Here is a 61,256-nt window from a genome sequence, read left to right on the forward strand (position 1 = left end):
TCATTTCACGCGCACTTCACGCGCTATCGAAATAATCCCCCAATTCACTCTGACATTGGTTGGGTTTAAGACAACAATGGCATTTTTACAAAAAAAACAGCATGATTTTAACTGCGAAACTGATTTTGTCAATAAAAATCTGATTGTATTTCATCTGGTGTATTATGTTATGTTTCGGTATTTGGAGCAGGCGATAAAATACTATACAAAATCACTCCCGTTGTTTTTTTTACACTGCTTATTAAGCCTTTGTAAATCAAATGATTTTGCTTAAAAATATCAGACCAATCGGAAGCGCGCGCATACTTCACACCCCCGCCAAACAAAATACAACAAAAACAATCCCTCCGAAAAAAAAAGAAAGAAAAAAAATCAAAACAATTTTTAAAAAAACCAAACAACGAAAAGGAACAAGACAAAAAACAAACTAGATATTTCAGCCAAAGATGCAAAACATGCTCATGTTTAAATTAAAACCATGTGCCTATTAATTTTTTTAAACAAAATGTTACAGCAATTTATTTCGTTTTTTAACAGTCTGAAGCATATTTTTTGTTGGGGGGAATCAAAACAATTCATCTCGGATGGTTAAAGCGTCCACACGTGACACTGGCGAGCTGGTTTCGATTCCACCATTGGTAATATGAGGAAAGACCATTCCTGATTTCACCACAATGATACTGTGGAATATTGCACCAAGCAGTGTCAAAACTCCTGCTCACTCACTCACTCACTCCCTCCCTCCCTCCCCCCTGCAAAGCGTTCTTAACACAGTGCAGTGCTTGATTAATTTTCTTTGTTTCAACATGGCTTTTAATAATAAAGATAAACAATAAACGATTATTATTTCTCCCATTTATTCTTAACACTGTACATATATTGTAAAACAATAAAGATCGATACATGATATGAACCGTACGTCAGCCATACACATTGCTTCTATGCCAACCTACGGTATATGGTCACTATATACACATATACATATACAAAACATATTGAATGTTAAATAACATCACAGAAGAGTAAATGAATTCGTTCACAGGGAGTTTTACATCCCAATGTATATAAAAGGATACATATATATATATATATATTAAGCCAAGTCGAACTCTTAAGACGAACTTTGCTTTATAAGTACAATAATCTTGGACGCGACGTTAAACCCTATTTCACCTCGCGAAATCCAGTATTTCGATTTTTCGTTTAAAAAATTCAACTTGATAGTCCTTGTCTTTGCATGTTCAAAGAGGTTGACTCCGCCACGAGAACTACGGGCTACTCGATTGTCCCAGGACTTCGACTTAACGCAGTTTTATTGTATTTTCCGCTGGATCGTAAGCACAGTTTCTTTGTATCGTCTCCCTAGCCTGATATAACAAGGGTTCAAATCTCGGGTCGCCCTGGTCATCCTTCCACCTGTATCAGCACCATACTCTGCGATCCTCATCACGTCGGGCTATCCTCCACACGCCGTGATATCAAATAGGTCTACCTTTAAACATAATCTTCATATGGCTTGTCTTGAGACAGTGATATGCATATTGTTCATTTGGTTGTCACATGACAATATAGAGCTGAATTACACATAAGCGGGCGTCAACAGCGGAATCGTTGAAAGTCAGCATGTTTTGTTCCTGGGCTCAATTCTCAGACGGATTGGGTTTAAAGGCTGCATAATCCTGTTGTTGTCGAAAGTGAGCGGAACCTGGAAATAACAGCCACCTTAATAAACTCATGTACACTGAACACAAAAGTGAATTGTGTATTAAGACACATCTGTGACGTCATTCTATTGTTTGAACTCTCCATTATTTTTCAGGAGTGGAGAGTTGGTTGTCAACCGTACATAATCTTGAAGCAGCATTTGAATCTGTCAAATATTTTCAACTACAGAATATTTTGTCAAAGGGTAAAAGTAGGGATGAGTTTTAAGTACGGGAATATCCTCGTAACTCTCCATTCCTTAAAAATAATGGGCCTCGGCCCCTGAGGGGCCTCTGCTCTATTATTTTAAAGGAATGGAGAGTTACTCGGACATTCCCCTCTACATAATTTCCTCAGAAAATACGCCGTGATGATGATCCATCGATTATCTCACGCTTATTCTAAATTGAGGAGCGAATGTTTCTTTTGTGTGAAAAGTACACCGATGCATGTACTAATCTTTGAAATAATTAATTCATCATTTGTCTGTGCCCCATTCACATGGTGGCACAGAATTACGTCCTTTAGACATGCTTAGAAGTCCTCTTATCGTGGGTTCGAATCCACATTCTGGGGATTCACAGCCCTGATTTAGCACCATGTCCAAGTGGTAAATGTCTGAGACCTGCATCACTTTGGAATTTCCACTCACATCAAGCTGACACGCCGTGATAAAACTGAAATACTGCGGCGTTAAACCCAAACTAACGAACCTGTACGTTCCAGGGCCCCGTTCCACAAAGCGATCTTAGCGCTAAGTCGGTCGTAACTCCCATTCTTTAACACTGACTTACGACAGTCGTAGCGCTAGGATCGCTTTGTGGAACGGGTCCCTGTATGTGCAATGTTAATGATAGGAAACCGCTATCAGGGTAAGAACTGGTGTTTAGCTACCCATGCTTCTTGTAAGAGGCGACTAACGGGTTCGGTTGGTCAGACTTGCTGACATGGTTAATGCATATCACGGTATCCCAATTACGTAGATCGATGCTCATGATGTCAATCACTTGACTGTCTGGTTCAGTCTCCATTACTTACAGACCGTCGTTATAAAGCTGGAACATTGCTGAGTACGGCGTTAAAAAAAAGAGTGAGTGAGTGAGTGAGTATGGTTTTACGCCGCTTTTAGCAATATTCCAGCAATATCACGGCGGGGGACACCAGAAATGGGCTTCACACATTGTACCCATGTCGGGAATCGAACCCGGGTCTTCGGCGTGACGAGCGAACGCTTTAACCACTAGGCTACCCGACCGCCCCTTTAAAAAAACAACAAAAAAACAACGTAATGTTGGATGGCAATGTCTCACCTCTGTGTCCTCGGACCGGACAAGCTTGACCCTCCTCAGCATATGGACCATGGCACATTTGGCCTCCATCAGCGCTAATCTCATGCCGATACATATCCGTGGCCCGTAGCCAAACGGATGAAAGGCGATAGGGTTTATTTTCCTCTTGTTTTCAGGCGAAAACCTGAAATAGTTTAAAGTTTACGATAATTGAATAATTATTACGTGTTTAAACTACTTTCAAAAAGGAATCGACTTAAGTCTATTTCGTAGCAATGGAAATGGTTCTAAAAGACCAATACATCAGTATGTGTATGTATGTTAACGGTATGTCAAACGTTTATACTGATATTACATACTAGACAAGACTATGCCAAATATATTGTACCTTTCAGGGTCGAATACTTCCGGGTTGGGAAAGTTCGCGGGGTCGTGATGCAGGGCGTAGACTGAAACAGCCACGGCTGTTCCTTTGTCTATCTGGTACCCCTTTATAGTCACTGTCTCCATCGCTTCACGGGTCATTCTAAAATGAGAAAATGAGAAAAACGGTATTACACCTGGTGGTTTTACATTATATGATAAACGGTAAGAGGCTACGACAGCAAGCAATTCCAGCGTTTGTATTTACGTACTAGTGTGTGTGTATTCCCTTTCCAAATTGAATATCCGAACTGCTAACACTCTATGTACCTAATGGAATTTTAATACTCCTGTAGTTCAGGCTATTTTCATGCTGGCAACTATACAGCTGCGCGCTGTGTCTACATAGTACTGGGTAAGTGCCAATCCCTTAATGACTTTGTCAGGCTGCTCTGATTAACACCAGCAACGCTGATTCAAGCTAAATTATAAATGCAAGCAATACTGATTCCGGCTAATGCAAGTAACACTGATTCAGTGAGTGAGTGAGTGAGTGAGTGAGTTTGGTTTTACGCCACTTTTAGCAATATTCCAGCAATATCACGGCGGGGGACACCAGAAATGGGCTTCACACATTGTACCCATGTCGGGAATCGAACCCGGGTCTTCGGCGTGACGAGCGAACGCTTTAACCACTAGGCTACCCGACCGCCCCAACACTGATTCAGACTAATGCAAGCAACACTGATTCAGGCTAATGCCGGCAGCACCCATTGAGACCAGTGCAAGCAGCACTGATTCAGACTAATGCAAACAACACTGATTCCGGCTAATGCAAGCAGCACTGATTCCGGCTAATGCAAGCAACACTGATTCCGGCTAATGCAAGCAGCACTGATTCCGGCTAATGCAAGCAACACTGGTTCAGGCTAATGCAAGCAACACTGATTCAGACTAATGCAATCAGCACCCATTGAGACTAATGAAAGCAGCACCCATTGAGACTAATGCAAGCAGCACTCATTCAGACTAATACAAGCAACACTCATTCAGACTAATACAAGCAGCACTCATTCAGACTAATGCAAGCAGCACTCATTCAGACTAATGCAAGCAGCACTCATTCAGACTAATGCAAGCAACACTCATTCAGACTAATACACTCAAATAATTCCATCTCGGTAGGACTTCAACTCACATGGGGACGATTGGGAACATCCTCAGGGACTCGTTGAACACCTGTTCCATGTAGCGCATATTAATGATGTTCTCATAGTTGGGCTCCTCCTGGACAAAATATAAAACCAATGGGTAAACAGAGCTGAGTAGAAACAGGTGAGAACTCCTCTAACTTGACTGAGTCGGTTATTTTCATTCAATATCCAGCTGTACTCGGTATCGCTAAACATACGGACACACATAGCTCAACTAAGATGAAAGTGCGCCGTGAGACCTGCACATGTATATCTATGGAATTATTGATAAACCAAAAAGTATTTATGACATATCTGCTTTATAAGTTTGTATTTATCGTGTTATGTAACCGCGGTTACTGTATCGGCCTTTATGAAAAGAAAGGACGTCAGCTATCCCTCATATATCGACAATATGTTGTATAGTTATGCATAGTTGCATAACTGGGTCATCAGACTGTGTGGCGTCGTCCTCGTGCACTTGACAGTGGGCGTAACTTGTAAACATGGAGACAGGTCTAAGCACGCCACTTCACGTATTTGTGGCCATGTATAACATCCCGGTGTCATGCCGGGCTTACTGCGTTCAGAAGTTCAGTGGGACCAAAAAAACTTGACGTTTCCGGTTTATGTTCACCGAGTTTGTTCACGTATATAGCGCCATGTTGTTTTATGCCGCTCCCGTTTATGCCAGTGCCAACAAATATCTTACAAACACTGTAATTAAAGTGTCAGAGAAAATGACGTAAATCTACGAAATAATAATAATAATAATAATAATAATAATAATAATAATATTGCGTACCACTACAACTACTACTGCTACTACTGCTACTACTACTGCTACTACTACTGCTGCTACTACTACTACTACTGCTGCTGCTACTGCTACTGCTACTGCTAATACTACTACTACTACTGCTAGTACTGCTACTACTACTACTACTGCTACTACTACTACTACTACTGCTGCTGCTGCTACTACTACTGCTACTACGACTACTACTACTACTTCTACTACTGCTACTACTACAACAACAAAATTAATATACATACGTCTCCTAGAACTCTGTCAATCTCCTCGTAGACCCTGTCCTGCACGGTTGGGTTCGTAGCCAGGGCGTACGACATGTACTGTAATGCCGACGCCGTCGTCTCGTACCCCGCTATGAGGAACAGGAACGCTTGTCCGATAATCTCATCCTCTGTTAGACCTGCAGACAACATAATACAGTCAGCTGCGGTGTTTGGATGTCATATTACGATGTCAATCACACAGACAACACGGCACCAATCCTCAGGCCGTAGTCATCATCATAGTACAGTCCTCGCCACTTGAAATAGAATCATTTATTGATTGATTGATCAACGAAGAGTGAGTGAGTGAGTTTGATTTTAAGCCGCTTCTAGCAATATTCAAGCGATATCACGGCGGGGGACACCAGAAATGGGCTTTACACATTTTACCCATGTCGGGAATCGACCACGGGTCTTCGGCGTGACGAGCGAACACTTTAGCCACAAGGCTACCCGACCGTCCCGATCAACGAAGACAGCTGAAAAGGTGCTTATACTTTAAAAGTGAAAACAAGCCATTCCGTCTATAAGAAATATAACAATAATGACAAACAATTGCAAAAAGCGCTTTTCCAGAAATATCCGTTTCCTAGAGATAATGAGTTGAGTTGAGTTGAGTTCATTTAGTTATGATCATAAGTGCCCTTTGCAATTTTTTTCAGTACTGTAAGTAATAGTTCTCAATGACGGAATGGCTTGTTTTCCCATTTTTGTGTATCATCACACGTGCAGCTTACTAAATTAATCATCGCGATATTTCGCGATTCTATTTCAAGTGCACAATAATGGTGCACAATAATTTTTTAATTTTGTAGGCGACCAATCTTGTTCTTGGATATTCATTAGCCGGGATACAGTTTGAATATTACTGACTGCAGCGTTAATTCTTTTCACTCACTTGCGATGTTAATGGAATACGATAATGTTTCTTTGTGAATTAGTCAAGTGGTTTAGTTTACTTTGTTATGAAAGGAACACAACACTTCAATCAAAAGGCATCTTCAATGCGGGGCTCTGGCTCCAGGTGAATGACATATGCAGTTATATCACAAAATTCCTCATTTGCATCAATGACGTGTACATGCTTGATGTCATAGTGAGTGAGTGAGTGAGTTGGGTTTAACGCCGCTTTTAACAGTATTCCAGTTATATCGCGGCTTGTCAGCTTAATGTGGGAGGAAAGCCCGAAATGATGCAGGTCTCAGACGTTTACCACTTCGGTGAAACCCACGAGCACGGGTATGGTGCTGACAAACCTAGAAACATAATTGGGGCGAACTGGGATTCGAACCCACAATCATAGGTTTCTGACGTGCCCAAGGGACGCAACTCTGCACAGCGAATCGCGGTGCCTTAGACGACTGGGCCACCCGTGCCCCAGCTTGATGTCATAAACGAAGAGAAGACTACTGACGTTTCTTGTTTTTGTCGACGTTGGCGTTGGCATCAACGTGGTCACCGTCCACGTCGTCAGGCATCTCAGCGTCCAGCATCAACTGCAGAAAGTCGTGGTTCTGAAACACGCAGGAAGGAGATACCCTCAAACGTAATCAATGGCGCTCACTTGGCTCAAACTGAAGCAAACTAAGAAGACGATTTCATATAATTAAAGAAGTGTTAACTAATATTTGCTCCGGAAGTTTTTATCTTTCTATATCGTCTATACTTCCGTAAAATCACACCACGCTAACTGTCTTTATGAAAACAAAATGGTATCAAACGTGAAAACATAGGATAAGGCCCCCGGAAGTGGTAAAAGCGTTCGCTCGTCACGCTGGCAGCCTGGGTTCGATTCCACGTGTGGGTACAGTCGCGATAGAGCTGGAATACTGTTGAAAGCGGAGTAAAAACCCATTCACTCACTAACTCACTCACTCCTGATGTGAGAATGGTTACCTTTGCTTCCTGTTCATGACGTCGCTCCTCCACTATCTCCCTGACGGCTGTGATGATGAAGTTGACGGCATCCTTGGGCCATGCACACATATCAAGCTTCTTGCCTAGCTTCTCCATGCTAGGAAACAGAGCTGCAACAGATTCAGAGTGAGATGAGTTAAGCCGGACGCCGGGCAATATTAATAAAATACGTATATACACACCATTCTTTTTAAATAAACATCATAAAGTAAACTACGTTGAATACGAACTCAAAGGTGACGGCTAAATAATTCGTTATATCCGTACATTCGTTATAAGCGTGTTCGTTTTAACCGTAGTTTACTGTATATATAAAGAAATTAAGATATGTTTCATATACTAAACAAGATTGAGTAGTTAATTTACAGTACGGCTGTTTACAGCTGATACATGTCATCAGGAGAATATTATGTTTCATGTTAGGCGTTAAGGGGAGACTACTCTGACATTACTCACTGGCAAGGAAAACGAATGGCATGGTATATACGCTATCCTTGAATATGTTGTAGGCGTTTTTGACGAAGGGCTCGTTTGGATTCCGCTGAGAATCTACATTCTTCCCGAAGGCTGTCATCAGAATAACATCCATCGTAAAAGCAGATAGGTAGCTGCAAAACAACATCAAGAGACGATGAGCTACGACTCGTCATGAACGACATTCTATGCGGATATGTCACTTTACAGGCAATGCTAGTTTCTGGAACGGTTGAATGGCGGTCTCTTAATTACATCAAAGCGCATATTGAGTGAATGTCACCTAAGTGTTCGGTGATATCAAATATATCAACGCGAGTCGATAAAAGTTTAAAACTCCAAAGCTTGCAGATATATTTGATAACAAAAGACACGAAGGTGAAATTCCGCGGGTCATTTTTCAACTTTTTCAGGTTTTTTTAATAGAATAACCAGTGTAAAAAGTACAGTTAGACAATCATCAGTGGCAGAGAGATTAGTGGTGGCGACGCCATGTAACCGACGACGTCTCAATGCCTGCAACTTCATCCAGTGCAGCGACATCTCCTTCGCGTGATCTTACCCAAACGATATCTTTCGTAAGGAGGCGGGTTTGGATGATAAATTTTAGGTATAAATAAGTATACAACACTAGAAGGATGTTGGTCTAAATTCGACTGTTTACGTTTCACAGTATGCAGGATCCTATCTTTAAATAGTTTCGTTGATTCAGTAGGATACTAGTCAGACATCATAAGGTCCGTGATCCCACGTTTAAGAAAGGAACTGCTAATGTCGTCCACACTCACCATCCTGTGTTAGGTAATAATGATAATAATAATAATAATAATAATAATAATAATAATAAAAAGAAGAAGAATAATAAGAAGAAGAATTCGTATTCCGTATATTTCGTGTTTAGAATCCACTCAACCGAAAACTTACCCTTTGATCTCAACTTGCTGTCCGCCAACGGAGAGTCCTTTCAATCTCTGAGACAGCTTCTCTGCGCATACATTAATTTGCTGGCACATCTGGAGAGAGACAAGTACAATTTAAGTATGACTGCCAAATGACAAAGGTTTAAGACGGTTACCACTCCGGGGGGGGGGGGGAAACCACAAGCACAGCATGGTGCTGTCACCCCAGCGATCATGATGGAGCTCTCGTAACAGTGCTCTTACTATCAAGAACAACAATCCTTACAGTGAGCTACGGTGTAGGAGTTGTATAATTTTTTCATGTTTTGCCATTTTTCTTACCTGTTTCAGTTTGCCGGCGCTGAACGTTGGACTGATGATGCTCCGGATCCTCTTCCAGTTTGCCCCCTTCTCAAAGAAGATGCCCTTGTTTATGGGGCTAGGGTACAAGTCGATGTCCTGACGGGGCAGAAAACTATGGTTGAACATTGTGTTGTGAGGTGTAGTTCTCAAAGTTAATATCATACTTCATCTATCCCAGTGATCAGGGAAAGCATGTTAACAGCTCTCAATGATATGTTTATAGCTCTAAAGCATATCTTTATATCAATCCATATCAATCTCACTGATCGGGGAAAGCATGTTTATAGCTGTCAATCATATGTTTATAGCTGTCAATCATATCTTAATAGCTGTCAATCATATCTTTATAGCTCTCAATCATATCTTTATATCAATCCATATCAATCTCACTGATCGGGGCAAGCATGTTTATGGCGCTCAGTGATATGTTTATATCAATCCATATCAACCTCATTGGTCAGGGAAAGCATGTTTTTAACGCTCAGTGATATGTTTATATCAATCCATATCAATCTCATTGATCAGGGAAAGCATGTTTATAACGCTCAGTGATATGTTTATATCAATCCATATCAATCTCACTGATCGGGGCAAGCATGTTTATGGCGCTCAGTGATATGTTTATATCAATCCATATCAACCTCATTGGTCAGGGAAAGCATGTTTTTAACGCTCAGTGATATGTTTATATCAATCCATATCAATCTCATTGATCAGGGAAAGCATGTTTATTACGCTCAGTGATATGTATATCTCAATCCATATCAATTTCTGGGTGATGCGTTGATACAGACGTGGTTGTAGCTGCTATAATGATACAAACACGTTGCAAGTGACCTCATGTCACTTAATTGCCTAACCAAGCGTTTACGCGCCCTTAATAGTAGCCGTAGTTGTACAACAGCAGCAGCAGAAGAGGTAGTTGCAGCAACACTTTCTACTGCTGATAAGTTTAGACAGGAATGTAATATACAAAGGAATGTAGTTCAGCACCAGATCGCTGAAGTTGTAATAACTTGTCTATGCGTAAACATGTAGGCCTGGATTGTCGTATAACCCCACCCACATGGATGAACGCTGCTGTTTCAACTCGAACATAATGCAGTGCGTCAACCATCAAACATTCCGTCATACATGCTAAGTGGGTTGCACTTTCCTTTACGACATTCTCTGCGGTCTTCGTAACTATGTATAAGTGTCCGTCTTGTAAACATTGTTGGACACGTCCGCAGTTTCGAATCGGAAGGTAATACCATCACTCGCAACAACTCGCGTCAAACCTCATGACAGTGCAAAGGTCGAGCGGAAGACTCAACAATTGTCTCCTTTTGTAGTGGATGTTATAATGAAGGTCACTGAAGTGTATTTATATTAGTATTTATATTCTTAATTCCTTGGCGTGTTACTGTTCCCAGGAAAAAGTATATCATGGCATTAACAAACAAACGCCACTCTCGAATGACGCAATATTTTCTGGAATAAACAGAGTTTTGATTGTTTGTAAATGTGCTTTCCGTTATTATAAGATACAGTACACTACGGTTATAACGAACTCAAAGGGACAACTATTTTTAGTTCGTTATAACCGTAGTTCGTTATAAGCATATATACAGCATAACTACCAAAATTGTCGGGACTAAAAAGTTAGTTCGTTATATCCGTCAGTTCGTTATAAGCGTGTTCGTTATAACCGTAGTTTACTGTAAGTGTATTTATTTCTTTTGTTGATCCACGCATTTTAGAAAACGAGATGTCGAGGAATTAGGTGATAAATGTGTTCTTCTCGAAAACATTCAGTAATAAGAATCTAGAAGAAAGAAGCGTTTACCCATCGATTCTGGAACTTGTTGAACTCTTTTACTTCAATCTGTTTCAGCATTTCCAGGTCCGTCACGACTAGAACAGGCTTGTGGCCGAAATAGACACTGGAAGGAAGACACAGAAAACATCAGGAACTGACGGTGTCGACAGAACAATCCAAACATGGAGTTGTTTAATCCGCAACGTGTTATTTCTCCACGGGGTGTGTCATGTAAAACTGTATTAGTTGAGATGAGTTAATTGTCTCCAGATTCTCCAGCTGTTTCGTGATGGTACAGTAAACTACGGTTATAACGAACTCAAAGGGACCGCTAATTTTAGTTCGTCATAACCGTAGTTCGTTACATGCATAAATATAACAAATATACGGCAAATTGACGGGACCAAAAAATAAGTTCGTTTAATCTGTCAGTTCGTTATAACCGTAGTTCGTTGTAAACGTATTTTACTGTATTTATAAACGGGCTTCTGGGTAGTATTCCATTTAGATGATGCTTGCGAGTGTGGTACTGTTACACCACACGGCGAATTGTGGCGCCTTAAAAGTCAATGCCAGAAAATAACCAGTTTCGATTATCCTTCGAAACAGATTTCATTGGGCATATAGGGCCAAATAGCGGTGAAAATTACATGAATTGATCACTGATAAACAGAGATGACCCCAGGCGTCCGCGAAAAGAGTAAGCTTGCCCTGCCCTACCGGCAGTACAGTATCAGTAAAATAGAGTGAGTGAGTGAGTATGGTTTTACGCCGCTTTTAGCAATATTACGGCGGGGGACACCAGAAATGGGCTTCACACATTGTATCCATGTCGGAGATCGAACCCGGGTCTTCGGCGTGCCGATTGAACGCTTTAACCACTAGGCTACCCGACCGCCCCCAGTCAAAAGGACCACAGTAACAAAACACACCCAAGCGAGACTGTTCCTTACCAACATACTACTTTCTCAAATACCATGTTAACAAAATGCAAATTGACAAATAAATAAAGCATAGACAATATATATATGGAGCAAGTGCATGGCGTCTTGTAAAGGTTAACGTTCAGATCCAGTAAGTCGCCATGACCTTTGACGCCCACACATCGTGGTTACTAAAGAGGATTGTCATCACCAAGTAGCTATTCTTGAAACACCATAAAGGAAGACATCCGTCAGCCTATCTATTGAGAGGATGCCGTTTTCAGAGATATGATTTGTCTTTCAGCTGGGGCACAATCGCTTCTGTTATTTATACTCATACGAAAATGAATTTATATTGAATATAATTTGTAATTAGATTTTACATTTGGAACCTAAAATTACAAATAAATTAAAGGTGTTTGACATTCAACGCTTGCATCCCACTTTCTAATAACAACTGAAAATCTGCAAATCGGTGACTTGATATACCATATGTATGTTGTGGTACAAGATATACTTTATCTAAATATATACTTTGTTCTGTCCGATTGTTATTAATACATGTATGAAAAGGAACTGTGTTATTTTGGTAATACTTTGTTTTTCTATTGTTTACATCCTACAATAACATTGTCTCTTCCTTCTTCACCAAGGCCGTAGTTTTTTTTGACAGGGGGGAGGCAAATAAGATTATTTATTATTCATCTCTTATTCAAGTTAACCATCACAAGGAAAATCTCCCCCCCCCCCCCCCCCCCCCCCCCCCCCCCCCCAGCTGCATACGGCACTGTGCACGGTACTGTTCTGCGTGTTAGTGTTACGATCAACTTGGCACGCGCACGTCCGGTGGATGAGTATTCAGTGCGCATTTCCATCACATGGCCCGCATGGATTGTGAAACTCTGACCTGTCCAGTTGACCAGATGCGTGTACGAGAGGAGGAAGTCGGAGGAAGCTAGATAACCGATGGTGGTTGCTCCCTACCCCCTCCCCACACTCACCTCAAGGGGCTCGGGTTGTCAATGTGCGTAGACGTAGCCCATTTGATTATTATTAAAATAGAGTAAACGTTACAGTGTATTCAACTTTCCGTTTGTATATAGTAACCCATTTGTTTGCGTCGTGGTATGTGTTTTGTATGCAAAGAGAACCTACCCGTAGACAGGTCCGAACTTTTTTTTCCACTCCAACAAAGGATAAACAAACCCCTGCAAAAAGAACAAAATTACTCTTAGTACATCTGCACCGAAAACAGATCAGATTTCTTGACGGTGGACATCTTGTAAATGTTCATTAAAAGACATGTGAGCTGCCAAGCTGGATAAAAATTATGTTGGCTTAATTATTAGAGTAGGCAAAGTCTATCTTGCTTTGGAATGGAGCCACGAGCGTAAAATGTGATGGATAATGTTTTACAATTATCATTAGGAACGTCTTTCGTTAGTTTTTGGGGGAGTGAGTTGCTTTTAACGTCGCTGTGAACAGTATTCCAGTTATATCACGGCGTGTCAGGTGAATTTGGAAGGAGAGTCCTAAGTTATTCAGGTCTCAGACGTTTACAACTTGGCGAAGCCCCAGAGCACGGGTATGGTGCTTGTAGACCTAGAAACATAATCGGGGTGAATCTGGGTTCGAACCACAATCATTGGATCCAGGTGTACCCAGGGGACGCAACTCTGCACCCGTGCGTCATCGTGCGTTCTTGTTTGTAACAGTTAAGTCGTTTGTCTAGCTATATGTATTGGTTATAATATTTATCACTGTGCAGAGTTGCGTCCCTTGGGCACGCCATAAACCTATGAGTGTGGGTTCGAATCCGGTTCGCACCGATTATGTGTCTAGCATACCTGTGCTCGTGGGTTTCACCGAAGTTATAATCGTCTAACACCTGCATCACTTTCCTCCCACATCACGCGGTGATATAACTGGAATATTGTTAAAGCGCGTTTAACACAACTCACTCACCCACCCACAAAGCAATTGATACGACTAGCTTAGGCTTATGTTAAACTATGGACGTTGCGGTTCTCTTATCCCACTACGTTAGTCTGTCTTACAGACCCTGATACAAATATATCAAATACAGCCCATGCAAGTCTATAATGTTTGGCAAGTCTAGATTTCTGCAGTATCTGAAAATGAAGAGTCTCTGGGCTCCTTTTTTATTTTGTTATTAAGATAATTTAACAACTGTTTTTTCTGTGCGATATGCTCATTTCAGAGACTAGTTGTTAGTCTACCACTACGTCTTCTCACCCTTTTGGCCATGGGCAGAAGGTTACCAAAAAATGGTATCGGTGTGGGACCAGGAATCTGCCTTTTCTTGAACACAGTGTAACCAGACATGCCGTATCTGAAAACAAAGATTATATGTTGCCATGGAGAAGGGCGAGAGTACATGGTTTACGGATTAGCAAAGCTCACTCTTACACGCCTCCAAGCATCCTCCCTTAATGTGACTCCCCCGCAATATCATGCTTTCAATACGGTTCAGTATACTCTGCAATCTTACTTCCAGGCTGTTCCTGTGCCACACTGTTCACCATAATACCTCACAAATGAGGAATCGGATTGTATTAACAGATAAAACGGTGCCATGTTACTATCGAAATGACACCTCCAGATTGTATCAACAGAGACAAATTCATTGTGTAACTATCGAAACAGCACTTTTTACTTTCAGATTTAAGAGCCACGAGAAAACTGGCTTACATTTAAAACACAGTTAAGTTGGAGATGTTTAAACAGCATCCGCGTTACAGACACTTTCCAGACTTTCCAGAGCAGTGGCCACTTGGGAAGCATTTCCAAGATATTTGGTTCGCCATGTATGTTTAAGTGACGCCTATTCTGGGAGAAAAAACGAGAAATTCTCAAGAATGTTATTAAATTCGGTCAATCGACTGCTGTTTTCAGGGTCTGCCTACGTAAAAGCTTGTAATATTTTATTAGAAAATACTTTTAAGACTTGCATTCCTATGTCGTGACGGGAAGGGTGATTCATTATGTGTAATGTTTCACAAGTTATATAAAAAAGGGCTGTTACTTATATGTCAAGTTTGAAGTCGGACGACACAATAGAAAGTGGGCGTGTCAGCTTGCTGTGTGAGGACGTGGTGGGTGTTAGCCATGAGGGTCAAGACCCCGACTCCGGGGACGGTACTGATGCTCCAAGGATAATAATAGGTTTTGCCATGTATTTCATGTCATGTCCACGCTATGACATTTTTGTTATTTATTATACATATTTAATATATATATACATTTGGCTGTGGTTTTAAGCCCTACATTTGGCTGTGGTTTTAAGCCCTATATGACGTGAACAGCTTGATAGATCTTTGGCGCTACATTGTTTGAGGACCAAAGAGGAACAGCAGTTGGGCACTCGATTGTAGTCCCACATGGCGTTGATGTTAGAAATTGAGTCAGTTGTAGATGGGATTACAATACTCCGCAACAAACTTGTGAATCCAAACCGGTTCCACGTCAAGGTAACCGATCTCTTAATAACTTATGAACTAGTTTTATACTGATGAACTTTTTAACTAACTTAGTCATATACTGATGAATGAAAGAACTAACGCACTGATATACTAATGAACTAACATACTGTTTTACTGAAGCACTTCATGAACTCTGAGGTGACCTCTAGTACGGCGACTTAAAGTACAGTGACTACACCACCCACGTCAAACTGCACCAAACGAGCGCCGCCATCTTGTCGAGTTCAGGGTATCCGGTGGAAGAATGACAGTGTACGGTTTGTGTATTGACAGAGCGGTGTGGGGGTGGGGGGGGTGGTCGGGGCTTTGTTGGGGGTAACTTTCATTCACAATCACAAGCGACACTGGACCCCGGACACATCTGTCACGAGCATCCTCACCTCGGCGGACAATTGACTGACGGCGTTATTTCCCCATTGATGATGAGACTGACGTCAGCCGGTGAAAGCTTTTATGCTATTATTCTGCGTGTTTCAAAATATGATAAACGTCATAATTAAACGTTACAAAGTTGATTGATGGTTCGAAAAACAGATAGAAATATTACTCAAATGTATTCGTTAAAAATTGCTGAATATACTTTGACGGAAATATTCATGTAGAATTTTGGTACCTCTTCGCATAATAACGGTGCAGTGAAGAGATGGAAATGGCGCGGTCGCGATCCCTTGCAATTGTCCACACAGCTCGAGCAACACGATTAACATTAAACTGCTGTTACGGAGCATCGCCTGAATTGAGACTGTGTTATGGAGTCTCGCTTGAATTGGAATTGCGGTACAGAGCATCGCCTATAATGAGATTACTTTACGGGAGCATAGCCTGTATTGAGATTACGTTACGGGAGCATAGCCTGTATTGAGATTACGCTACGGGAGCATCGCCTGTATTGAGATTACGCTACGGGAGCATCGCCTGTATTGAGATTACGTTACGGGAGCATAGCCTGTATTGAGATTACGCTACGGGAGCATCGCCTGTATTGAGATTACGCCACGGGAGCATCGCCTGTATTGAGATTACGCTACGGGAGCATCGCCTGTATTGAGATTACGCTACGGGAGCATAGCCTGTATTGAGATTACGCTACGGGAGCATCGCCTGTATTGAGATTACGCCACGGGAGCATCGCCTGTATTGAGATTACGCCACGGGAGCATAGCCTGTATTGAGATTACGCTACGGGAACATCGCCTGAATTGAGATTACGGTACGGTAGCTTCGCCCAATTTGTGGCAGGGATGACTTTGAGGGATTGGGAGTCCATTAACACTGCTTTGTTCATAACTGCTTCATTCACTCAATCTTACACACATACAAATTCTACCTTCAACTGACACTCACATGCTCATCCACTCATGCACTCTGCCAAACATCTTCTATTCATTGTATCAGAAGGTTAGACATGAGAATGTCAGATGGTTAAATGTCACAGACAGCGCATTCAATCCTGATATCGACACACGCATTAATTCGCGTCCACGGTAATACTTACATGAACAGCAACGACACCGTCACCACCACCAACGCCACAGACGGCAGGATACTCATTAGCTCCAACATGGTCATCTGCTGCAAATACATGTCTGTTAAAATGGCTGTCATTGATACAAAACTAGATTCAACTGCTTTCTGCTCCGCGCCTTCAACAGTGGATCTCTGCAGATGATCTCGTATGTATTAAAGATTCTTCAATCAAAGAGATAATTCAAATACAGTTGTTGACGTCGCAGTCGGTGTGAAATATAACCCTCCATGTATCTCGACGTATCAGATAATGCACTTTTGCGTAAATGCCCATTGTGAAAAGGCTGAGTTCGTTGTGAGTGCTTTTTGATAGAGCATGCGCTGATTAGAAAACGAGACCAGTCACATGAAGAAGATGGTCACAGAGACCATATACATGTACTAGATATATTATATGGTCTATGGTGATCAGTAATAGATATGTCATGTTTCTGTAAATATTTACATCCGTAGCTGCCATGCTGACGCCAATAGCTCGCGTGGTGAAATTAAACTGATGCATCATTTGATTGATGAATTTACAGCGGTTTGTGTGAACATAAACCAAACTGGGGGTGCATGATTCAAGGTTGAGTAGTAGCTAACGGAAATGCTTTCTCGTTTAAAAAACAAGAGGTTTCATATCTTTTCAAAAGCCCAGAAAAGTTTTAATGTGTCCATGGAAAGATACACCGCTTCGAAATCTTAACATATTGGCACTTATTGGTATCCCTTATAAACACGGGGCGGTCGAGTAGCCTAGTGGTTAAAGCGTTCGCTCGTCACGCCGAAGACCCTGGTTCAATTACCGACATGGGTATGATGTGTGAAGCCCATTTCTGGTGCCCCCCGAGATCATATTGCTGAATTATTGCTAAAAGCGGCGTAAAACCATACTCACTCACTCACCTTATACACACACACACACACACACACACAAACACACACACACACACTCTCTCTCTCTCTCTCTCTCTCTCTCTCTCTCTCTCTCTCTCTCTCTCTCTCTCTCACGAGAATCAGAAAGGTTACAGTAAGAGGATACCGAATCTATGCACATTGAACCATGCTGTGGGCGAACGGGGCAATGGTTTGTGTTGAGCTTACGACCATCATCATTCATCTTGCATCATAATACGGATGTATCGGGTGAAGATGAAGGTTGTATTGGATGTATGGTACGAGGCATATCAACCAGGAAGTGTGTATACATGTCCTTGTCTAAGCTGGCATATCTTTCCTTGTCACGATTCCTGTTATATATAATGATTCGAACACGACAGGTTAACACACGTTATCGCTTTGGTCAAACCCACGACAACGATATGGCGCTCGTAAACCTAGGTTCATAATCAGGGTGAACCTGGGATTCGAACCCGCGATCAGAGTATCACGGCACGGCTGAGGATACTGCATATTTACCTTAAATATAGATATATTACACGAGCATTGATACATACATTCACGGTAGATTCAAAACATCACTTTTAACTGATAATAGATGACGAGGGTCATCACAAGTCTGTTGTTTGTTTGTGTTTTTGTTTGTTGTTTAACGCCGCACTCAGCAATATTCCAGTTATATGACGGCGGTCTGCAAAATAATCGAGTCTGGACCAAACAATCCAGTGATTGACATCATGAGCATCGATCCACACAATTGGGATAGGAATGACATGCATCAACCAAGTCAGCGAGCCTGACCACCCGATCCCGTTAGTCGGGTCTTACGACATGCATAGTCGCCTTTTACGGCAAGTCAGTAAACAATGCATCATATATCCCTTCACGATAGACTACATGACCATATACCTCAGTTATGTAGACCCTCGATACGCTTGAGATCGCTACCGTTATACATAGCGTTTGTGTCTACTCGAGTGAACATTACTCTGTGTGGTTTAACGACGCGCTCAGCTTTTTTCTGTATGACAGCGGCTTTTAAAAGATCATGTCGTAACCAGACGATCCAGTGATTGATATTATAAGAATCAACCATTTCACCATTTCTGACCTCCGAATCAAATTTGTCGCATCTTACGGTTGCATAGGTTGCAGGGGATCTATTCTAACGCGGAAGAGTGAGTGAGTGAGTATGGTTTTACGCCGCTTTTAGCAATATTCCAGCAATATCACGGCGGGGGACAACAGAAATGGGCTTCACACATTGCGAACGCTTTAACCACTAGGCTACCCGACCGCCCCTCTAACGCGGAAGAATCCCCTTGGGGTCACAAGTCTATATCTAGCTTGATTCAATTTCAGGAATGTAACGTGTCATTGCTTTAATGAATTGTCCCTCTCAGGCTTGTTCCTATAACAACAGCGTGTACGCTGAACTACACAACAGTCATAAAGTTCATTTATTTTGAGCTGTTATGAGAAGTGTACAATAGTCTTTAGCCAGGGCCCTAGGCGCCCCGCATGCTTTTATTGTATATTTAGAGTTAAACGGGTAGCTCGCTTCAGTAATCCGTCAAGCCCTCTCACACTTTTAGATAAAATGTTCTGACAAATTATTGTTTCGAAAATTGAAAACAGCAAAACAATAAAAAGAGTGAAAGCGAAAACATGTTTTGAATTTTACAGACGCTATCTAACTGGAGAGTATGTCGAATGTTTGCAAGAGTGAGTGAGTGAGTTTGGTTTTACGCCGCTTTTAGCAATATTCCAGCAATATCACGGCGGGGGACACCAGAAATGGGCTTCACACATCGTACCCATGTCGGGAATCGAACCCGGGTCTTCGGCGTGACGAGCGAACGCTCTAACCACTAGGCTACCCGACCGCCCCGAATGAATGTTTGCAAGAAGGCTATGGTTTGTATAAATGGAGTTTCAACATATTAAATAAACATCTTAAATTTACTACGTGTAAAGCCAGTAATGCGTTAAACTGACGATTGCAAACTATGAATAACGTCTACGAAACGTGAAGATATATAGTTGACGCATATGCCATACTATTGTGATAGCAAGAGAGTAAGTGTGTTGAGTTCGGTGCCATATCAACGAATAAGACAAACAGTGTCACCCGGCAACCCACTGTTCCCCTTCATGGGAATTGATCTCGTACCTATAATTTTTCAGGGTGCGGTGGGGTAGCCTAGTGGACAAAGCGTCAAGCTGAAGACCCAGGCTCGATTCTCCACAAGGGTACAAAGTGTGAAGCACCCCCTACCCTCACCCCACTTAGCAACCATATTGCAAGAACACTGCCAACTTTCACGTCTAACAAGGAAAACAATTTTCAAACGTCGTTTCTTGATAAAATCCATTAAATATCATTAAATATTTGGTACGATAACATTAAGCGAGCATGCTTAATACTATTTTTAATATTTTGGTTCCGCTGCAGTTTGAATAAGAGATTCTCTGTATCACATCTAAGTCAAAGATGGCATGCGTGTCAACCCACTCGGACTAGTAAATGCAATACAAGGAGTAGGCAAGACCCAGCGCTTCAAAGCAGAATCATGTACAAAGTTATCCATTTATATCTACATTATACTTACAGCGAGTGCTGAAAGACGGTGCTCCCACTGCTGTAAGACAACGGCTTGAGTAAAGCTTGCAAGTGTTATAACACTCTAGCAGACAGCTTATATACACGCATTTAACCGGAAGACTGTCAAGGGGCTCTGTATTGACGCCTCCAACAATTTTGATGCTCGACCTATGATGCTCATCAGAGGATATTGACATTGTTAATTAATCCCTCAGGAACTACGTGTTGTCACTTCCGTAATGGAATAGTGGTATTCGTGTAAATCTGATATTAAATCAATATTTGTGAATGAGTGCAGTTTTACGCTGCGTTTAGCAATATTCCAACGATATGACGCGGGGGAGACCAGAAATGCGCTTCACACATTGAGTGAGTGAGTATGGTTTTACGCCGCTTTTAGCAATATTCCAGCAATATCACGGCGGGGGACACCAGAAATGGGCGTCACACATTGTACCCATGTCGGGAATCGAACCCGGGTCTTCGGCGTGACGAGCGAACGCTTTAACCACTAGGCTACCCGACCGCCCCGCTTCACACATTGACACCATGTGGGAAATCGAACCCATCGGCTTCGGTGTAACAAGCGAACACTTTAACCACTAGGCTACCACCGCCCTAAATCAATACGTAACTACATCTCATTTGAGTGAAATAACACTCTCTGTCGCAGCTACATTCATATTGTCTTGAAGTATAAGTTAACAAATATATAAAAATGATAAAATAATGTTTTGTCTTTTATGGTCAAATCTTTGTTTTATATTTTGACATGAAACAATGATAGTTTCCCTCGTGTCTGCACCACTCACGAACATATCAACACTGTCCTACACCTAAAAGACGAACACATATTAGTATGACCCTATGTTTCTATTATATGCTGTTAACAAGAAAGCATTTTCAATTTGCCTGTTTGGTTAGTTTTTTTTAATAATTCCCATCATAGCTGTAGCTTCCATGAGATGTCTTTTTCGTTGAGCTTCAGACATATTCGATACATAGTTACATTGTGTTAAATCGCTGATTTATAGATAAATTTTGTTCATTGTACACATGTACAGTTGTATAATCATCGCGTATATTTTGTGGAGCAGCATTTTAGTAAGATTGTTTGCTTATCAAGTTTTGTTGTGGAAATTAAAGTGTTAAAAGTAGATGATTTCTTCACATGGGACATTATCTGGTGCATATGGACATATCATCGATTGATAAACGAGCGTATGTACATGGCGAATGTACATACCCTCCTGCCTCACCCTGCCTTACCTCGCTTCACCCTGACTTACCCCGCTTCACCCTGTCTCACCCTGACTTACTCTGTTTCACCCTGACCTACTCTGCCTCGTCCTGTCTCACATTACTTACCCTGCCTCACCCTGACCTACCCTGCCTCACCATGTCTCACAATGACTTACCCTGCCTCACAATGTCTCACAATGACTTACCCTGCCTCACCATGTCTCACATTACTTACCCTACCTCACCCTGACCTACCCTGCCTCACCATGTCTCACAATGACTTACCCTGCCTCACCATGTCTCACATGACTTACCTTGACTCATCATGTCTCACATGACTTACCCTGCCTCACCATGTCTCACATTACTTACGCTGCCTCGCCATGTCTCACATGACTTACCCTGCCTCACCCTGACCTACCCTGCCTCACCATGTCTAACATGACTTACCCTGCCTCACCATGTCTCACATGACTTACCTTGACTCATCATGTCTCACAATGACTTACCCTGCCTCACCATGTCTCACATGACTTACCTTGACTCATCATGTCTCACATGACTTACCCTGCCTTACCATGTCTCACATTACTGACCCTGCCTCGTTCTGCCTCACCATGACTTACCAAGCCTCACATGATTTACCATGTCTCACCATGTCCAACCATGATTTTCCTACCTCAACGTCACATGATGAATGTCGAATTCTGAGTAAACAAAGTTGATTGTCACAACAATAATACCTCTGGTTTCTCTTGTTCTGGTTCCGTGAAACATAAAAGTGTGTATAATCCTCCCTCCCACGTGCGACGGAACAGGTAGCGGGACATCCGATATACAATTACATGACATATTCTCCATTCGCTTTTCATGTGTCGCTCTAATGTCTATACATTGCAAATGTATGCTACGATCTATATAGGAATCTGTATCCGTTTAGACTTCATTCAAACTAATACCTACCACCTAATGTTGTAATTTTGAGTGCTACTCTGGGTTCAGTGCAATGGTTTCAGTGTAAATATCTGCAAAATATCCTAAAATAATCTACTAAGAATTCAGATTTATTCATATTTGCTCACAACCACACAATCTGTACAAGAGTTATTATATAATTACCATCCGACATTATATACATATCGCACGTTTTCTCTCACATCAGGATGAAGGACTTTAGAACCGACCATTTTAATGGGGGAGGGGTGGGATTTTGCATGGAGACTAAATATTTTTTTCAGCCACAACTTCAAAACCAGATATATATATTTTAAATGAAAAATAAGAAACTAAATATATTTATAGCATTTGTTATTATTTATTTCAAGCCTATTTGGGGAAGATTTCATTTTTTTTCGATAAATCCGAACACCCTCACACCCACTACCAAGAACAGCAAATGGTCAATCCCGTAAATTTGGTAAAGTTGCATAAGTTTTTCACGTGTTTAGCGCTGATATTTTCTGCATGGTAAGTTAGCCATTTAGTCGTAACTGAATATAGGGTTTCAAACATGTTACATAAAACACACTTATTTAATATATTAGTTCTAATACATTCCACCACTTATTGTTATTTCATTCAGTACGCATAGAAAGTTAATCTTTCACCTTTAGAGTCCCCAAACAAAAATATATCATTTATACTCTTATTACTTTTCACAGAGAATTTCGATTTAATGCACTAATACTGCATAATGTCAATGGACTTCTGTAAAGAATCAGGGCTCTCGCCGAAAAGGTGCGGTGAAATTGGGTTTAACGTCGCGTCCAAGATTATTGCACTTATTTTGCGACGTGCATGCACGTGTGTTTGTGGCTGCTTGTACTAGTCCGGACTGATGCCGATTTATAGAGCTAGCTTACTGAGATACAATGCCGCAGACACCGTATACTGACTCCGAGCCGACCAGTCTTTGTTTTAGCCCCTTAATGCCGAGCGTCAGACAGGGTAACAACAAGTACCATCTGTTAACGTCTTTTGGTATGACGCGGCCGGGGATCGAACTCCGGACCTTCCGCTCTCCGGGCAGACGCTCTACCACTAGACCACGGAGGCGGTCTATCGCCGAAAAGAATAGTATCATCAGTATAAAAAGAATAATAACAATTCAACATATAGAAAGTATTATCATCGGCAATTTGTAAAAAGGCAGCCATTACATTGCTGTTCATTTCAATGTCTCAAGATCATTTACATATTTGGAGACTGGTAATGAGGATAAATGTTTCCCTTCTCAGACACAAGCATAACCTGGAAGAGGATCTGATATTTTTCCCTTGATGACACACGGTTCTATATTTGTGCATATGTTGTTTACAAGTGTAAAACATCAATCGTTAAAAGAGAGCTGACGATGTCAATAATGTGAATGAGTTGTTTGTAAAACCAAATTTGAAACAACGACACATGTGTTTTTGGAAAAGTAAAGGAATATGTCCACTGACGAATTTAAAATTCTCAATAAAAAAATATACTATTAAATTTGACCGACAAAAATAACGATCCCTGAATATAAATTATACTCCTTAAGACATATGTTTCAATTACAAACAACATTGCTGAAATTCCAAAATTCCAAAATATTCAAAGTAAACTATTTGACTACAATAATGAGTGAGTGAGTGAGTGAGAATGGTTTTACGCCGCTTTTAGCAATATTCCAGTAATATCACGGCGGGGGACACCCCGAATGGGCTTCACAGACTACAATAATGTGACTGAAGGTGCAGCTGCTGTAACTATTACTATTGATGGATACATTTTGAATGTGCTTGTCATCATGTCACATACCTTTCATTTAATTGTGTAATTGCAATAAAAAAAACTTTTTAAATATTTGAGGGATTACTTGAAGTTTGCTATGATTATTCCACTCTCAGCCCTGGATCCTGGAGTCCTTGGGAATAGTGAAAGGAGAGAAGGAGTACCTATATCTTACTCCTAGCTGTATGTGGAGGGAATGTTCTCTGCCCTGTTTCCAGCACTGGTTTGTTTGAATGGTCGTGTGTGACCATGAGCTGTTGCACGTCTGACTACTTAAAGCGTCCCCGGTCCGTGCATTATTCTGGCTGCATGTGTTCGTGAATCATCATATTGTTGGCATCAATTGTCGTAAACAATTGTGTTTCTTTATAGAAGATGTGTAAACTTTTTTTGGGTAAGGCTATCACTTGAATAAACGATCCTTAATGGAAAAAGTTTTCATTTGGCATGATATTATAAATATATCATCACTATTTGATGGTGATTCATCACTATTTTGTATTATCACTATTTCATAGAGATTCGGAAACACATGTGATGGTCGCAATGGGCAATGGGAAGGGTTTGGTCGCTTTCATTATCATCATCATCATCATCATCATCATCATCATCATCATCATTATTATTATTATGTACAGATTAAAATTTAAAAAATGCAGGAAAGAGGGTTTGGGTGATCCTGGCACAGTCAGGCTGGTTAGGCTCATCATCAGCTCAGGGCCCTTGCCCCCTCTACACGCAAACCAGACAGTGAATGGGACTTCTCCCAAGAAGCACTACCCAGATTGTCAGAAGGGCTGTATTCCTGGTAGCCAACCCGGGTACTCCCCCAATGTCAGTCAACAGATTAGGAGGTGCCAAACCTAAGGCACCGAGAACAATGGGGAGTTCGGACAACTTGGTACTTGGGATGCAAGCGTGACATTTCGAAAGCGAGGTTTGCATATTTGCCATGTTTTTCTTGAATCTTGTCAATGACATTCGTTTCAAATGAATGAGGCTGTATACGAGCTATTCCAAAGAATGTTGAATTTATCATTTTCCATGGCGCTCGGGTCGTACCATGGATGGACCTCTGTGTCAAAACCACAAGCATGGCGAAGACGGTAATATTATTCTCTCAAAGTATGCACTTAATGTGTTCACAATGACTTATGTGCGCTATCAGTGCGTTTCTTTTGGAACATAATGCAATGAAATACATTCAGTTGTGGAATAATTCCCTTAAAATAATTTCTTTACCTCCGCATCAAATTGCCACATACTTAGGTACACTTAAACATGATATAAGCAGATTGAAATAGATTTAATAAGCTTGTGAATAAATACATGCATTATGTGCAGTGCTCCTGTGTAGGTTGTGGTATGTGTGTGTGTGTGTGTGTGGTATGTGTGTGTGTATGTGTGGTATGTGTGTGTGTGTGGTATATGTGTGTGTGGTATGTGTGTGTATGTGTGTGTGTTTGTGTGTGTCTCTGTGTGTGTGTGTCTCTGTGTGTGGTATATGTGTGTGTGGTATGTGTGTGTGGTATGTGTGTGTGGTATATGTGTGTGTGGTATGTGTGTGTGGTATGTGTGTGTCTCTGTGTGTGGTATGTGTGTGTATATGTATGTGTGTGTGTGGTATGTGTGTGTGTGGAGTTGTGGAGTTCGAAGTGGGGGTGGGGTGTGTCTGCGGTTTGTGTGGGGTGGGGTCAATGTTGGCAGTATCAACTGCAACTGCTGCAACTATACACTGAGCACCAACGGACACCTGACTCACCCAGAGGAAACTGATGTTGTGTGGGGGCGTGCACATTTCTGCATTTAGATGTTGACAAAGTTCAAACTGTCCTTGACAGCGAGAGTGGGCGTGTTATGTAGCAGAAAGTACATTGCCATTGCTGTAAACTTGTTAAACAAATATTGAAACCCCATGATAACATTTTCTATATTTTTCTAAGAAAAGTAGGTGGACGTATGACAGGCTTTACTATTGTAGACAATACATGTTTGTTTCCTTTAAGAAACTGATTTTGTCCTTTGGTGAAGCCCAACAAATAACTGCTCGTTCATCTTTAGGATTGTAGTTATTAATGCTGAAAAGTAAATTTAAATTACATTCAGTAAAAATTGTCATCTAATTCGCCAAATATTTTACCGGAATCTCCGGTTTGGAAGTCTGGAAACATCTATCTTATCCTCGACGTTCATGATTATTTAAAAAAAAGGTTTTATTAATTATTCTTTACATACACCGTGAAAAAAACCCCGAAACTGATGTACTCATTCGACAGCATTTGACAATCAGATTTGAGAACATACCAACTTTCATGTTATAATTGTCATTAAGTTTTCCATTAGGTTCAAATTGAAACATATTCGTTCGACATAAATTATAGTTCTGTATACCCACAATAATATACTACTCAAAAGAAGTTAAAAACATCCGATTCTTTCATTTTTACTATGGTTAATCTGATAGAATCGGGTGTTCCTCAACTTCTTTTGAGTACTATAATGTAATAGTTGAGTATTAAGATGTCAGCTTCTTTATCATGATGAATACAACGTTTCGGAGTATATGCTTACTCCTTCATCAGGTGAATGAATGCCATGAGGCAGAGAGCATATATATGTACATGTAAGGACAACAAAAGTAATAAGACAACAAAGGGTAGAAACTGACAAGTAAAGCCAACAGATGATTGCCCTGAAAGGCGATTTGCCCTGAATAACAGTGAATACGGCTAGGCAAGTAGTCCTAGCCCCTGTAGCGAGTTGCGTCCCTTTGTTTTGAGGTTCGAAGCTCAGATTCGCCCCGATTATATCATAACTGAAATTCTGTTCATATTTTGCCTAAACTCGCTCGCTCGCTCTCTAACTCACTGACACCCTACCATGATACAATCAGAATGATGCTAGATTTGCAATAATCCATTTGATTTAAATATAATTCAACCGATATGAATTTTCTGGGTACTGTGCGTCGGGTGGAGTAACTGGGTGTATATATGATCCTTACTTGTACTGAGACAGACAATACGCTACAACGGACCCTGGTTAATCCGGCACCGAGGAACACTTAACAGTGCCGGAATTTGGAATAGACAGGTGTCGCATTACACAGAGGTAATATTAATATGTTGTGCTGGGACCAAAACCTTTGGTCGGATTAGACAGAATGTCAGATTACTCAGAGTCTACTGTAGTGTATTGCTTGTTCTTATTTAGAATTATACCGGGCAAGTACAGATCAGCGTTCATGGCTGTGTCCTCGAACCTATAACGGGGCGGTCGGGTAGCCTTTTGGTTAAAGCGTTCGCTCGTCACGCCGAAGACCCGTCTTCGATTCCCGACATGGGTACAATGTGTGAAGCCCATTTCTGGTGTCCCCCGCCGTGATATTGCTGGAATATTGCTAAAAGCGGCGTAAAACCATACTCACTCACTCAAACCTATAACAGTGTAATTGTTAGGCGCTGTTACTATCGATCATGGAACCTCGCCTACGTCTGAAATGATCTGTGTCTGCGATCATCTACCTCCAGCTTCGAGCCAGACAAGAAACCTAAGGCTTACTTACGTAATAATTGTTATAACATATAACTGAAAATAAGTTTTCATTGTGCATTTCTGAAAGTAAAACATAAACTGAGAAAAACAAAACAAAAAAACTATACCTCTCAGCTGATTTTATCATATGTTTGGTTACAAATGAAAATATCTCAAGTTGGCGATATAAATTTAATATCCAAAGTTGAACAATACTTGCGCTCTTGTCACCCCTCAATAAATACTTGTAAATGGTTATATGTTTTGGCGTGTATACAAAACTGCTGATGAGAATATCAGACATCTTTTCTTTCAAAATCAATATATTTGTATTTCAGCACGTAATCCAGAGTACCTCAGTCGATGTCATATCCCCATCCTGTTGTGACAATGATTTCCCACTTACGACAGTGAACATAGTGACCCCGTGCTTCCTTCACCAACGGTGATCTCTGTGCCGTGGCTACCTTAGGTCAATGTTAGCGGGAGGGAGGTGGTTGGGGGTAGGGGGTAGGGGAAGGTGGTCAGGGTAGGGGAAGATCGTAGAAAGTAGGGAAAAGGGGTAGGTGGTAGGGGTCGTGGGAGGTGGTAGTCGAAGGCGGTAGGGGGTAGGGGAAGGTGGTCTGGGTAGGGGAAGGTTGTAGGCAGTAGGAAAAGGGGGTAGGGGAAGGCGGTAGGGGTGGGGGAAGGTTGTAGGGAGTAGGAAAAGGGGGTAGGGGAAGGCGGTAGGGGTAGGGGAAGGTTGTAGGGAGTAGGAAAAGGGGGTAGGGGAAGGCGGTAGGGGTAGGGGAAGGTTGTAGGGAGTAGGAAAAGGGGGTAGGGGAAGGTGGTCGGGGTAGGGGAAGGTTGAAGGGATCAGGAAAAGGGGGTTGGGGAAGGTGGTCGGGGTAGGGGAAGGTTGTAGGGAGTATGGGGAAGTGATAGCGGGTAGGTGGTAGGTGGTAGGGGAGGGTGGTAAGGAAATGTGGTAGGGGTGGAGGGGGGGGCGGTTGTAGGGCAGAGGGGAAGGTAGTAGAGGGAAGTTGTAGGGAAGGAGGTAGGGAAAGATGGTAGGGGAAGGTGGTAGAGAGTAAGGGTAGATGGTAGGGGAAGGTGGTAGGGGTAGGGGTAGGGGAAGGTGGGCGAGAGTAGGGGTAGGTGGTAGGGGAATGTGGTAGGGGAAGGTGGGAGAGAGTAGGATAGGTGGTAGGGGAAGGTGGTAGGGGAGGGTGGGAGAGAGTAAGGGTAGGTGGTAGGGGATAGTGAAAGGTGGGAGAGAGTAGGGGTAGGTGGTAGGGGTAGGTGGTAGGTGAAGGGGAATGTGGTCGTGGATAGGGGAAGGTGGGAGAGAGTAGGGGTAGGTGGTAGGGGAAGGTGGTAGTGGTAACAGTGTGTGTGTATCTGTGTGTGTGTCTGTGTTTAGGTTGCTGTTCTTGAAATATATATGTTGCATGATATTTACAACTTGTCAACGGGAGGTGGTTGTACATTAGGGTCACATGGGAATGTGAAGGTATTAACAATGCACGTGCTTATATTGTATGCATGGGAAGTGGTCACGCTCATTTGTCCTTCTCGGGGAACTGGTTCACTGCGATCAACGTCCGCAACATGGTTAGGCGCAGTTTCATTTTCTGATTTGTTATTTGACCAATTACCCGATCTCTTTGAGTTGAACTGGGGTTCAGCGCTGCTGGCCGATCAGTTTGTATATATATATATATATATATATATATATATATATATGTGTGTGTGTGTGTGTGTGTGTGTGTGTGTGTGTGTGTGTGTGTGTGTGTGTGTGTGTCTGTGTCTGTGTGTATATATATATAAGGTTAGAACCCAGATCTCTATGCATACATACATACATACATACATACATACATACATACATACATACATACATACATACATACATACATACATACATACATACATATAAAACGAGCTATAGAAAACACACGTACAAGTATTGTATAACATAGATCTTGCGCCGACAGATCTTGGTAGGCGCGCCCACAGATATCACCCATACAATTATATTGTGATTTATGTTTCTGACTAACAGCACAATGGCAGGGAAACGAGGCGAAGTCAAACAAATCACTACTGCCATAATCGAGTTCAGAGATAATATGACGTATGAAATGTCGCAGCGGGCGTAGTGGGAGGATTCCGTGGTTTTTGCATTTAGTGTCCTTAATGTGCTTACTTTACTTCCACAGCGCCGAAACCATCACGATAAGTATTGATGAAGCCATGACCCAGTTGTATTTTGACAAGAGTGAGTGAGTGAGTGCGTGGGGCAAGTACTTTAGTTTCAATTGTGTAGTCTTGTTGAAAGCTTATTTCAAGATGCCTCCTTGATATGCAAGCGGGTGTAAAATCTTATGTTAGACTTGTGATACGATTTCATTGATTTCTTTTCTTTGTCACGATGGGGACACCGGAAATGGGCTTCACACATTGTACCCATGTCGGGAATAGAACCCGGGTCTTCGACGTGACGAGCGAACGCTTTAACCACTAGGCTACCCGACCGCCCCGGGTATAAAGACATCCTTCTTACTTTATCGTATTATAAAGTAATCACCTCCCATTTTAATTCTGGAAACCCATTTGTCAAGAAACTCTCCTGGCTGAGCCTCAGACAACGGTATTTACAAGATTCAGCTTCCTGTTGTTACGGGTGTATACTAAGGACACAAAATGAAAACAATTTGTTTCGAAAACTCAAAACTAATGTTTTTGTTTTGCAAATACATAAAGGTGTTTCTACTAAGTACCATGACACATAATTCAACTCATTTTCATTCTTGATATTTCTTTTGAGACACAGTTTGAGTTAAATACAGAATGCCTTTCGGAAAGTGGTCAAATGTAACAACAGACTTATCGCGAGCGCCGACCTTTTGTCGGGCTTTCATATTTGTGGAATGGGCTTCACATATTTACCCATATCGGGAATCGAACCCGGGTCTTCGGCGTGACGAGCGAACGCTTTAACCACAAGGCTACCCGACCGGCCCAAGGTATTGACCAATGAGGAGGGTTATATTTAAGTCGTTTATGATGCTCTATTGGAATGGTCGATCTTACACCCAGGTAGAACAAAACTGGATGACCTGGCTCAGAGACATTTTGGAGACATATGGTCATGAGGGATACCAAACTTTAGTTGAGGGTAATGGCTGTGAAATATTTCAAAGATGTAGACATTGCAAAATGCAAGTAAGTACGTTTTGATTTTAACATACAAACCTTCACACAAACCTACAATATATTCACCAGTCCCCTTAATGTATTCACACAAACCTACAATATATTCACCAGCCCCCTAATGTATTCACACAAACCTACAATATATTCACCAGTCCCCTTCATGTAGTCACCAGCCCCCTTAATGTATTCACACAAACCTGCAATGTATTCATCAGACAAACAAATATTAAGTAACCACCAACACAGTGTCGCGGCAAACACACTTGTCGTGATTCATAACATGCCACACGCACGCCCTGGCCAATCTGTAATGTACGCGAAATGTCACGGTTATCGCTACCGGGGCGTGGTGTGAATACGATACGGGGACTAACCCAAACATTGATAACAAATATTCATTGGCTGACACCTCACCCAGGATAATGAATGCCTACAAACATTATACGTGCCGGGCAGTGATGTATATAATGTGTATGTTTTTGTGAGTGATAGATGAGTATGTGGGTAGTGTTTGTATGTGATGTATGCGCACGTGATATTGAGTGGATGTGGTGAACTGCATGTGTGATTTAAAATGAAAGGCGTGTAATATTTATGTGTGTGTGTGTGTGTGTGTGTGTGTGTGCGTGCGTGGGTGCGTGCGTGCGTGCGTGCGTGCGTGCGTGTGTGTGTACTTTCGATTATGTTCGTGTATTATTCTTGCCAATTTATATAATGGATAATTTAATGATTTTAAGTGCCTCATAGATCCTTCATGGGTCGGCTGATGTTTTTTTATAAATCATACGTATGTATACGTGTAATGTTTTTTACTGTTTTTAAAGACCAGCTGCAGGTGGCACTATAATAAAATAATTTTCTTCTTCTTCTTCTTCTTCATTATAAATGCCTGCTCTGTTGTAGAGATGAAACAAAACAGTTCGAGTAAATGTGAACTATTAGAAGTTTGTTTATATTTTTGATCACAATCTTTTTACTTCAAAGAATGTTGGCCTAGATCTATACACAATTTTATTAAGTACGTGTGACTTCATGTTTACACTGACAGACATACAAACAACCAGCTATATCGCGGAATAAAATAGTTCCTCAAAGGTGACATTAGCGTATGCATACACAACTTGTTCTTCAGATTCATCTGACACAACACATGTATTCAAATAGTATCATCGTTAGATGAGAACTGAATGTTTAGAACCACCTCAGAAGGTCAGTCACAGTCACATTTACATCAAGTACAAGACATTAAAATGGCCGACACGATAAACGTGACGGGAGAGATTTCGGAAGTTGGTAATGAGCCTGTGGCGGTTACATGTTTTAGTCATCAATGATCAATTGGCCGATCATTGAAAGGTGATAAAGATGTGTCAAAATAGACACTAAGATCAATTCATAGACTAGTGAAGACTGTCACTGTCAGCCTAGACACTGATCGAGTCGATACTACGATCATTTCCTCGTTTTGTTCACAAGGATCGGTCATAGCTGGGATATTCGTAAACGATCATGCAGTCAAACTCTCTCTCTATTTTTACGTTTCTAAATGTATCCCAAAACGCTGAGTGCATGATTAAAGGGTCTAAAAAATCAGAAAGAATGCTTCTTTGTGTATTCGTGCTAGGAAATTCCCAGGGCTTCCCCGAGGAATGTGAAAAACGTATGAACGACAAACACTTATGAAAGTCAATTTCGCGGTCATGTGACCGTTATCTCGCCTAAAAGAAAAGCAGTATATCGTGTAAACTTCAAATAAAAATAATATTGATTCATATAATGCCACATCCAAATCTTTAATATAGTTATATTTTGTATTAAAGAAATAAATGTTAAACAATGAACATATACATCGTTAGTTTCTAAAACAATGCTTAATGGGCGGTTAATATTATGATTTATACATACAAAGCACACCCTACACTCACTAACGTTTCGTTTATCCGTTTATGTTTTTCTGAAGTTGAGAAAAGGGATATTTCCATTGCAGTGAACATAACACTTGTCTTACAAGAGTTATCTCCCCACCAATTATCTCCTTTTATCGTAAGTCTCTAGCCCGTACGACCGCCTCCGTGGTCTAGTGGTAGAGCGTCCGCCCGGAGAGCGGAAGGTCCGGGGTTCGATCCCCGACCGCGTCATACCAAAATACGTTAAAAGATGGTACATGTTGTTACCATGTCTGGCGCTCGGCATTAAGGGGCTAAAACAAGGACTGGTCTGCTCGGAGTCAGTATACTGTGGGGTGGGGTATTCATGTTAAACTGCGGCATGGTATCTCAGTGAGCTAGCACTATAAATCGGCATCAGTCCGGACTAGTACAAGCAGCCACACAAACACACACACGTGCATGCACGTCGCTATGTAAGTGCAATAATCTTGGACGCGACGTTAAACTCCATTTCACCTTACCTCACCTCTAGCCCGTACACAAACTGTTGACATATAATATAAGATAATATAATAATATAAGATTTAGAACGTAACTGACATCAAATATTTTTTGTTGCTTTTGTTAATATTTTTTTAGATTTTGAAAACACGGAACTACTTTTTACGACGCACTTACAATAGTTGGTGAAATTTACGTTTCAAAGTTTTACATTTGTAAGGAAATAATTCAATTTTGCAGTAGACAACTACACAAAAAGTATATAAAAATAGCATAATCAATGTGTCTCGTGACATCTTGTTTCGCATATAAGATATATTCCGCATGTTTTGTACATTAGTCAACCGCTTAGAGGCAAAGGTGTGAAAAGGATGTCCGTCCCTACCTGAATTTAAGTGCCCATTCACAGACACGTTATCATCGTAATAACAAGGTGTGTTAATGCAATCGTGAAGCGTACGATATATTTATTAGTCAGGTGTCGCCATTGGTCCTTTCCGAAAATACGTCACGAAAGTTGTCACCGGAGCTTGGTCTCGAAGCAGGAGGATATAAATTGTCTTCTGCTGAATAAATTTATGCGGATCCTCCTGCAATGTCGGGTTGTAGGGACAGGAATAGTCCAACTATCCGCATCACTGGTTTTACAAATATATGACTTGCATTTCAACGCTGGCGCGGTAATTGTAATGTCATCATTGTTATTATCACGTACGAATTCTCCCCTAACGTCAGACAATACAGTTCCCGTCTGCGTGTTTATGTGTCAAGGGATGTGTTTACTTTGTAACAACCTTAAAATAATATAATTACCAAACGGTACTCAAATAAAACAATATATTGTAGCTCATTGAGATCGTGGATACGGGATTGATTTTATGATGGGTCAACACCTTAAGTCTCCGCCCAGACAAACTAGCAGACACACCATACAGACACACACAGACACACGCCATTCAATCTCACATACACACCATACAGACACACACACGCAGACACAAGCCATTCAATCTCATATACACACCATACAGACACACACACGCAGACACAAGCCATTCAATCTCATATACACACAATGAAAACACACGCCATTCAATATCACGAACACACCAGACACACACACACACCATACAGACACACGCAGACACACGCCATTCAATCTCACATTCACACCATACAGACACACACACGCAGACACAAGCCATTCAATCTCATATACACACAATGAAAACACACGCCATTCAATATCACGAACACACCAGACACACACACACACCATACAGACACACGCAGACACACGCCATTCAATCTCACATACACACCATACAGACACACACACGCAGACACAAGCCATTCAATCTCATATACACACAATGAAAACACACGCCATTCAATATCACGAACACACCAGACACACACACACACCATACAGACACACGCAGACACACGCCATTCAATCTCACATTCACACCATACAGACACACACACGCAGACACAAGCCATTCAATCTCACATACACACCATACAGACACACACACGCCATATAAACAAATAGACACCCTACAAAAAAAAAAACACCATAAAAAAAAAGAAACACAATTATACACCCTGTAAAACACACACACACACACACACACACACACACACACACACACACACACACACACACACACACACACACACACACACACACACACACACACACACACACACACACACACAAAAAACAAAAAAAACAAAACAAAACAAAAAACATAAAACACAACAAACGGACAATAGGTCATTGTGATAACGAATACTAGATTCTATGATACGCCACCACCTGAAGACACCATCCAAAACGCAATCACCTATACAAATCCCCCCCCCCCCCCCCCCCCCCCCCCCCTCCTCCCATCACACACGTGCTATTGCCAAAAATAAAGGTCCGATATGACAGGGAATGTTGAAAAAAACATGTTGTATGCTAAGTAAACAGACATACTGTTATTATATATCACACCTACGTTAGAATAGTGTCGTGTGACCAGCATGACATTTACGGGCGATACACGTGGTTGGTTGGTTGGTTTGTTGTTTAACGCCGCACTCAGCAATATTCCAGCTATATGACTGCGGTCTGTAAATAATCGAGTCTGGACCAGACAATCCAGTGATTAATATCATGAGCATCGATCCACACAATTGGGATCAATGACATGCATCAACCAAGTCAGCGAGCCTGACCACCCGATCCCGTTAGTCGCCTTTTACGACAAGCATAGTCACCTTTTACGACAAGCATGGGTTGCTGAAGACCTGTTCTACCTCGGAATCTTCACGGGTCGCGATACACGTGGGATTTCCGTACTGTGAAACAAAGGTCCTGTTATCTGTATTTCAGGCCCGAACGCTCAATATAGAAGCGTGATAAAACCAGGAGCACATCAAAGTCGTACGGGCACTAAGTGACCGTGGCGACACAGTCATACTCAACTGCCGGATTCAGTCGAGTCAGCGCCATAGTAACACCACGGATGTCGCGACTAAGTTGAGATCATCTTATGCAAGGCGAACGCGTTCGAGTCAGATTCTTGACTATTTCTGTATGCACTACATAGGCTGTACCTTGTAATCCCTATATACATAGAGGGTAACTGTGCTACACAGACTGTGGGTGAGGCATATGCCATTTAAAGTGGGTATAATTATAAGCCTCTTGAAAACGGTCCAGCGGATGGTGTATTTTTGGTTCTGATCAAGGTTTTAAATAAAATTCTTCTCAGAAACAGTGCACTACAAAGGGGGAGGGGTGATCCTTTATATGTATAAACTGGGGAACAGTATATTTTCACATGGGCTTCTGCAAAAAGGCCCTCAACGGAACCGAGGCAATCGAGCACGAAGTTTTTCCCCTTGATGATGAATACTGGTTTGTTCAGGTAAGCTAGAATGGTAGTTCTGGAAAATAATTATCAGAGCTTTGCATACTGGTGATGTCATACGGCAATATTGGCCTCTTCAAAGAATAGGGGGTAGCCCAATCTCCAAGGCGACGCGATTCGCTGTGCAGAGTTGTGTACCTTCGGCACGCCAGAAACCTATGGATGTGGGTTCGAATCTCGGTTCGCCCCGATTATGTTTCTAGGTTTGTCAGCACCATACCCATGCTCGTGGGTTTCACCGAAGTGGTAAACGTCTGAGACCTGCATCACTTCGGACTTTCCTCCCACATTAAGCTGACACGCCGTGATGTAACTGGAATAATGTTAAAAGCGGCGTTAAGCCCAACTCACTCTCTCACTCAAAGAATAACATTTTATGACCACCCGTGAAGAAAAGGTCTTCAGCAACCCATGCTTACCGTAAAAGGCGACTAAATTGCGCGGATCGACACTCGTGATATTAAGGATTATTATGGATTGTCTGGTCCAGACTCGATTATTTACAGACACCCGTCATATAGCTGGAATATTGCTGAGTGCGGCGTTAAACAACAAACCAACCAACCTTTCATGGGCGCCATAGAAGGGATATTACTCGTAATACCTACTGGTGGTGCTACGATCGAGCCCAGAAATTCCATCCAAGTTCGGCAAGGGTGGAAACAGGACTTTTAAGAGAAAACAACACTCCAACGGAGTCGGTGAGAATTAGGATTTTTTGTTGTTTTTAGATTGTTGGTTATGCAGGGCTGAGGCCATGCCCATAAGTTCGGCCGTGAATATAGATTGGTTGTTAGGGAGTCGGTAAGATTGTGTGGATATAACTGGTTGTGTGGTATGGACTCCGAAGCCTGTGTGGTTGGAGATCGGGTCTGAAGATCCGTCAGTGTATATGTGACACCAATTTGGCCAATTTTCGTGTATGTATGCAAGTGTGGTGGTTTTAGCTATGTTTCTAAGTCGTCTAGCCGGCGCCGTTAAATAGCCCGCGTAAACACCATGTGCCAATTAGCGTCCACGACACAAAACAGGGCTTCGGACCAGCGTGGGGGGTCTCGTCGAGTGGAGACCCCTTTAAACCTCGCATTTGATTGCATGATACTATATAACCCTTCACCTTGTAAACGTTCAATTTATAACCCATCAACTTGCAAATTCGTTTGCGTGTGTAAATGTGTATGCACACTTATAATATTAACATGCAGCCAATACGTGTACGTGTTATTTTTGCAACAAATATGTGAATGCCCTTTAGAAGTGGTATACATAAGGAAGAGAATTAACGGATGTCAACGTCTTTATTGTGTGGAACACAACGTTTCGGAGTATATGTTGACTCCTTCGCCTGATGAAGGAGTAAGTACACTCTTCACAAAAAAAGAAACGCAGAGGTAGAATGTTGTTTATTGAACCTAACTACACAAAAAATCCGGCATATTAATTGAATATATGTTATTGGAAAATGTTGGTGACCTGATTTTTTCGACAAACGGTGCGTCAAAACGCCGCCATTGTCGATTTGCAATGTCTTAACCGGCATTGTTTTCACACTTGTTAAAAAATGCCATGGAGGAAAACAGTAAAGCAAATTGCATGTGCAAGTTATGGCATTTGTAACTCATGGTAGTGCTTTAAAAGAGCTAGCATAAGCCATTGATTTGTCGTTCAATTGTCAACATTTTACAAGTTTTCTGTTACATGCCACTTCAACGTTCACCACAGCACCATTTGCCGCCTTTGGGATCAATACACACAGTTCAATTCCACTGCAGACCGTTCGAGAACCGGCCGTCCAAGAGTTACCACCCCTGCACAGAATCGCTACAGTCAACTGTTCCACCTACGTCCCCTGGTTTGAGGAGGATATCGGACCAGACTGCCAGGTACCATCTTCGCGAGGCTGGAATCCGACCCAGAAGACCAGTTATCGTCCCTGTTTTGCAACAGTTCCATCGACAGCGACGCTTGCGTTGGTGCCATACCTTACAGCCTTTGAATTTGAGAAACTGGAGACGGGTGTGGTTTAGCGATGAATCCCGATTTCTTCTACACCGGCGAGATGGGAGACAACGTGTTTATTGTCGTCGAATTAAGCCGTTTGCCCCACATTGTGTACGTGAATTAGACAATTTCGGTGGCGGTAGTGTCATGGTGTGGGGGGGCTATTTCTAGTCTTGCACCATGACCGTGGAATATATTTATTTTATGAAAAAATAATAATCTAGAAATGAATACAAAAGCAAGTCTAGCCAGCTCAAGCTAGCTCTATTCTGAAATCAGCATAGGGATTTTTTTAATTTTTTTTAGTGTCAAGAAGGATATTGTGTAATATAAGATTTCAGAGACTAAATGTTAGTCTAGGCTATTTCCTACACAACGAGATGTGACTTGGTTGTGGTTCCGGGACATTTGACAGCAAATCGCGACATGAATCAAATTCTTCAACCTCACCTTCTTCCAATCATTGACCATCCGAGGGAGCTTTTTCAACACGACAAAGCTCGGTAGACTACCTTCATAATGCCAACATCAACGACTTGCCCTGGCCGTCGAAATCTCACCCCAATCTAACACCTCTGGGATGAACTCGATCGACGTGTACGTCAACGTCAGATTCCCACAACTGGCGTTACAAGCAGAATTCGTACACTTATCCAGTCAGTGTTGAGGAGATGCAGAGCGGTGATTGCTGCCTGGGACGGACACAAGAGTTTTCAATTCCTTTGTACGACAACATATGACTGTCGAGCTCCAAAATTTCATATTTGTTTTTTTGTATATACTCCGAAACGTTGTGTCCCTCATAATAAAGAAGTTGGCATCCATAAATTCTCTTCCTTAATAAAATTTAGTTCATATACTCAAAAAAGCAACGGTCCTTATTTCTCAGGCAAATTGCATACAATACAACACTTACTTCTCCCTTCTTGCCATCCATGTCTCATGGTATAACCCTACACCTGGGTATTTGTTGTCATTTACTAAACAACCAATGAATGACTTTTTACAGGTATAATTAGTAGTAGAACCACGCAGTTTACCTGAGAAAGACTATGCAAAATAACTCAAGAACGTTCTGCCCTGCCTCTGAGGGTGTGAAGGATATAGAGCAATCAACGGTTCGCATTTCTCGAGTCTGGGATAATTATTTAATCTAAGATTAAATAATGTGGCGAGCGTCGTCCAGGGCAGAGATCATAAAAGAGACAAACCCCTTTCCATAGCCATAAGAGATCTCTGTTAAAAGCAGAGTCAATTGTACGATTCCGACTCGAGTGAGTGAGTGAGTGAGTTTGGCTTAACGCCGCTTTTAACGGTATTCCAGTCATATCGCGGCGTGTCAGCTTAATGTGGGAGGAAAGCCTGAAGTGATGCAGGTTTTTAGACGTTTACCACTTCGGTGAAACCCACGAGCACGGGTATGGTGCTGACAAACCTATAAACATAATTGGGGCGAACCGGGATTCGAACCAACAATCCTAGGTTTCTGGCGTGCCCAAGGGACGCAACTCTGCACAGCGAATCGCGGCGCCTTAGACGACTGGGCCATCCGTGTCTCGGATTACGACTCTTACATAGGTGAGTGAGTGACTATGGTTTTACGCCGCTTTTAGCAATATTCCAACAGAAATGGGCTTCACACATTGTACCCATGTGGGGAATCGAACCCGGGTCTTCGGCGTGACGAGCGGACGCTTTAACCACTGGGCTACCGCACCGCCCCCGACTGCATCACGAGTAAGGTGTTAATAAAAAATACGTGAGCAGTAATTCAAGCGTGGTGCTCGACGTCACAGCCCTTTACCGGGTCCGCTGTTGAGTACCGGGTATATAATTTAACTAAATGGTTCTCAGTATGAATATAATGTGCGTAAACAGGATATAGCAGAGATACATGACAATGCAAATTGTTAGTTATATTCCTATGCTGCTTGTCACAACACAAGGAAACATGTCGGATACACATCACATGTGTGTCCTGTTGAGTATGTCCAGTACCTTACTATTTTTAGTATTCATTTCGTAAATATACTTTTGATATAGTACAACATTTTGAAACAAATAAACAAGATGTTACAAACTAATACAAGCAATAGTTATGAGTTACTCGCGATTGCTTATCGACCCGTGAAGATCCGATTTTAATTTCGTAGTTTAATACTAAAAACCTATAATATTTTGCTTTTCCTTTTATGACCAATAACTCCAGTAGTTACACTGATCTGCGATCATTATCTATTTTATTATTATTATTATTATTATCTGTTTAAGACCCGTCTTCAGCAACCCATGCTTGCCGTTAAAGGCGACTATGCTTGTTGTAAGAGTCGACTAACGGGTGTGTGTGTGGGGGGGGAGCAGGCTCGCTGACTTGGTTGATGCATGTCATCGTATCCCAATTGCGCAGATCGATGCTCATGATGTCACTCACTGGATTGTCTGGCTAGGCTCGATTATTTACAGACCGCCGTCACATAGCTGGAAAACTGCTGAGTGCGGCGTTCAACAAACAAACAATCACGATTACTTATCAATAAGCTATACATACGCTTCAGTAAATATGATAAGTAGTCAACTGATGGTTTGATAACGAAATTATCTTACCGACATTCTTTCATATACACGTCCGGAATATATGCCACCGACTTCGCAAACGTCGTAGCAGACGACGCAAACGAACCGAGTTACTTACCTTTACCTAGTGCATTCCGATAAACATTGGTTCATTACAGATACATATGCGAAGAGTTCCGAATGATTTCTACAGGCTACATGGATAATATTTGCCCGCTCCTGAATCAATCAGAAGCTTGTATTTTAAGGTAAGGTGAGATAAGTACACTGTATGTTTATTCCCACGTTCACAAAGGGATTTATGTTTCAGATAGGATTAGTGAGTGAGTGAGTTGGGTTTAACGCCGCTTTTAACAGTATTCCAGTTACATCACCGCGTGTCAGCTTAATGTGGGAGGAAAGCCCCAAGTGATGCAGGTCTCAGACGTTTACCACTTCGGTGAAACCCACGAGCACTAGCATGGTGCTGTCGAAGCTAAAAATATAATCTAGGCGAACCGAGATTCGAACCCACAATCATAGGTTTCTGGCGTGCCCAAGGGACGCAACTCTGCACAGCGAATCGCGGCGCCTTAAACGACTGGGCCACCCGTGCCCCCTAGATAAGGCTAGATTCCACCAAGGGCAGCGATGGCTGGAAAGTGGGTCTTCAAGACCAATAAGTTTGTATGATGTATGTATATATGCTGTGTGTGACAGTATTTCGAAAATGGTGAGTCAGTTGGGTTTAAGTCGGCTTTGAACAGTATTTCAGTTTAATCAGGGTGTGTCTGCTTCAAATGGGAGGAAAGACCGAAGTGATGCGGGTCTTAGATTTTTACCACTTTGGTGAAACCCACGACCACGAACCTAGATACATTATCAGGGCGAACCGGGATTCGAACCCATGACAAGAAGTTTACAGATACTTAATACAAACATCCGATGATCGCAAAAATATTGTATTACTCAGCCGTGAAGAAATCACCCGTTCAATAACAATATGCCTTTTATTAAACAGTGTTTAAAAACGTCAGGTGTGGTTGAACCTATCTTTCGTATCATTCGAAAGGGGGGCGTCGGCAGCACTGTGCACAACCTCCTCTGTAACGTCTACTCCACTCCTTCGTGGATAATTAATCTACTCCCTATGCACGCTACTATTTTTTTTACAAAACACCAGGTATGCATAGAGTGCGTGAGTGAGTGAATATGGTTTTACGGCGCTGTAAGCACTTTTCCAGCAATATCACGGCCGAGGACAGTAGAAATGGGCTTCATACATTATACACATGTGGGGAATCAAACCCGGGCCTTTGGCGAACGCTACAACCACTAGGCTACCCCACCGCCCCAAAGTGAGTGAGTGAGTATGAATTTATGCCGCTTTTAGCAATATTCCAGCAATATCACGGCGGGGGACACCAGAAATGGGCTTCACACATTGTACCCATCTCGGGAATCGAACCCGGGTCTGCAGCGCGACGAGCGAACGCTTTAACCACTAGGCTACCCGATCGCTGTGGAAACTACATGTCTATGAATGGACCACCGAAAATCAGTGATGACACCAGGTGTTCAGCGAAAAGGGCAAGCATGTCTTGGGAGACCCGTGACCTGAATAGCCTACCGCGCTTATTCCACGGGTCCCAAAGGTGTTTATGAATTCGATAAGTAAGGGAGGTAACCGCATATAAGGCAAGCGCATAGTGAAACATACACAAATAGAACTAGTGCACGAATAATGCATTTTGTCTTCTCAATGAGTCTTACTTTGTTGATAACATTCGGAATTACATTTTTAGGTATTTGTTATAGTTTTCTGAAAATTGGAAAGTGCAAACAATTTTGTGAAACAATTATTTATAACTTATCACATTCGGCCTCGTTAATAAAATTCTCGATATTTTGTTAGTTGTTTTGCTTTAGTTTATTTAAACATTGCAATGACATTTGTTAGAACGATTACCACAATCATGAGAGGCGACGATGCCCACGCACCATTTTATCACAAGTGCAAGCTAATTTGGCTTGACCTAGTTTCGACCTGAATAGGCTACTGCGCCCATTTACTGTGGAAAGACATTGTTGATCAAATTCAATATGTAAGGGAGGTAATCGAACAGTATTTGTTTGTTTTATTCCCCACAGGTCCAATCAGTCAAAATCATGACTTAAGATATAAAACAGCAAAAGAATAGAGACCCATATCGTTCATGTTGTTTTAAACAGGCCTGTGTTAAATAAATATGTTGGAAAAATTCATACATATTCATATTCTCACAAAAAAAACTTCTTGAACTTGAATTGTTTCCGACTGCTTCTGTATTTAGTTCGCAGTGCGGGAAAGTGTGTATCATGCTCTTGACATTGTTTAATTTTTTTAATTATTTATGTCGACATGACTGACTGACTGAGGATGGTTTTACGCGGCTTTTAGCAATATTCCAGCAACATCACGGCGTGGAACACCAGAAATGGGCTTCACACATCGTACCCATGTCGGGAATCGAACCCGGGTCTTCGGCGTGATGAGCAAACGCTTCAACCACTAGGCTACCCGACCGCCCCTTTCTACCACAAGCCCACGGAGGCCGTCCGGCTTATTTGAAGATGATTCAGCATGTATCTTTGTTTCTATAAAGAGTTCACCTAGACTGAAGTTTAACCTTTAGATGAATGTATAGATACAAATGATGCTTAACACAATATTGTTATTACCTCGTTACTGAAAATATCTTACTATCAATACATCAATAGTGTTAATCGTATCATTTCTCCTACATTAAAAAGCACTAATCATAGATGAATTAACATTCAGTAAAGTTCCATGCCGCTTTAGCAATATTCAAACAATATCATGACGAGGGACACCAGAAATGGGTTTCAGCTTTTTATCTATTGGAGAATTGAACCCGGCCTTATGCGTGACGAGCGAACGTCCCCAGCCCGAATTAACAGTACATAGTCGCATTAAACATCCGGAGACACTCCATGTCCCCCCAGCACTCCCGTTGGAACTACTTCCTCGACTGCATCAACGTGGTTCCGACTGCGCAGGTATACACTTCACACAGAGGTTATTGACCCGAGTCTATTTAGAGACAGTATTCCAGTTATATCGTTGCGTGTCAGCTTAATGTGGGAGGAGAGGCCGAATTGATGCAGGTCTTAGACGTTTACCTCTTCGGTGAAACTCAGAAGCACGGGTATGGTGCTGACAAACCTAGAAATCGCGGCGAATCGGGACACCCACCCCCACCCCCAACCCCACCCCCCTAGCGAACGAAGACTGATGTGAAGTATAAATAGCGTTGATGGACAAATCCCTACCCACTGATAACGACCGTTATATGAAGACTGTCTGCGAACTTGTAGAAAGGAAACCAGTACTCACGACTGTGTCTCGTGCCATTGCCAGGTGCTTTGAGTGGTCCAAATATCAAAGGCGATTCGCAATTCGCTATGAAGAGTTGCGTCCCTTAGGGTGGCCAGAAATCTATATGACGGTAAACTTCTTTGATCTGCATTCTGATACTATTGGAGTACCGTTATCAGAGGTGTTAATCTAAACGCAGAGAGAAGGCTAAAACGGCACCTCAGCAAAACGTCACCGATTTCTCTGGCGAAAACGGCACCGCATTTGGCGAAAACGGCTACTATGTGACGCGCGAAAACGGCACCTCTGTTTTTAATAACGATAAGAACGATTTTTGTTGCCAGGGTTACCAGGGACTATAAGTTACTTGCGCCTCCCAATCAGAGTCGGCGAGTAAATTGGAGTAGGGGGCTAATTTCTTATGTAAATTTGTTTTAACATTTCTCTATAATTGGTGGTTGTAAGAGACGATGTGAGTTTAATTTCATTCATTTTACTTCAAAGCATGTTATGTTTTCACAATAAGATGAGTTGCGTATAGGCTAAGTTGGAATATAGTTGGAGTAGAGGCTAATTTCTAATGTAAACTTGTTTTAACATTTCACAATTATTGGTGTTTGCAAGCGACCATGTAAGTTTAATTTCATTTATTTTACCAAGGTAAAAAAAAATAGGGTGCCGTTTTTGCCAGGCAATAGTAGCCGTTTTCGCTTGAGGCGAGGTGACGTTTTCGCCAATCGGTGCCGTTTTCGCCAGGTGACGTTTTGCTGAGGTGCCGTTTTAGCTATAACCCCTAAACGTACTCACTCAGCCCAGTCGACTTTCACGATGCTAAGCTACCAGCTCTCGATCCCTTAACCGGCATTTGTATCAGCGTATCCTGGTTTTAAAGTCGAGGAAATACTGGAATAAACACTAAAAGGCTTCACTCAAATATGAAAATATTGAAAATACAGCCTAATGAAATACAATCCGGTCAGAATTTGTCCAACGTGCGAGGTTGGGATCGGTCGTCAGCATCGGCATTTTGACTTTGTCGTACACATCCTACTACCTTACATGTTGTATCAAACACTGGATTGTCTGGTCCATACTCGATTAGGACGGTCGGGTAGCCTCGTGGTTAAAGCGTTCGCTCGTCACGCCGAAGACCCGGGTTCGATTCCCGACATGGGTACAATGTGTGAAGCCCATTTCTGGTGTCCCCCGCCGTGATATTGCTTGAATATTGATAAGCGCGGCGTAAAACCATACTCACTCACTCACCCCATACTCGATTATGTACAGGCCGCTGCTATATAGCTTGATTATTGCTGGGTGCGGCGTTAAACAACACACAAATTAAATTCAGGTCTGTCGAAGTGTATGAAAAAAGCAAATAAAACATAAGTAACACTCTTCCTCGGAATGGAATATGGACTCCAAATTAGTACAATTTGTAAGATCAGTATAGTTTTCGTTTATTGAGTCCCATGGCCTCGATACACCGGTTTTTATAATGTGCAATTAAACTATTTAAAGTACTCACGGAAATGAAAAAACCCTGTTTTTTTCGATCTCAGATTTTATATAAATGCAGTTAATATACAAAATATATAAGGATCTCCAGGTTGGATGCTTGCCCTTTCCCGTTGTCAGTAGAGATATCGGTTTGGAAAAGTATTTCATTTCTTGCGTGTGAAAGACAAAATCAATTGACACTATTACGTTTAAATTTCTATTATGTCCTGGAGTAAAGTAGGTCTACGACCTTATGCGTAGAAGTCAATCTATCAAGTTTAGCGGTTGATAAATAATGAAATATCGTCAATTTGTTTACGTAATTACTTCATCCTCAAAGTTGAATACGCCATAATTAGCCATTAGATTAGTCCAAACCATCTTAATTATCCACCCCTCCGAATAACAAAGGTTTGCTTGTGTGTGTGTGTGTGAGAAGAGAGTGTGTGTGTGTGTGTGTGTGTGTCTGTATGTCTATGTGAGTGTGTGTGTCTGTATGTGTATGTGTGAGAGAGAGAGAGAGTGTGTGTGTGTGTGTATCTCTGTGTGTCGTGTGTGTATGTATGTGTGAGAGAGTGTGTGTATCTGTCTCTGTGTGTGTCGTGTCTGTATGTGTGTTAGAGTGTGTGTGTATGTGTGTGTCGTCTCTGTATTTGTTAGAGTGTGTGTGTGTATTTGTGTGTCTGTGTGTGTCGTGTCTGTGTGTGTCGTGTCTGTATGTGTGTGTGTGAGAGAGAGAGTGTGTGTATCTGTGTGTGTGTCTGTGTTGAGATAGTTGTACTTAAATATATATGTTGCATGATATTTACAACTTGTCAACAGGAGGTGGGTGTACATCAGCGCCATAAGGAAATGTGAAGGTATTAACAATGCACGTGCTCATATTGTATGCATGGGAAGTGGTCACGCTCATTTGTCATTCTCGGGGAACTAGTTCACTGCGATCAATGTCCGCAACATGGTTAGGTACAGTTTCATTTTCTGATTTGTTATTTGGCCAATTACTCAAATATCATCCCGGCGGTTTAAATCAAAATGTGAGGCAGGATCTACACGCTTATCTTTTTGATACTGAGTTGAACTGGTGTTTAACGTCCCGTTCAAGATTATTGCACTCGTATAGCGACGTACATGCGGGAGTGGGTGAGGGTGTGGGTATGGGTGTGGGTGAGGGTGTGGGTGTGGGTGTGGGTGAGGGTGTGGGTGTGGGTGTGGGTGTGGGTGTGGGTGAGGGTGTGGGTGTGGGTGCGGGTGTGGGTGAGGGTGTGGGTGTGGGTGTGGGTGTGGGTGAGGGTTCGGGTGTGGGTGAGGGTGTGGGTGTGGGTGAGGGTGTGGGTGAGGATGTGGGTGTGGGTGAGGGTGTGGGTGAGGGTGAGGATGTGGGTGTGGGTGAGGGTGTGGGTGTGGGTGAGGGTGTGGGTGAAGGTGAGGGTGTGGGTGAGGATGTGGGTGTGGGTGTGGGTGAGGATGTGGGTGAGGGTGTGGGTGTGGGTGTGGGTGTGGGTGAGGGTGTGGGTGTGGGTGCGGGTGTGGGTGTGGGTGTGGGTGTGGGTGTGGGTGAGGGTTCGGGTGTGGGTGTGGGTGAGGATGTGGGTGTGGGTGTGGGTGAGGGTGTGGGTGAGGGTGAGGGGGGTGAGGGGGGGGGGGGAGTGAGGTGGGAGGGGGGCGGCTTGTACTACGGACAAGTGCTATCCCACTAAAACACCATACTGCCGTTTAACAAGGATACCCCAGTCAGACAGAGCATGCTCCGAGCCAACCAGTCCTTGTTTAACCCCCTTAACGCCGAGGTCCAGGCAAGTAGGCAACAAGTACCATCTGTCAATGTATTTTCATATGGCGCGGTCGGGATCGAACCCCGGACAGTTCGTTATCCGGGTTACCCACTAGGCCACGAAGGAGGTGTTAATCACAAAGGATATCCCCGTGGTAGAACAAAAATGAGACAGGTGTACCAAGTGATTAGATGACACCTGTGGCTCTAACAACACTAATTAAAAGTTCTGGCTCTAAACAGTTGGCATGGCAACCACATCTGTGGCATGTCTAAACGATGTTACACTGCAGTCAAATACAGCAAAGAGTTTATATCTGCTTACATCCTACAAGCAAACTTGCTTATCGGATTTTCTTTCGAACATTTACATGATATTATACAGATTGTACATTTTCGTTTCATAAAATTACAATGAATGTAAATACAACATTATAGTATTCCTTGAGTTGGACGATAACTCCGAGGCCAAATACATTCAATAATAAATGTCAACAGAAAGTTGAATTATTTCACGCACTATATGTTTTCTCATAATATTTTTCACTCCAATGAACCTTTTTTTCAAAATTCGAAACAGAGTAGCAAGGCGCGTTGGGATTCTTAGTTATTGTAAAGTCAGTTACATGGAGGAATGGGGCTGGGGGTAGCCCTGTGGTTAAAGCGTTCGCTCGTCAACCCGAAAACCAGGGTTCCAAACCCAAACTCCCGCCTTGATACTGCTAGCATAATCCCAAACACGACCTAAAAGCAATGCTCACTCGCTCTCTCAATTCCACAGAAAATGTGATATATTATTTTAAAAAAGGTGCTTTCAAAAACAATATTTTCGCAAAGTATTTTCGTCAATAAAAAGTAAATTATACGTTTGTACCTACCAGGTAGCTGTTTGATGTTTCTGGAAAAACCAAGTATTGTCCTGTGTATTCCATTCTTCAAAGCGTATCACCCCTACATATATATCGGCATGACAAGTGCTCTATATATACAACGAATTAAAAGCTCCAACTTATAAAAGGTGTGTTTAAGCCAAGATAGGGACTACTTCACTGGGTGCCCACGTTTTCCATATATGGATTTGCTTTAACACCTTTAAGGATCTTGAATATTCAACAAAAGGTATCAGGACACGCCTTCACGTTGCACCCGTCACGGTTCATCGTTGAATAATTCCCACTCCTAACTCTTCCTTGTCTGAAGTATGAAGCCAGGCAGTATGGGCCTTAGTCATGACGCGGGTGGTGACGCGTTGCCATGGCGATGTAAGTGACGTAAGGAAAAGGGACACAGGTGTCGCAATGCATAATTGGGTGGTGACGTGTGCGTGCACTTAACAGGAGCGCGTGAATTGTTTGAGGAAAACGGGTGGGTTTAATCACGTATGAGCTAGTCCCATAAAATATTTTATCACGTATAAGACATATGTTAATAGGTGCACGGTATTGTATTGATTAAAGCCAATCCTCGATGATATATAGAAGCTCGTTGAGCCTGAACCGGGTTGCCGGAAATACGCCTTCCGCTCGATTATTGAGTTAGGGACAAATATAGGGACACATTTAGGGACATTACTTCAAATACACGACTCGTGAGTTGGTTAATCCGAATGAATTCACTGGGTGGTGTATAAACAATCTACATTCGTTGCATCTTTGTTTAAAAAACTATTTGTGTTTACGTTTTACTGTTATACTGTATTGTTTTACTGTTATACACCAATTTCACATGCACCGGCATTGGACGTAGATGGATTTCATTGTGGCTATGGCGTCCTGATTATCGAGGTTTCACTGTATAGAGAGTCTACTCTCGTCCCATCTGTGAAAGTGGTTATAATGTTTCAAGAGCTATTCTGGTGTTGAAAGTTACTGTTATACTGCAGCTATAACCGGCGTAGGACGTAGATGGATTTCATTGGGGCTATGGCGTCCTGATTGACGAGGTGTGACTTTATAGAGAGTCTACTTTCGTCCCATCTTTGAAAGTGGTCATAATGTTTCAAGAGCTATTCTGGTGTTGAAAATTACTGTTATACTGCAGCTATAACCGGCGTAGGGCGTAGATGGATTTCATCGGGGCTATGACGTCCTGATTGACGAGGTGTGACTTTATAGAGAGTCTACTTTCGTCCCATCTTTGAAAGTGGTCATAATGTTTCAAGAGCTATTCTGGTGTTGAAAGTTACTGTTATACTGCAGCTATAACCGGCGTAGGACGTAGATGGATTTCATTGGGGCTATGGCGTCCTGATTAACGAGGTGTGACTTTATAGATACTCGCCCGAGTCGTTTTGTTATTTTTGATTGTTTAAACATATCAGAAATAATTTATGGGCTGAGTTGCCAAGTTGTCACCAGAAAACCCGGGTTCTTATCCCCACATGGGAACAATGTGTGAGTGGTGATATAACACACTTGATAATTGAGGACGGTTTGCAGCATGAATAGGTATTGTCCCAGATTTAGGTTTGTGTATTTTGGTGGTTTAATTGCATGTGTTTTTATCCCGTATAAATGTTGACAGTGAAACGATTCATGTAATCAACATTGATTTTCAACATGTCTGAACAATAGACCGATTCCCTGCTGGACAGATTACTGGAGAACGAGGAAAACCTACGTCTTGAAGCTCACCTTACAATGAGTTGTAAGCTCACCTTACAACTTAGATAATGACTGAATCACTGTCACAAAGTAGGAATGTTACAGTGACGCCAACCAAGTCACCGAGCGTACGTTATACAGTGATGCCAACCAGGTCACGGAGTGTACGTTATACAGTGATGCCAACCAGGTCACGGAGTGTACGTTATAAGGTGACGCCAACCAAGTCACGGAGTGTACGTTATACACTGACGCCAACCAAGTCACGGAGTGTACGTTATAAGGTGACGCCAACCACGTCACCGAGCGTACGTTATACAGTGACGCCAACCAAGTCACCGAGCGTACGTTATACACTGACGCCAACCAAGTCACGGAGTGTACGTTATAACGTGACGCCAACCAAGTCACAGAGTGTACGTTATACAGTGACGCCAACCAAGTCACAGAGTGTACGTTATAAGGTGACGCCAACCAAGTCACAGAGTGTACGTTATACAGTGACGCCAACCAAGTCACAGAGTGTACGTTATACAGTGACGCCAACCAAGTCACAGAGTGTACGTTATACAGTGACGCCAACCAAGTCACCGAGTGTACGTTATACAGTGACGCCAACCAAGTCACAGAGTGTACGTTATACAGTGACGCCAACCAAGTCACAGAGTGTACGTTATAAGATGACGCCAACCAAGTCACAGAGTGTACGTTATACAGTGACGCCAACCAAGTCACAGAGTGTACGTTATACAGTGACGCCAACCAAGTCACAGAGTGTACGTTATACAGTGACGCCAACCAAGTCACAGAGTGTACGTTATAAGGTGACGCCAACCAAGTCACAGAGTGTACGTTATACAGTGACGCCAACCAAGTCACAGAGTGTACGTTATACAGTGACGCCAACCAAGTCACAGAGTGTACGTTATACAGTGACGCCAACCAAGTCACAGAGTGTACGTTATATAGTGACGCCAACCAAGTCACAGAGTGTACGTTATACAGTGACGCCAACCAAGTCACAGAGTGTACGTTATACAGTGACGCCAACCAAGTCACAGAGTGTACGTTATACAGTGACGCCAACCAAGTCACAGAGTGTACGTTATACAGTGACGCCAACCAAGTCACAGAGTGTACGTTATACAGTGACGCCAACCAAGTCACAGAGTGTACGTTATATAGTGACGCCAACCAAGTCACAGAGTGTACGTTATACAGTGACGCCAACCAAGTCACAGAGTTATGCAATGACTCCCACCATGTCTCAGAGTGTACGTTTATGGTCACCCTTACACGGACAACAAGAGCCTTTTTTTCGGCATAAAAACAATGTGTTTTTTTTGTCGGCATAATTGGATCTATCCTTTTGTAGAGAATAAATACTTAATCGTAGAGTAATGGACAAATATTACTACTTTTTCGCTTTTTAAAACCATATTTTTATGATTAAAACATATTTTTATTCAGTGAATCTGGATCGGTAAACAAGCCACGAAGGCTTATGTTAATATCTCTCCAGTATAAGTTAATATTCATGAGTGAGTGAGTGAGTGAGGTTTTACGCCGCTTTTAGCAATATTCCAGCAATATCACGGCGGGGGACATCACAAGTGGGCTTCACAGTTTGTACCCATGTCGGGAATCGAACCCGGGTCTTCGGCGTGACGCTTTAACCACTAGGCCACCCGACCGCCCCTATATTCATGAAGGTATGTTCACAAAAGCAAGTGGTCATGGACAACAGCTTGTTGTAATGAGTAGATAAAATGAATATATACGCGGGATTTATAGTCTCACGTTAGTTTAAACCCTTTGAAATTTAGTATGTATGAATGTACTGATTTAAAGATATCGAGATTAGTAGTTTTTGTGAAAATAGCATTACCATTCAATCATGATAGTGTTAAAGTCAACTCCCTCAGAATAGAAGAATGAATCATTTCTTTCATCATTATAAGATGGACATAGTGTGATACATTTTTATAATGTATCAAGCTGCATTGTCAGAAATGTGTCTTACATATCGATGGGCATTTAGATCGCTGCGACGTCAAAGTTAGGAATCTTGACATTAGGTGAAGCACCCGTAAATACCGGTCTTCCTGTTGGGTCGTGACCTTGGGTCTTCCACTCCTCGGCCTGTCTGCAGTTCTGCCAGTTTGCCTGTTACGTGTAACAAGTCTGGCGATGGTGCCCTTGAAGTAGCCTTTGATCCTGCAAACGTGCTCCTGCGTCGCTCCCATTTGCAACATACCGATGGCTCTCTCCCTCTGCTCTGCGGTTAGTCGAGGCATGTTTGTTGTTTGAAATGGTTTCATGTGATGAGAAAGTACAATCCGACTTATCTATTCCACCATAATTTCAAACGGGTGCCTTTGAGCAAATTTTGCATTTTTTAGTGAATTAATTCACTTTTCTCGCAAATCACGTGAAGCACGTGCACATGTTGCATTCCAGCTATGTGTTCCCAACTGTTTTCGTGCTGTTTTTTGTTGAAAACTGACGACCATTATTTATTTGGTGGCGGTTTGCCCGCCAGTTAATATATACTCTTCAAAAAAAAGAAACTTGACACTGACTTTCAAAATGTAATATAATGCGATTGTTTCAAAACAGGACACAGAAACCATAATTGAAACACTGTTTAACGATCAATGTACACAATGTTCAAAACATTAATCGTGTCACCTAGACAGACACACGTACACGATACAGTTAATGTCACAGGGGTACAGAAAATGTCAGTATCGGTTGTGCCCACCACCTGCATCAATCACCGCTTGACACCGACGACCCATAGATGCAATCAAGTTGTCAATAACACGCTGTTGGAAGTGCATCAAGTAGCGCCGGAAGTGTTTGGGGCGGTGGATTCCTTCTGCGAACGCGTCGATCCAACTCGTCCCACAGATGCTCAATCGGGGACAAATCTGGTGACCGGGCTGGCCAAGGTAATGTCTGGATGTTGTTGTGCTGTAAGAAGTCCTGACAAACACGTGCAATATGCGGTCGAGCGTTGTCCTGCTGGAACTGTCCGCCATGAACGTTGACGTGGGGAAGAACGTAAGGCTGTAGGATCAAGTCTCTGTAACGCACACCTGGCAATGCACCTGCCACATGCACGAGAGGCGTCCTACCACCGTGATGAATTCCGGCCCATACCATGACACTCACGCCGCCAAATGGGACAACCTGCTGCACACAGTTGGGGGCGTAACGTTCACCCCGACGTCTGTAGACACGTGCGCGCTCATCAGCACGTGTGAGTAGGAAACGGGACTCGTCAGTAAACAGTACATTTCTCCACCTTGCACGTGCCCATCCAACCCTCTGTTGGCACCAAAGCAGACGGTCCGTCAGATGACGTGGGATCAATACATGACGTCGAACAGGTCTTCGTGCAAAAAGTCCAGCCTCCCTCAGTCTGTTGCGTACCGTTTGATCTGATATTCTGCGTACCCTAGGGATCTGTGTGGTTGTAGACGTGGCTGTGGTAGTGCGGTCTCGGAGGTGTTGCAGCCGGATGTATCGATCTTGTGCTTGGGTTGTCACCCTTGGTCTTCCTGGCCTTGGTCTGTCGTCAACTTTGTTGGTGTTGTTGTATCGGGTCCACAGTGCGGAGGTTGTCTGTCTGGATACGCCAAAGTGCCTGGCCACTTCTTGCTGAGTTGCTCCAGCTTGTAATCTCCCAATGGCGTTGTTCCGTTGAGCCGCATTCAGTCTTGGCATTCTGTCACCACCTCTACTGCCGTTATAAGGACTGTATGAACAGCCGTTGATGTGGATTTTTATACCCATTCAGCAGGGGGGCCTGCATGCCTAAATGCAGGATCCTGTGCTGCACGTTTTTTTACAGGCGGTTGCGTTTGGATGAAGCTGTAAAATTGATCCCCAAACGCTACGTTTATGTGCTTTGCATGTGTTTTCGCGAATTATAGACAAATCATCTTTCTGTTTGACTTATTTGGTTCTCATTTAATGTAATTATTTTAGATATTTGGCAAAAAGTGGTTTTACATCTTTGTCAAGTTTCTTTTTTTGAAGAGTATATTTCATATATTTCTACAATGCTTTCATGTATGTCATTTTAGACAAACTGTCTATAGAACTAATCTCCCACGCCCCAATGCGTTCAAACAGATGTTCAATAGGATTCATATCGGGTGAGTGGGCAGGCCAGGGCAAAATGTCAACGTTCTGCTGGTTTAGAAAGTTCCGAGTCAGTCTTGCAGTATGGGGTCTGGCATTGTCGTGTTGAAACAGTGTCCCTTGCAGTTGGTTTTGTAAGAACGGAAGCACAACTGGCTGCAACACTTGGTCTCTGTACTGCACAGCGTTCAGGATTCCCTGAATAATCACCAAATCAGTCTTCTGATCTCCACAAATACCGCCCCACACCATGCCACCTCCCCCGCCGAATGGATGGACCTCTCGAATACACGCCGGAGCCAAACGTTCCCCTCTGCGTCGATAAACGTTCTCTGCCGTCATTTCGAAACAAGTTAAACCGACTTTCATCAGTAAACAGCACTCGACGCCAATTTATCACTTGCCAGCGTCGAACCTGCCTCGCCCATCGCAGTCTCAGGCGTTGATGTTGAGCAGTCAGTACCATTCCTCGGAAAGGACGATACGCTCGGATTCCAGCAGCACGAAGTCGTCGTAGTACTGTACGTTGGCTAATGGGATGTTCAAACGCTGTTGCTGCCGTCGCCGTTACGAATATGTTTCGCAGGTGAATGAGCTGTATCTGACCGTCTTCCAGTGGTGTTTTCACTCGGGGTCGTCCGGTTCTAGGCCTGTCCTGTGTTCATCCTGTCCGCCTGTACCGTTGAATCAGCCTGGCTACTGTCAATGGTGTACAACCAAACCTTCTGGCAATTTGGACCTGTGTTGCCCCCATTTCGGCCATACCGATGTCTCTCTCTCTCTCTCTCTCTCTCTCTCTCTCTCTCTCTCTCTCTCTCTCTCTCTCTCTCTCTCTCTCTCTCTGCTCATGTGACAGTCGTGGCATTTCTTTTGTTTGCTTTCATCACGTGTGGTTATACCCTGCAGACGAACGCTAGTATACAGCTAACATGCATGTGCAGTTTATGCCATTGGCGGGAAACCTGTTTCACCATTTTTTTGTCACAGCCCGAGCGCCGTCAAAGGTGACGCGCTCGGGTGAGGTGTTTTTTGGTACCTGTTCCCGGGCGGTCATATTCCCAATTCCCACTTTCCACTAGTTATCGCTGTTTGGTAGGAAAATTACAAATTGCCAACCTATAGTTTCTTTTGCCGCTTGGTTTAGATCTGTGCTTCAAAATACTAGTGGGATGGGTTGGGGTGTGGTTTCGAAATCGTTCTATTAGAGCTGGGACGGATAACTCGGGTACTCGGGTCGGGTGAGTCCTGAGTTAGACCCTGGTACCCACAGGACTACCCGGACCCGTGGTTAGTCACGTGATATATTGTTTAATGACAAAAGCTTACTATAGCTTAGTGTCGCTGATGTTCGCGTTTCTTTCTGACGATGCACACATTCCTTTTGACTTGTAAATGTTTGAGTAAAGATAAAGCTTCAGTCAACTTCAGTGAACGCATGATCTGATTGTTTGATGCATGTATCTAAATAGTTTTAGCCAGGGCTGCGGTAAAACAATTACCAATCAGATAATTTGTTCCCTACTCTTGAAACCTGCAGTGGGTACCCGGGTAGGGTCGGGTAATAGGGGGTCGGGTACCCGGGTAGTAAATTTGGACTGTCCGAGCTCTACGCTCTATCGCTGCAGTCATATTTTAAAGGCCATCTTTCGTCTGACGACCAATCATAACATTTATGAAAACACAATGCCATTTAGAAAGTGGTCTTATGTAACAAATGTTATATTTGGGATAACACTTTCTTTGTAAAGTACAGATATTTGTACTTTACTGAGAAAGTGTTATCCCAAATATAACATTTGTTACATTTGACCACTTTCTCTTTTGCATTGTGTATTCGTAGCTTTCGGCCATGGGAGATGTGCCAATTTACACTTGTCAGAGGGGTACACAAAGTACGTGATCTAGACTACCAGTTGTCGAACCTTCATTTTGTGGAAGCCTCGGTGGCTGAGTGGGTTACATCGCTGTCTCTGTGTGCTGTCGATTGGGTGACTGTGAGGGTTCGAATCCCAGATGGGACTCAACCTCCAAAAGTTCGAGAATCTGTACTTTACTTAGAAAGTAAATAGAAACTTTGTGTTTCACGATCCCGCTACTTTTACGGACGACAGTATAACGGTGTTCTAGGGGCGTGAAGCCTTCAATACACTAAATAAACCTTTTCTCAACTTAAATGTTTTTGTAACGATCAGAAACACAACAGTCAATCAATACTCAACGCCAACAAGTAATCATGGAAGAAATTAGTACTGAAATTGGAACATGCATGTTGTTGTGCGATCCTGAATAAATGTTTCAGAGAATGTTGTTTGTTCCTTGGTCTCGGAAGCAGGTTGCTAAGGTTTACAAAATCCAATCCATTTATGTGATTTTCATTACTCCCCGATTGGCGGATCAGCGCTCTGGTTGTAGTGTAGGCAGGGCCTGTCATGCAAGCACGGGAGGGTGAAAGCTATTGATGTGTGAATCCATTGTCTGTCATACGCTGCTGTTGTGCAAGGACGAACTCTTGTCGTCAGATGTTCAGTGTCTCATGTCGTCCTATCACCTAGAACGTATGTGAGCCGCTTAAGGCAAAACACTGAGAATGGCGTACTGTCTCCTTGTACTTTGCAGTTATTTTCCTTTAACGGTTTTTCTATGGTAAGTACGTAATTTAATTCACTGTTGGTAGAACGTTTAAAATTTCGCACCGACAAACAACTATTATGTATGTAACCTATGACAAACAAATAATCGAATTCGATGATAATTTTGCAAGAAATTTGAAATATCGTTTTAAATTTTGCCATGAGTGGGTGAGTTTGGTTGATGTCGCTTTGAACAGTATTTTAGTTAAATCACGGCGTGTCAGCTGGATGTGGGTCGAAACCCGGATTTGGTGTGAGTCTTAGAATTTTACTTCTTTGGTGAGCACGGGTATGGTGCTGACAAACCTAGAAACATAATCTGCTGAACCGGGATTCGAACCCACGATGAAATGTGTCTGGTACACCTCAGAGGCGCACATTTGCACAACGAATTGCAGCGCCTTAGACGACTGGGCCACCCATGTGCCCGTTATAAACTACTGATAGGACGACGTAGAATAAAACTAAGTATTTTGGTTGAAATGTTGAAATTGAACTTTTAAATATTTGATATGGGAATATGAGACATGTTCAAATGGTTGAAAACAAGCCTTTTTTCTTTAACATACATTGACTTTTTTTGCAAATTGTGAGTGTCGGGTGCTATTGGTGTGGCAGGATATGGTTTTCGTGAACGGTCGGTGCCATCACTGATATCCAGGGATCTAGTCATAAAATCCTCGCAGCTATATTGCCATTTACGCCTAATGGAATCTGTTTCGGTGGCTAGTCGAGACTGGTTATATCTGGTGTTGACGTTATATATTTACAGGTTATGGATTTTTGGATGTTTTGAAACTCTTGCTAACTTTGACCAAGTCCGTGACCCAAGAGGATTTATATAATGTCTTGGGGCAATGTTTGCTCATGTTTAAGCCTTCATATATGGTCCCTCACTTTTTACATCTCCTTAAGACCTGCGAAGATCCGGGGTAGAATAGGTCTTCAGCATCCCATGCTTGCCGTAAAAGGCGACTATGCTTGTCGTAAAAGGCGACTATGCTTTTCGTAAAAGGCGACTATGCTTGTCGTAAAGGGCGACTTACGGGAGCGGGTCGTCAGGCTTGCTGACTTGGTTGATGCATGTCATCGATCCCAATTGCGTGGATTCATGGTCATGATGTCAATCACTGGATTGTCTGGTCCAGACTCGATTATTTACAGACCGCCGTCATATAGTTGGAATATTGCTGAGTGCGGCGTTAAACAACAAACCAACTTGCCAACATCTCCTTAATTACTGCCGTGGGACCACATAAGGTCCCGTGAAAATGCCCCTTTTCAACTGTTAATTAAAATGTCAAACACTGAGTGCGCAAAATCAAAATTACAACCATCACCCCCCCCCCCCCCCCCCCCCCCCCCAATAATCTCAGCTTTAACATCGTGTATCTCGTGTATTTTATACAGTGTTATTGATTGTGAAATATTGTGAGATTGGTTATGTGGTCAACGCGCTTCTCGACCTTTTTCTGCCATGTTTGAACTTCAAGAGAATTTTGATTATGCACCCCTGTCACATACACGTAACTTTTAAAGTATCAGTCAGCCAGTTTAAAAAAAGATATTTGATGAGACTCATGAGACAGATTTTCTCACAGTTATTGGCGTAAGACTATTGACGTTTAGTCCGCAACGGAAGTTGTTTTGTTCAAGTATTGCATATTTTATCGACCGTGTGTCATTGCGGTTTAGCATGGCGCTAGAGACGAAACGACAGATTGTCGTTCTCTTTATGACGCTGATTGTCGGAAACTTTTCAAATCTATGATATTGAAAGACAGCTATGATCGTTAATATTAAGGTTGTCAAGGTTTCGAGTGGAGGCAGAAAGTTCATGATCACGAGTGATCAAACTACCTGACCGTGTGAATTAATTACCCTAACCGTTTCACATTTTGTGGCAAAAGATTTCAAAAGTGAGACCGCGACATCTAAACTTGAGTCGGAGCCATATTGTAAACAAACTGTGTCACGGTCGGTTTCACAGGTGGCACTCTGCCCTAGTTTCTGTGGATGATATACGCGATACCAACATAATACAACTACTAAGTTAACTTTAACATGATGACAGCAATGACTTCACCACATTTGATACCCGTATCTATTAGAGGCCCGGCTCTTCTGTTGGACAGAGCGTTTGACCCGGCGTCAGTGAGAGGCCGACATCTATTTTAACACCCTAGAAATATGGTATCTTATTTTTGTTGAACTAAGTCTGAATAATGACTTGCTGGCTTGCTTTTTCACCTCGACGTCGGTAAACTCGAATCCGTCCATCGCTGTAGCTGAGGTGAAAACGAGACTCGTCAGTGAATAGAACTTGTCCCCACTGCATGGCCGTCCAGCGTAGACGCTGTCTGCACCACTGTAGACGTGCTTGACGGTGGTTTCCTGTCAAAATGTGACGTCTGGTGGGTCTTCTGGCGACAATCTCTGCACATCTGAGGCGACAACGTACGGTTTGTGAATATATTCGTCGAAGGCCAGGGATGCTTCTTGCAGTCACTGTTGCTGGCTGGAATCGATTTCGTAGGTGTGTTGTTTGAATCCAGTTGTCTTGTCGATTATTGGTTACGCGTGGCCTGCCACTCCGAAGATGGTTTCTGACTGCATTCGTCTGTTGCCAACGTTGCCATAAACACCAAATGGTGTTTCTGTGGACGTTAAATTGTCTGACTCGATCCTGCTTCAAGAATGCCAATGGCTCGCAGACGCTCATTTTCGGACAGGCGTGGCATTTCGTAATGTTGAATAATTGCGTAATTTTGTTGTTTTTCTGAGTGGTTGTTGTCAGCACGATGCTAAACAATGCATATGGAATCCCTTTAAACCCATTCTTGGGTAGTGAAATGCATTGGGCTTGCATAAAAGTCAACTATTGCACGGAATGCATGCTTTTCTGTAGCAGTTGCGTTTTTGTGACTTGATTCCATACATGTACTACAATATTGAAAACCAAACTTTACTTGTTTGAAAAATACATTAAAATATTGGTGTCACAGGAACTTTTGTTGTTGAGTATAGATAGGCGTGATACTCCAACACAATAATGTACATATAGTTGAGTAAGGGAATGGAATTGTTTAAAGTGAAAGAGCTGCCAAGGCCACACATTAGAATATCGAATTTCAAGAGGAATGGTTGTTACACACAATACTTATATAGACAATCGATTTGTGAATGGCAATTTTTTTCATTGTAAATGGGATTTCGTTTTTATTTTTTTAAATAGTTTTCATAATTATATTTGTTTTACACTGCATTATCTAAATTGTCAAATACTGCGATCACCGGCATGTTATGTTCATACGTATTTTAGTAATAATTTTTAAGGATTGACTGTGTATTGTTTTCGGTTCATGTAAGGATTGAAGTTGCATTTAGTTGACTTTCATCAGCTGATGAAGACAGTGCCTCACGTGAGCAAATTCCATGATGCGCGAAGGGCTTCATGGTAAATGTGCTCACGTGAGGCACTGTCTTCATCAGCTGATGAACGTCAACAAACGCAACTCCAATCCTTATATTGACAGATACATAAATCATAACAAAACAATCCATTAAAAATCAAATTTTAATTATTGAAAGGGAACTATATCAACGCGGAGAGTCGTGACGTCATCCGTCCCAAACATTCCATTTGTAGTTACATCCCTTGGTTTTACAAACGGCAGAAAATAGCGGCTACCGCAATGTCATTCGCTTGAAATACAAGTTGCGCCCAGTGAAGTTAGCGTTGGGATTGGAAAGAACTCTAGACCCGGCTCATGCTGAAAAAGGATACATATTAACGGTGATTGTTAAGTTTATGCCCATATATTGACACGCCTACAAAATCGATAGCTAATCAACGGAGAGTAGAATCAAATCAAAGTTCATTTGACCTGTCAATCAAGGAAAGAGGCGGGAAGAACCGCAGCAGTCAGACTGCAACGAACCGGAACAAATATGTCCGGGAGAAGGCGGCTGTTTCAAATGACATGGTCAGTTGCTGCCAGATTCGATCATTTGTTCCCGGAAAACGGGAAGACACAGTTGGAAAAATGCTAGTTAGAAAAAGACATGAAAGTTGTGGAACCGAGGCGAGCGG

General features: G+C 42.3%; 1 protein-coding gene across 5 annotated transcripts; it reads right to left on the minus strand.

Moving 5' to 3' along the window:
• Nucleotides 1-840: 840 nt before the first annotated feature.
• On the minus strand, nucleotides 841-48,739 carry LOC124114676 (cytochrome P450 3A6-like). 5 transcript variants are annotated; one of them, XM_046475362.2, is made up of 15 exons: nucleotides 48,657-48,739; nucleotides 17,002-17,078; nucleotides 14,260-14,356; nucleotides 13,159-13,211; nucleotides 11,108-11,204; nucleotides 9,259-9,375; nucleotides 8,942-9,030; nucleotides 8,000-8,151; nucleotides 7,523-7,653; nucleotides 7,041-7,140; nucleotides 5,606-5,763; nucleotides 4,555-4,643; nucleotides 3,382-3,519; nucleotides 3,015-3,177; nucleotides 841-1,705 (listed from the first exon to the last, which is right to left on the minus strand). In XM_046475362.2, the coding sequence occupies exons 1-15, from the start codon at nucleotides 48,708-48,710 to the stop codon at nucleotides 1,619-1,621; spliced, it is 1,602 nt and encodes a 533-aa protein (XP_046331318.1). In that variant the 5' UTR covers nucleotides 48,711-48,739; the 3' UTR covers nucleotides 841-1,618. The 5 variants fall into 5 exon arrangements, with proteins under 5 accessions (XP_046331318.1, XP_046331320.1, XP_046331327.1 ...); XM_046475364.2 differs by lacking the exon at nucleotides 48,657-48,739 and adding an exon at nucleotides 44,523-44,642; XM_046475371.2 differs by lacking the exon at nucleotides 48,657-48,739 and adding an exon at nucleotides 44,523-44,555 and having other exon boundaries at nucleotides 17,002-17,075.
• Nucleotides 48,740-61,256: the final 12,517 nt, after the last annotated feature.

This window comes from Haliotis rufescens, unplaced genomic scaffold, assembly GCF_023055435.1.
Source record: "Haliotis rufescens isolate VD_foot unplaced genomic scaffold, xgHalRufe1.0.p SCAF_4, whole genome shotgun sequence".
NCBI lineage: Eukaryota > Metazoa > Mollusca > Gastropoda > Lepetellida > Haliotidae > Haliotis > Haliotis rufescens.

What these genes read in the sequence shown, in the direction of transcription:
- LOC124114676 (XM_046475362.2), bottom strand. Translation starts at nt 48,710, where the DNA reads ATGGAATACACAGGACAATACTTGGTTTTTCCAGAAACATCAAACAGC. An exon ending in GCGCCGGCAAACTGAAACAG is followed by an intron (nt 9,031 to 9,258) that starts GTAAGAAAAATG and finishes GTCTCTCTCCAG; the next exon opens with ATGTGCCAGCAAATTAATGT. An exon ending in CGTCGACAAAAACAAGAAAC is followed by an intron (nt 5,764 to 7,040) that starts GTCAGTAGTCTT and finishes TGTTGTCTGCAG; the next exon opens with GTCTAACAGAGGATGAGATT.